Source organism: Excalfactoria chinensis, chromosome 1 (assembly GCF_039878825.1).
Source record: "Excalfactoria chinensis isolate bCotChi1 chromosome 1, bCotChi1.hap2, whole genome shotgun sequence".
Classification (NCBI taxonomy): domain Eukaryota; kingdom Metazoa; phylum Chordata; class Aves; order Galliformes; family Phasianidae; genus Excalfactoria; species Excalfactoria chinensis.
In genome coordinates, this window is record NC_092825.1 from 47532278 (window position 1) to 47593225 (window position 60948).

The 60948-nt window shown below is 44.2% G+C and overlaps 2 protein-coding genes across 2 annotated transcripts in view; both read right to left on the reverse strand.

Annotated features, from left to right (window-relative positions):
- The window catches only part of FAM83F (family with sequence similarity 83 member F), a 16739-nt gene extending 12339 nt beyond the window's left edge, over positions 1 to 4400 (reverse strand). Inside the window, exons 1-2 of the mRNA XM_072359079.1 lie at positions 3927 to 4400; positions 128 to 295 (exon numbers count right to left, since the gene is read on the reverse strand). Coding sequence (XP_072215180.1) covers positions 128 to 295; positions 3927 to 4382 — 624 coding nt within the window. The 5' untranslated portion in view covers positions 4383 to 4400. The remainder of the gene's footprint in view (positions 1 to 127; positions 296 to 3926) is intronic.
- Positions 4401 to 25589: 21189 nt separating this feature from the next.
- Positions 25590 to 56580, reverse strand: GRAP2 (GRB2 related adaptor protein 2). The gene is made up of 8 exons (XM_072352093.1): positions 56461 to 56580; positions 38011 to 38113; positions 34719 to 34810; positions 32108 to 32227; positions 30314 to 30482; positions 28571 to 28702; positions 26311 to 26430; positions 25590 to 25905 (listed from the first exon to the last, which is right to left on the reverse strand). Exons 1-8 carry the CDS (start codon positions 56472 to 56474, stop codon positions 25726 to 25728), a joined length of 930 nt encoding a protein of 309 aa, XP_072208194.1. The 5' UTR covers positions 56475 to 56580; the 3' UTR covers positions 25590 to 25725.
- Positions 56581 to 60948: the final 4368 nt, after the last annotated feature.

Genomic DNA, 60948 nt, shown 5'->3' on the forward strand with positions numbered 1-60948 from the left:
ACCTCTACAGATTTCTGCTTCAGGTGAAAGGCAGATCATCTCTCCAAGTGAGTTACAAAGTTCATTACAATTCAGGAAGGCCACTTAACTGCAAAAAAATATAATGATTCAGACTTGAATATCTTACCCGAATTTGCAAGTCACTGAGGTCAAGGCATCTGCACATTTCCAGGAAGAGCTTCACACCATCCTCATCTAGGATTATGTAGACTGGGATCCAGCGCTTATATGCTGCATTAACAATATCTCGGAAGATGTCCTGGTCTGTAAATACATCCATGACCACTGCAATAATCTAGAAACAAGAAGACAGCAGAAAAGCAACTAAATAAAATACTAGGAACTGAAAGGGAAGCCCATTTCAATGATACAAAATAAAGGAGAGGACTGACACCAGGATGTGAAAGAGCACTCAGACAGAAGTACGGGGATGTATGTGCCCAAGTGCTTCCAATAACCTTGTAACTTCCTGGCATGGCTCCTGCTGCACTTAGAAAGAACGCAATAACTGTCTTGAAGGTGGCTGCTTCAGCAGCCTGGAGAATGCCGAAGCCAAATACCATTTTTAATCCAGCATTGTGAAACTCTCTTTGCCTCCATTAGGATCCACTTAAACAAAGAGAGACACTGATAAAAGTCTAAAAAAGAAGAGTGAAAAAATCAGCCATAACACTTCTCAGAAGGTGAGTAATGGAAGAATGAATGTGCAGAGGAATCAGAGCATGACCCCTCAGCTATAGTGCACAAAGCAGACAAAAAGAACTCAGCTCTTGGGGCTGGCTTCACAAAGAATGTTGCATAGAGCTCAAACATAAACATAATTGTAAGGAAGAGATGGGGGCACACATTCAAGATTTGGAGGCAAAATGATCATTTGCTCTCTTCACATGTACATTTTTTCTAGTATGAAATGAATCCCTCTTTCCAGACACAGATCTTATATAAAAGCAAGAAAGCAAAAGGTTGCACTAACATGACAGACAAGCCTGAACATTCATAGGATGAGTAACAACAAAAACAAGATGACTGTGGGCAACTTTTATGCTGACCCTTACATGTTTTGTCTTCCTCTCCCTTTCTGTGTCTTTAATACCATTAGAAGAATCAATTCACTTTTCCTCCTGAAGGAGTAATTCCCTGCAGCATTCTGAAGGCTATGAATGAAGGAAACTGCTGCTCTCCCCACCCCTACGAACCATCAGCTTGGTAGGTCAGATCTCTCATGCTGATGGTAGGCTGGGAGTAGGGCTGCCTAAATTCTAGCGTCCCAGGTGCTGGGGTCACAGCAACGAGCTGAGCTGTGCTGCAAACAGCATGTAATGTGTGAATGGAGCTGAAGACTGCATCGAACAGTATTATTTTCTTCAGTTGACATTTGGAAAAGGTGCAGCTCCAGTTGCAGCAGCTCTTTGTGGAAGGGGGGTTAATTCTCACCAGGCACTTCTCTCCTTTGAAAATGCCCGTGAGCAAAATGGATGTGGGAAAGTGATACCACAGTAAATGTCCTCTGTTATTGTTGAGTCTCTGTCTGTACGGCCAACAATAACCAACAGCTCTGCTCTGTCATGCTCCTTCTGTCAGCAGTGCTTACACAAGCTGTTCTTTATTAGAATAAGAGCTGACGTGTTCATGTCCATCATTAACACGTATCAGGATACAGGTGAACTATGGAGGAGGTATATTATAAGCTAATTTTAAGTCCTTCAACAACTTCTGTTAGGTTAGAAGAACTGGATTTCAGCTCTCACCTTGGTTCTTACTTTCTAGCTGAATGCAGCAAGAGGCAAGGAATGTTACCTCTGAAAAATACACTGAAATTCTGCCACTTCACTCCTCAACAAATTCACACTCAGACACATTATGACTTAAGTTTTCAGGTATTAACTGAGGCATGCTGTGCTTTCTTAACCCTTCACACACTCTGGTCTGGATGTCGTTACTCAGCAGCAGGAAAGTCAAATTAAATTCATTTGAAATAAAAACATTAGCATAGGAAATTGATGAAAAATAGACAGAAGAAGTAAGAATGTGTTTTCTTTCCACCCCCTCCATCCACAAGGAGACCAATGACTGCAAAAATTGCAGCACACCCTGGACAGACCATTGATTATTAGTGCTGGCATTGCAATATGAAGGAACAGTTGCCTGCTGGTTTGGCAGCTCTAGGTCAGTTCAGGCTTCTTTGCAAGACTATGGACTTAACCCACAAATATGGAAACTAAGCCCATAGGAAAAGCTGATGAACTGCCTTCCAGATGGCTCTTTCAAGACTCCAACTGCGAGAGGGGCAACTGCGCTGTTGATGTTAGTCTTTCCGAAACCCTGACACTGCAGATGATCTGTCAAGATAACTTAGGAGCGTTCTCAAACACAGCAAGTCAGAGCATGAGCGCCTGCCCCCTGTAGGAGTTTTTCTTTTCCCCATTCCTCTCTCTGCCCTATGGATAATAACACTACTTATCCATAGCACCTATAGGTAATGCCTTGCTCTTCATGGGTATTTACAGATCGACAAGCATTAACTTGCCAAAATCACTGTGGCAAGGTAGCTCAATTAATGTATGTAAAACATTAATGATAAGCCACCCCTAGACATGTGCCAAATATTACTAGCATCTCTTTAGGGCCACTCCCTCCCGAAAACCAAAACAAAGCAAAACTCCAAAGCAAACAAACAAAACCCCCACTCTAATCTGTTGAATGAAAAGCTCCTACCTGGAGATTTTATTCTCCAAGGCCAGCTTGATGGAACACAACAGGCACTTATCTAAGAAAAAGACCATTAAACACCAAAATGGCTGTTAAACACGAAACCACCTTTGGGCTGGGAGGGGCACAGTTCACCCAGCTGGTGAAAAATATCTACAAAGAAATTAATGACCTGTAAGTGCCAGGCACAGCTATTGAAAAGAGCAAAAGTTTCCCAGTTATACAATTTGTAGAGGCATTTGCAAGTGCATCAGCAAGTCAGAGCATAAGCATTTTACAGCTTCTAGTTCTCCTGTGTGACGGATTGCACCGGTGGTGAAACAGGATGACAGAGTGTGCATGTAGTGCTGCAAGGAGGGAGTGGAGAACACCCTCTGGATAAACGTCTCTCTGGAAAATTTTCTGTGCTTCCCAGCAGATTTGCTTTAAACAAGCCTCTGCAAAGGCTCTGCATGCAGAGGGTGCGCTTGGAGAGTGGTGGCGGGGGAGAGTGCTGAATCAGAAAGCAGAAAAAACAGGAAGCAGCAAAACTAAGAGGAGTGAGGTGGCTTATGCTGCTGTCCCCTCTCCAGAGGGGAGTTATCAGCTACGAAAGGAGTAATTTCACAGACAATCTTCCCTGGAGATTTCACCCAGACCTAGAAAAACCTTGTCACTATCCCCTACCTCTTCCATGCATGCTTTCGGAGCGTCACGGCTGGCTTGTTTTCTTGCCAGAGGTGCACTGTCACCACTAACAGTCCTTTCCAGTCCAAGACAAACAGAAGGAACAGCTGCATATTGTCTGGACTCTGGCTGCCTTGCAGTCAGAGCTATATTGGATTGCAAACACAGAAAAGAAAACAATCCAACCCACTGTCCTATGTTTAACTGGGGTTACCTGCACGTACAGGAGGTTGGCTGGAGCAGCACCACTACTTGCCTGCCCTCTGGATAATACACTGTGATGTGGAAGGAGAAAAACAAACCATGGCTACAAAACCGTGATGCAGGGCTGGGGGGTGAACCCATTCCAGACACCAGCTTTGGCAAACTGCAGTGTGACAGGTGATGAACTGCATGGAAAACCCAGCCTGGTGGCCACCAGGAGAGTGAAGAATGCTTGGTGTGGCGGTGGGCTCCTGCCACCCGGCCACCTTGCATGTCCCCAGCTCGGCTTCTCTGCCTGGGTGACCAACACGTGGACATGGCACAAAAGCACAGAGGTCGCTCCCTACCTTCTGCGCCTGCTGGATCATCTCCCGCACCACCTCCTTCAGGTGGGGCACGTTCTCCTCCTTGCGAGGGTGCGTGAAGAGGGCCACTCTGCTGATACCCCGGTAGAAGGTCTTGTCAGTCCAGCCCAGGTCCAGTGGTGGTACCTCCGTGTCTGAGAGCTCAGGCCAGTAAGCCAACGAGACAGCCTTGCCGCCGGGGCCTCGCACCACCTTGCTGCTCTCCCGGGGGTCATCATAGGCCCGCCAGCTGCCCCGCAGGGCCTGCAGCTCCTGGCTGGAGAGGAAGTCCTGGAGACGCTCCTTTCGCAGGGTCTCCCTGTAGGCGGCCTCGCCTCGGGTCACCAGCGTCTCCAGGGCCCGACGCTGCTCCTCGCTATAGTAGAAGCAGGCCTGGGCATCTGTCACCTTCTCATTGATGTGCGATTCGTCCAGCAGGAACACCTGGGAGTCTGCCATGCTGCCGGCACCCACAGTGCCGGGAGGCTGTGGAAGGAGAGAAGGGCAGGGCCGGCACCGCCTCGCCTGGCCTGCCCGAGCCCGCCCCGACAGGTGGAGCAGCCGCACCGCCCTGTGCCGGCCCCTCACACTTCTCTGGTTCACTGGGGACGTGGCTGTCCCCTTCATTCTGGCCCCCTCCCAGGCCTGCCTGCCTGCAGCTCTGACCACTGGGGGACAGAGGTGGTGGTCCCGCAGCATAGTGACCAGCTGTCCCTGACCACTGTGCCTGGGGAGAGCCAGGCTGGAGCTGCTGCTGTGGCTTGCAGGAGAATCACAAAACAGCTTAGGTTATGTTTAGGGAACCTCATAGTCCCACCCTGTGCCTGGGCAGGGCTGCCATCCCCCAGCTACAGCTGCCTAGGGCACCATCTAACCTGGCCTTGAACCTCCAGGCATGAGGCACCCACAGCTCTCTGGGCAGCTGTGCCAGCGCCTCACCATCCTCTGAGTAGACAATTTCTTCCTAACATCTGACCTAAGTCTCCCCTCTTTTAGTTTAAAGCCATTCCCCCTTGTCCCATAGTGTGGAGGTATGAGAAGGCAAAAATCTACTTAAAAGTGTTTTTTTTTCTCTTTTTTCTTCTTTTCTTTTTGAAGGTGACTGCATTCATCAGGAATGAAGCAACGCAGGCAGACTGTAACAGTGGCCATTTGGCTCAGCTGGCTGCTAGCCGGCCCCCTGCCAACCCACCAAAAGAGCAGCTCAGTGACTCCCAGAAAGCCCAAAAAGCAGGAGGTGGGTGCCCTGTTTACAAGCAGTAGGATGACAGAGCGATTTGCCCAAGGCCGCCCAGCAGGACGGTGTCAGAGCTGGGAATAAAACTGTGCTGCTCCAAGACTCTGGCTGGGAGTGTGAATAAATAGCCTCACACGTGTCCCAGCTGAGAGACTGGGGGCTGTTATGTTAAATGATTAATTTTGCGTGGTGTATGTGATAGTTGCTAGGGGCCCTAATCAAGATGCAGGCCCCATTGAGGTTTGCAGTGCATACACAAAGGATAAAAAGCACTCCTTCCCCGCTGTAGCCCAAGGACAGCGCAGACAAGAGATGAGCAAGGAAATGGGGATAAAGGCAAGGCAGTGGTGATATATAAACATTCAGAGGCATTTGCAGGGCTTTTCATATGTGATTAGCCCTAATTGCTCACATACACAAAATGTACCAACTGCAGGAGCGGAGCTGGAGGAGCTGCTCTTTGTCTCCTCCCTGTGAGGGATCACCTGTGCTCAGAGTCTGTTATTGAAGAAAAATAATCCATGGAGGAGGTGAAGCACTGTAGCTCTTCCCTGATTTTCTCTCTTAAAATGGAAGGGAAAGTTTTAGCATTCCAGAATGTCTTTGATAGCTCTTCCTGTCATGAAATCCACCTAAAATTTGAAATTGCACTTTGCAGAATCTACTCCTCTGCCTTTCAAATCTCTTTTAAAAATATAATTTCACTATATGCCCCTTTAGGTTCATTACTGTGGAAACGGGGCTTATGGGGCAGTGGCGTCTCCATCTGTCTGCTTGTCTGTCCATCTCTATTAGCTTCTGAACCCTCTGGATGATTTCAAATAAAGGTGGCAGAGGCATAATTACACCCCTACAGGTTTTGTGAAAATAAAGAGCCTGATAGCAAAAATAGACCCTATCACAGTCCCCTGACAGGGAAAGTTGCATTAAGGGTTCACGCCTAATTAGACTTCAAAGATTCCATAAAAGTTGAAACACTACTAAGTTCCTGAACTGTATGAAAAGCTTCAATTGAAGTTTATGCCATGTTAGACACCCCAGTCAGTCAACCACAACATACAAATACACAGGAGATGCTGCTTTGTTAGTGTCAGTACTCACTGAACTACTTTTTTTCCTCCTGTACCAGAGGCTGCCATCAGCTCTGCTATTTCACGTGGAGCTAAGTCAAATCTCTTTAATCCGGGATGTTCTATTCAATTGTAGCTGCACAATGTAAGATTTTCTGTTCAGCTAAGACTCCCACATGAAAGCAATGGTGGGTTCACAAATGTATGTTTAGTTTTATGTTTAAAAGCAAGTGGATGTTTCCCACATCCAAGTGAAAGCAACAGAGATTTTCATCTTGCTGTGTTGAAATGTTTAGCCCCCATCTCTCACTCTACAAGACAAAGTGTTGTCTGTGTGTTGATATGAAAAATGAGGGCATGGAGCTGTGCAAAAGCTGAGAGAGACACTTTTCCTATGCACGCATGGTGTCGTTGTCCCCCCCTGCCACCTGCTCTCCCAGCTAAACATTCCAAACACAAGTATTTTCCATATGAGGTTTTAAAAGAAAATCTGATGATTCAATCCCTTTTGATATACCCCGACCCTCTGGCTGACAGCTTCACCTACAAGGCAAAAAGAACTGTGGAAACAAGCTGCTTTCGTTGTCCCAGAGACAAACCAGCCCTCCAGGACTGGAGACTAAACATAGCATGGAGGGAGGGGGAATTGCACCTGGCTGGGGCTGACAAGTGAATTCCAGTTTCCACTCTAGATGAGGTTCATTACTGTTTCAGCTCAGGTTTTCCGTTCTGACCTTAGCATTGGCTCGAGAGAAAGGAAGAAAGGGAAGCCTGCTTTAGGATTTGGCTGAGGCTACTGCAAATCCAAGCAGACCTTTGATTAGATATCAGAACTTTGATGTATTCTTTGTTGTTGTTTTGTTTTTCCTGGGGATTACTTACTGAAGGGGCTGCCTATGATTGGGCAGGGTTGGGTCTTCCTTTTGACCTTTGCCCAGCCAAGTCTCGGTTAAGGTCTACCTGACTTTTCTGGTCTAGTTCCAAAACATTTTCCAAAGGAAGTAAACTAACCTATCAGGAAATATTGCCTCTCACTGCAACCCTCCCCAACCCCATTACAGTGCTTTAAATCTACTGCCTTCAAACACCTCCCACACATATTCTGCTTACTTGGGGCCTAATTGCTTCACTTTCCTTTGCAAGGCAATGCAGGTTGTGCTTTAGATAAAGATATGACACCTTATATTTAGCATTAATTGTAACTGTGCTCGTCCATACATCTCTCTTACCCATCCTTCCTATGTAATTTCAGTCCTTAAATAGCCCATCTCATGAGATAGTCTTCGATAAACCTCCCAGCGGTGTTTTGCTTGTGACAAACTGCTACAGGCTCTTGTTATACAACTTTGGGTATACTCAGTTCTTAGGGAATAAAATCTCAATGCCTTTCCTCTCAGCCCATCTTTACTTCTTGTTTCTCCCAAGGGCAGTCAACACTGCTGTGCAAAATAGGAGGAAAAACACGGGCCAATATTAAAAAGAAAGGGTCATTCCATGATAGTTTTCTGAAGGGGAGTATAGAATCGTAGGATGGCTTGGGTTAGAAGGAATCCTCCTAAACAAACCAACATGATTTACCAAAACATCTCTACTTAACCTTACTGCTTTTCAGCTTTTCCATTAAAAACGAGTCTTGCAAATAAAAAGAGGCTAGCTCAGTGGATGTGGGATACACGACTTTGCAGCCTCAAAAAGGAAGAGTAAGTAAATAGGTTGTGCTAAAACACCACTCCTTCCCAGTGTTGGCTGGCACCAAAGCAGAAGTTGCAAAGGCTTGGTGCAGATTGCATCTTCCTGATCTGTTATCTTGCAGGCCACATCCAGGAGTTTGTGGGAAGGATGTTAAACACACAGCCAGTCACACTAAGCCTGTCCCGGGCCTGAAATTCCATTTGCAAGGGCTGCCAACCTGGGGTAGGAATGGGTGTGTTAATCACGTCCTTGTGCTGGCACAGCTAAAAACTCAGAAACAAGGTGATTTCAGGGTGAAGAGGAAAAAGCGTTTGCCTTCTCTGTTCTCCCTCCAGCGAGCTGGAGAGCTGCAGGCAGTGGAGGGTAGGTGTGTCACCTCTGCAGCAGTGACAGTGCTGCAATCTTGATGATGAAGAAATGCTTTCAGATGCTTCCTTTCTGTCACATTACACTGCCTCAGGGAGAAAAGCCTAGCTGCTGAATTGGAGAACTGCCGCAACTGTGCCGAGTGCTTCTGGCCTCCCACTCAGTCTTTCAGCTTTTGTTTCCATATGAGAGTAAATAGGTATGGAGTCCTCTGAAGAGAGCAGAAAGGAGCAACTGTGTTTGCGGGTTCATTTCTTGAAGCGAGGTATTTGCTGACTGTGCACACACGGAAAGGCCTGTAGCTGTTTTCCCTGGCTGCTCCCATTTACAGGGCAACGCTTTGAGGCAGTTTCCTGTAAGAAATCACGCTGACCCAGGCCTCTTGCTTCATCTTTCAACTGCCATAGAAGCAAAAGCTCGTAACTGGTTTCAGTTCAGAACACAGCTGAGCTACAGAGGGGCCTTGGCCAGGTCATCGGTTGTGCCTCAGATCCCTATCTGCAAAATGAAGACAATATTGCTGTGTTTCACAGAAATGCTACAGGGAAGAGCTTAAAAAACCCCACAACCAACCAAACAGAAAAAGCAAACAACCAATGAACAAGAAAAAAAAAAACAACAGCAGTGTCTCCTACTTTGCTTTAGCTTCTGCAAAGAGGAGGAGGAGCCAGATAGCTGTGAAGTCCCTTCACAAATGAGCTAAGCTCTGAATGGAAGATTTCAAGAAGGAAAATAGTGGAGAATAAATGGCATAGTGTCTGAACAGGATGCTTAATGCAGCTGTAACAATGCAACTCTCACAGCACAGTGTACTTTATAGGCAATGGAACACAAGTAACAGGACCTGAGGGAATGGCATAGAGCTGTCGGGGGGAAGCCACATTCTGTATTAGGAAAATGTTCTGTACCAGAGAGTGGTTGGGCATGGAACGGGCACTTCACAGCCATTGCCATGGCCCCAGGCTGCTGCAGTCTGAGAAGCATTTGGACAGTACTCTCAGATGTACTGTATGGATTTGGGCTGGTCCTCTGTAGAGCCGGGAGTTGGACTTGGTGGTCCTTACAGGTCAGCTTGGGATATTCTCTGATTCTATGGGGTAGAAGATACAGGCTAGAGAGACTTACATGCTGATAGCAAGGAGATATACAGGTATAGTGTGGTGGATAAGAGAGAGTCAGTGGAGGGAATGCAAGAGAGAAATCATTTGTCTTGGAATGAAGAAATTCAATAAAAATCTGCACAGTCAGTGAAGGATAGGAGTAATGGGAAGCTGAGATGAGGCTCTGGGGCCCACAGAGCTTCAGTCATCCTGGGAACTTAAGGAGCAAGATAAAGCAAACCAAACAAAAAAAATCCTGTTTTGTATAAGGAGGAGGAAAGAATAAAACTGTGAGGCTTGCTAATTAGACTATTTATTAGACTGCTAATCATTACCAGAATACTTTGAGATTAATGTGAGCCTTAAAATACAATAATAAACAAGAAGGAAGCAAACTGATCCTCACAATAAAAGCAAAACTGTACAAAGGGAGCAGCATAGAAAAGAAAAAATGGACCACTCCAAAAGGAGATGCAGAAGGCTGAAGTGTGGGCTCAGAGATGGAGACGGAATGAAGAGATTTGTTATTCATGGCCTTTAAGATCTAGTTATCAAGATGTGGTAGAATTGAGCGTATCGGGTTGGAAGATGTCCTTTCTTAGCCAGAATATGTCAGCCTCTGATGCTTATTTAGCTTAAAAGTGTGGAGAAGTGATGTACAGGATGTCACCCACTCAGAAGTGCCAGCAGATCCACAGGACGCTTCCCTCCTGTTTGCTCCCCAGTGTTTCCACCCAGCAAAGTCACAGCGAGGCTATGACTTGGGTGAGTGCAAGCGAAGTCACACTAATTTCAGTCCTTTCAGATCAGCAGCAACAGAGGGATCTGGTTTTGAATTCTTCCCAGAGCAAAACCCAAATACATAATGCACTTATGTTCCTCCAGTGACTGTTTTTACATCCATTTCTTTTGCGACTCAGTTGATCAAAACTTCACTGCTCATTTTAAAACAAGTGGCATCTTTCTTAGGAAAGTTTATTGCTTTCAGTCTTAGAGGTTTAAAAATAATCAAATGGATTCCGATTGAATCCAGATTCATGAACTGTTCTCATTGTTCATATCTCAACACTTCGGTCATCACATTTAAGATTCCTTTCTTCAAAGGGGTAGTTTTCAGACAGATTGCCCCAAGTCACACTCTGCTTTGAGGCTGCAGAATGTTACCACGTTGGCACTCATGCGAAACTCACAGGACGAAGGGAGGTAGAGAAGAATCTGTAGCAGAAACAAACCACAGCTCTGAGCTTGCCCATGGTGGGCTTTTTTATCACTCTTTTCCTTCCGAGGATGGAGAATCTACAGACCTTTATTCATTTGTTTAACCTATCTTCCTCAACTGCTCTATTGTATTTGCTCTGTCATCCTTTCCTGGCATCTTTCAAAAATCTCACCTCAAAAACGACTACAGATGTTCTTCTTTTTACTCTTCCAGCAAGGCTGGTTCAGTAATATGTTTCTGCTTGTCAGACCCCCACACCTTATCCTTCCCCACCTTTCTGTCTTTATTTCCTTCAGCTGGAGAGGCAGCTGTATCCCTGGGGAAGCGCACAGCCTGTGGCAGATCCCAGCCCCTCCTGGAATGTTTCTGCTCTGACAGGCAGGATGACAGAGCCCATCCTTCATGGCTGTACATCCACTGTGTTGAGGATGCCAATTAGTAGAGGAAGCACTGATTGGATTTTTACCCCCCACCATGCTGACAATTGACCTAAGCCACAGTGAGGCAGGAAATGCAATTAGACAGCAGATGATCTTGGGAAGGGCTGCAACTAATGGCTTAGCATTTTGCATTTTTCCCAAACATTTAATTTATTCTCTTCCCGCAAGTTGCATATGGGATGTAGTGGAGTCATTTCATCCTTTCATGTAAGGCAATTGCCCTGTGATCCTATTTCAACACTGCAGAGCAATGCGAATAGCAAATTACAGCTCAAGTATCACTCTTGCCAATGCTTGGAGTAACACTGAGGCAGGCAACAGGGGGGATGTGCTGGTGGCCTTGGTAGCCAGGTGGCACAGGGCCTTTCCGTCCAAGAGGATTAGCTACAGAAAGGCTCTTGGAAGCTTCTGGCCTTATCTATCATGACAGAGCAGTGTCACAGCCTGTGTCCATCACCCCCAGGAAGCTTCAGCTGATACTCAGTATGCCACACCAGAGGCAGCTCTGACACCTGCAGAGGAATGAGAAGGACTGTATGCAAGTACCAGTATGGAAGACTGGGCCAGCCTGACACTGAGAATTGTAAATAGATCCTGCTCTGGGCGTTCAGCACAAAAATGCCCTCTAGGCTTCAGTACATATGCAGCCATATACCGTCATGGGAATCCATAGTAGTGCAGAGGAATTAATTAAGTTGTCTGGAACAGGGTGAGTTTGCATTGGGTTGTTTGTTTGCAGCACTAGGTAAGTTACTTTTATGAACGCTGACCTAGTAAATTAGTTAGATCAGGATGATTCCCTGCCTTCATCTTCTCAATGACTTGCTGGTCCCTTTTGTTCTGAGCTCATCTGTATTGGGAAGGTAAATACAAGGTATGCCAATGGCGACCTTTAGAACTAGAAGCCTTTACTAGAAGTGTTTGTGTAACACTGCAAATGTCTATGCCATGGTAATAAATAAGCTAGTGCAATTATGGAATAAATCCTTGCCCCAGAGAGATACCCAGATGAGAATGGTGGAGCACACTGCCAAACAAAACGTGGATCAGCCAGAGAGAAATGGGATGGAAGCAGCAAGGGTTTTTGTAAGATGAAGGGAGAAAGCCTCCCCTTGCAAGAGGAAACTGGAAGAAATCAGAGGGTATGAGAAAGACAATGAGGGAGAAGGTTAAAACATGCATGAGATTAAGGGCCCAGAGAGAAAGCCTGTAAGAGTGGATAAGAAATGCTATATTGGCAGAAATGTAATCATAGAAGAGGATGGAAAGCTTGAAGTTTAACATCCACAGCTCTGCCACCATCCTGCTACGTTGCCTTTCCAAGTGTCAGCTCATTGACTTGCAGTTTTTCTGGAGTAAGATTGTCAGTACGATAGGAACGTGAGGCGCCCACTGCCACCAGGCTAATCTGTAACATGACAGACAGCAAAATCTAATGGAAGCTGGAAAACAGTTGGCCTTGGAAGACTTGAACACAGGCAGGGCACCTCTTCTAACAGAGACTGACAGCCTCTGCGGTGGAGGTGAAAGAAAACCAGCTGTTGAAGAGGACCACCAAGAGCACAGCCTGTTCTTGGCAGAGAAATGAGAACAGAGAAGAGAAAGAAAGAAATACTGACACCATAGTATGTGGGTGGAGGTGGAGAATAAACAAGCAATGGTTCGGTAGACAAGGCAGGTGCTATTTTAGTCACACTAGGCTAATTTCAGCTCTGATGTAACTTCATTTACGTCAATTTTAGTCAGTTGAATTACAGAAAAGATTAATTTGGGTCAGAATGTTGAGGTGAGGTTGAGTCAGCCTAAAATAAGTGTTGGGGTGCAAGGAAGAGATGTGAAACAGTGACCGGGCGAAGAACGGGAACTATCCTGGATTTGGAGACCAGGGATGAGAGAGGGGGGGAAAAAAAAAGAAAGGCAGCAAAGGGAAACTGGCCACAGTACCCCATAGAGATGTTGGCCAATGATTCTCATTCCAACTCTGGTCAGTTTGCAAATGACATCAGCCTGTTCCTTGAGTTTTGTAGCATGGTGGTTTTTTTACCCCTTTCTCATGTTCCACCTGCCCTCACCAGTCCTCCAGGCAGCTCATACACCCACATACTATGCCCAGTGAAAGATCATAAAAATCTCTGGTTTTATTTCTTTGTATTTAATCACAAAGTTTTCCTGGTTTAACCTGAAATAGATTTTGGATCAGAGCCTCACAAGGCAGCAAAGACAGATGCATTTAGCAGAGAGAATGGATCTGATTCACTCCTGGTACAGCTTCACTGGAGTCAATGGAAATGAATTTGTTCCATTTATTTCCAGAGAAATCATGGAAGCCAAATGAAACCAGACAGGGCCATTTTCAGGCTGACAAAAGCATCCATACCTTAACCCTCACCAACCTGCTTCTGGAACACATGGAAAAAGTGCCAGAAATACTTGACATCAACTTTAACGTTTCCAAAGAAGTTCCTTTCAACAAAGCATAAGAAATAGAAGAACAATGTGTTACATTTAATGAAATGAAAACAAGAAATAATTAAGCACATCTCCTTTCTTCCCTTCCACTCCGCTCTTTTTCTTTTCCTGCATATGCTTTCCATCAAGTGTTTGTGATGTCTCTTAAATTGGTGTTTACTTTTCATAACTTTATGTACTGAGATAATCCCACATCACGAGTCCCTGAGGTTTCTTTTCTATCCCTCGTCCTCATTTACCCTAGCTTTTTATTTTCCTATTCAGTTCATGCATTGTTGTTCTTTGAGATCATGATCTTTAATTGTATTTTATTTTAATTCCCTTCTTCTATAGCTTGGCCCTGTTTTTGTTTTTCTGTTGTCTTCTCCCTTGTTTGGCATCAGCCTCACTGAAGAGGTCAATAACTTAAAAGAATTATATTTAACCATCTCTTTGACACTTGCCCCAGACTCAGCTTCCTGTTTCCCACCTTCCACAAATACTTGGTACTTCACTACAAATAAACATGCATAAAGCACTCAGGTCTCATATTCAATCAGCATAACAAACACAAACTCTCTTCTACAACGTTCAATCATTATATTTAGTCGTAATATCATGCTTTTCATCTGCAAACACCCACACATGCATTGGTTAATTTGTCCTTACAACATCCCTGCAAGGTAGGTAATTACGTGTTATTATCCCCATTTTACACATAAGGAAACTCCAGGAGAAATTATGAAACTCCTAACAAGATCGCATACCCGCAAATCTAAACAGGTACTAACTAAAACTCCACAAACACACGCATACACACAGTAGCCTACCTATACATTAGTCCACAATGAAAATAAGGAACCAGCAAGTTAGCTGTAGGAAGGGAGAAAGGCACTGAACACATTGCATCCACACTAAGGGAACGTTTCAGACCATGAGATCAGCCTTGTGTGGCAGGAGAGAGGCGCGGGAAGCAAACGCTGAGCTCTCTGCAGCACACTCTGTAGTTTCTAGGCAGCATCTGATGACTTCCCTTTCCAGCAAATGAGCAAATGTGCAAGGTGAGCTCCTCCTTGCCCTCACATAATTCTGAAGCATGACTGTGGTTTGAGTTCGTATTTCCAGTTTCACCCCCCTTGCTCTATCAACACTTGTTTCTGAGACGAAGTTGGGAAAACCCAGCCCTGCACAACCCCCTCCTGACCTATCTTAATGCTAACTACTTCTTAGTGCTGAACCCTACTTGGTCTACTGCCTATCAAGATGTCATGATGGGAAGATAAGAGACCTGGACCAGAGGAAGCCACACACACAAAACCAAGGGAATACAGAGGAAACATTAGTGGGAAGGCCAGAGAACTAACATGATGACATGAGCAATTAACTTTGCTCCAGAACATCAGCACTTGGTGCCAGCACATCCTGCATGACCTGGAGTCACCATCTCTGGAAGTGTTTAAGAACAGAAACACAGTCTAGAACGGTCACAAGCATGGGCTGATGGTTGGACTCAATGATCTTAGTGGTCTTTCCAATCTTAATGATTCTATGATCTCCCCTCTGCCATGGGATGCTCTGCTGCAGCCCCACACAGGACTCCCCAAGCACTCCTCACACGGAAGAGGCTCCAATGCTTTCTATGTTCAGAGGGCTCTGCTTCAGTAGTTCAGATCCTCCAGCATATTTAGGCATTGGATTTCCCACTCAGGCAAGGGAGACCCACCATAACTAACACTGTAACTATGACTCCTTACTATTTCATTATCCTCCATTCAGTGTGACACTGAGGTTCTTGTGGACTTGGAAGTCATGATTCAGTGAACACCATCCTCTTTCCTCTTCAGCTGTCTCATTTTCTGAACCTATCACATCCTCTCTCAGCATAGTTACATCCAGGCAAATTATTTCAATGTCCTCTTCCTTGTCTTTTGGGTTGGACTGGGGACAAAGCTATTGGATAGGATTCACCAAGTTCAATATGCATGCTTGTTCCATAAGAACTAAAAGAAGTCCCCAAGTCATCTTTATATCAGAAAAACATTTAGCATTTTTTTTTCCTCTACCAGATTTTCTTAACATCCCTTTCTAGCTTCTTCAAGTTTGTGTCTCTGATGTACTCAGTTTTCTGCTCTTCATAATCTGTGCTTTAGAACAACTGCAACCTTTTTTGTTGTTGTTGTTTTTCTTTCCCCTAGCTGGCATACATTACTTATTTTTTAATTTCTCATTAAATCTATTCTTATTAAATTCCTTAATGCTGCCTGAGCTCTACCACTGATCCAGAACAGGCTGCTGCTTCCTCAGATACAGACACTGGTGCAAAGGTTGAAACTTCACAGCATTCTGCCTACTAGCACTGCATACCCTCATTACAGGGGTATTCTCAGCTCCATCCTTCTTAACTGCAATCAATCTTCCATAACACAGGAGTGACCCAAACTTCTGGACCAGTTTCTGACCTGAGCATCCATGCACTGTGCCAAGAGGGAGGAAAGACTAGCCCTGTCTTACAAACAAGAACTTGAAAGGACAAGATGATCTTAGTGGTCTTTTCCAACCACAATGATTCTATGCAAATGTTTATTCCTATCTCATTGCTTTCTTGCACTACTCCTGTCTACTTGGCTGTGTCCACCTCATATCTCAAGACAGAAGCTGCAAAAGATCTTGGGCCCGGCTGTAGTCCAGCTTCATGGGGTCTTAGTCTGGATTTAGCATTCTCAGGTGCTTATGGCAATAGTACTAACAAACAGTAAAACAATACAAGCAAAACTTAAAAAGCTAATGGCCATGATAAGTATAATACATGTCATGGAAAACAAAGGTACCCACTGATGTGGAATAAGGTGAAAGGGATGAAGAAGTTTAGGACGAATACAGAATTAATTTTAAGGATTATAGTGCAGCATTTGAGCTGGGAATGCAAGATGAAGGAATTAGAAGCGGACACAATGAAGACACAAGCTTCCAGCTAATGTGGGAGTACAAAGGGAGATGGTGGCAGGATGCAAATAGAAGGCTGTTGTGATTGCAGTGCTGAGCCAGCCAAGCTCTGTCTATACTAGCAGCATATTAGTCATATTAGAAAGTTTTGCACCCATGCTCTAAGTAACAAGATGCTCAACATAAATTTGAAGTTCACATGAACAAAAGGCAGCTGCATTAAAAATGAGCTAGTCAGTCTTGGTTAATGCTTTTTGAACATGTGTCTTGTCATCATTTATGTGAGTGTGCAACACAGTTGCTCTTTACTGACTCTGTTGGGAGGCTTCTTATCCTACACAAGACCTCCAGGTAGTATCCTCAGTTCCCACTGCACGGGCTCTGTGTATCTGCGCAGGATGCTTGGCTTGTCTGCATACTGAAAAACACTCACGCCACAGTCACCAGCTTGGCTGAACCAGCTCTAAGTTAGCTGGCTGTTTTTCCAAAATGACACATTTTCCCTATGCAGACAAAGTGGGGGAAAAGAAACCACCAGCAACTTTTTCAGCAAGCTGGAGGCTGCAAAAATAGGGAAGGTAGAAACAATAAAATGTAATAAGATGAGTATGTTGAGAAGGGCTTTAGAGCTGTGGTCAGCTTTGTCTGAGTCATGAGAAATGAAAACCACAAGGCTTTGACCATATTAGACTACCTTACATAGGTAAATATAAAGAGTCTTTAAATAGATGAAAGATGATAATTATAATTTCAAAGAGGAGTAAATCACTACCCACACCCTTTGCCTCCCTACCTGAAGATCTTATCAAGTTAAATTATGATTTCTTTCTGGAATAATGAGGTAGAACCTCAGCCAGTAAAAATCAGAACAGCATCATGGACTTACATAGCAAAGACTGACTCAGAGCTCAGTCCCACTGCCTGCCTCAATGTCCTCCTCCTCCTCCCAACATGACACTCAGAGCTGTGTGCTCTGTGTGCTCACGCAAAAGCAAACTGGTGTTCAGAGATGGCTTCCCCTAGACCTGGGGAAGCCAGCACTTGAGAAAACCAGGTTTCATAACCAACCCCAGCCTTTTGTTAGCAATGGTACCTTTTGTCCTAGTGGCTGGTCTTCAATTCTCTGATGGAGCTGAAGGCTTCAGAAGATTGGACACCCATGACCATGTTCTCTAAGTTTCCATAACCAAGACCAGCATTTTTCACCCAGCACACCTTGCTGCAAGCCCTCTCACTGCTGCTTTGAAAGACTTCATTTCAAGAGATGGAGACAGCATAGTGGAGAGCCCTGGGAAGCTTGCTACACAGGTGGTTACCTGCCTTCTCTTTTAAACAGGCACGCTTTATTTTCATCAGAATTTCTCTAAAGTCAGTGCAAAACACCCATGCATGTGTCTTCAAGCCTTACCTGTTCTTTTCTTTATTCAGAGTCCTAAATGCAAGATGTTTACCACAGCTGCTCCAGCACATATTCTACTGTGTAAGTGCTTGTGAAATGCCTGCGCTCTCCAAGGCACACACAGCTGAAATGAGAACACACAGCTATCATTTTGGTCAGCTGATAGTAGGGAGTTAATCTCACAGCACTGCTGTGCTACTCTCCAACCTGATAAACACGACCGATAGCTGCACCCTGCCTGGAGAGAGAAGCATCAGCAACAAGTGGCACTAATTTAGCTATTTCACAGGGTAACGAGATGCCTCTTGCTATTATTCTGTTCCCTAACAGAGCTAACAGTGATAATAGCATGAATGATTGAGACTTGTGCTAGCGTGAACATGTTAGGATTTTTTTTTCTTTCTGCTTTAATTTACAGTCTAAGAAATAGAAAACTGTCCTGGCTTTGCTGTTTGATTGAAAAGCTTGTAGGATAGCTTCCATGAAGGAGGTGTAGGATGCACCATTTGCTGCAGATCTGAGGTCTTTCTTCCCTTCCCACCCATATCTCCTGAAGAAGCTTTGGAGGGAGGATTCCCTATTCATGCAAAGGTGTACTGCCAATCTCAAAGCCAAGTGAGTTGTTCTGCTGAGTCTGCAGCCTCGGATGAGGTGATTTAATCACACTGGCTGCTAGCAGCAGAGGCCCTGGCTTCCTCTTTCTCCTTCTGGCTGTGCATTCCCACCACTCACCCTGCACTGGCTCTGGGCCTCCACAGATTGTCCATGCTGAGCTGACTCAGTGCATCCACCCAGCAGAAAGCAAGGGCACGGCTAACTGCAGGGCAGCAGCAAGCTGACAGAATGACTCACCTGCTCTGATGAAATCACAGCCACTGTTTTCTGCAGTTTTCTCCATCCAATAAGAGGCAGATAGCTGCCATCATACTGGTGAGATGTAGAGCTACGCAACGCCAGATAGCTGACTCTGCTGATACACATTCCTTGGATTTGCATATCTGCCAAGCAATGGCAAAAGGCTTCAAGTTCCTGTGCAACCTACTGTACAGAATGTGCTTTGGCAAGGGGTTGGACTCGATGAGCCCCAGTAGTCTCTTCCAACCCCTATGATTCTGTGATTCATGGTGACTTGTGGTGTTGCGCACACTCTACTCTGATGAATGTGCAGAACATAAGGCAGTCCCACTAGCCCATGATGCTGGTAGCAAACCTGCACTTGGTATTATTTTTTCCTCAAATTTTGAAGAGACCCCCCCAAAAAAGAGAGACCAGTTCAGTCTTCTTCTAATTTAAGAATCACAGAGTCATTAAGTTGGAAAAGGCCTCTAAGATCACCGTGTCCAACTGCCAGCCCATCCCCACCATGCCCACTGACCATGTCCTCAGTGCCACATCCACACCCCCGGTGCAACTTGAGGCCATTCCCTCCCATCCTGTCAAGCAAACTGTTGGCATGCCACACCTGGAAGCAAGGAAGATCAGCCCAGATGGGTCCCTGCAGTGTGATGTGATCTGTAAATGACCTCTAGAGCAGCAGAGGAGTTGCCTCTTTTTCCCCTTGTATTTTCTCTGGGTGGATATTACAGGTTTCCCGGAACAGCCTCTTATGTGGGGAACTGAACTTTAGCTGCACTGTCAGGGTGCTGTCACCGTTTTATAGCTTTAACTGCACAACAGTGGACTCATGTCCTAAACTGCATTTTATCTGCACTGAGACTTCTCCTTTTTATTTGTGATGAACAAACTAGCTGTGGCAGTATCTTCCATAAATCCCAGTGGAAACAAACCTGCTTAGGCTAGTGAGGAAAAGCCTCAAGATATCTAAGAGACCTGTTAATTTGTTTGTTTTTCCTTCCTCCCTTTGTTACCTGAGGTAATTTTCCTCCTGTGTGTCTACCAGGATCTGTGCATGCCTGACATTTGGCAGACTTTGCATTCTGAAGTTAGCAGGCAGGATACCCTCCAAGTAGCATTCAGTGACACAATGACAGCAGATAATGTGCTTTTGAATTTTCTTTCTGCACCGTGGTCAGTGAACTTGCCCGTTTCACTTGCCCATTTCCCCGCTATCCTGCACCTCGCAGATAAGTCCTTGGCTGTTTTCTACTGACAGTTCTGCTGATATAAGGAACTTCTTCCACGTTTGATGCAAATTAAGGCTCCTGAATTGTCACACAAAAGCTGCCTCTAAACGTTGGAGGAATTTAATGGCCCTCTCCCTCAGAGCCATTAAAGGCAGTATCACATGCTCACTTCATGCTTCCTCCCTGAAAAGCAAAACTCTCAGCAGTGAGGAGTGCCTGGGTGTCAGGAGCTCTTTAGTCAACATGTGTGTTGGAAGGAGTGAATGCTACTCTCTGGATCATCCAGAGAACACTAATGGCTTCAGCTGATCTCTATAGGATTGCATTTAAAAGCAGCTAAGCCAATAGCTTTGAATAGGTGTTTGAAACGAGGTTTCTACAGAGGGATTTCTTACATCAGCAAAGAGGCACAAGCTGTGTGATGGGCTTTCGGGTGTATCAAGGGGCAGTGGGGTGATGGGGCTGCAGCTGCAGTGAGGTACAGGGAGTCTTCACTGAGAGGAGTGTGAGGCACTGGCATAGTGTGTTCGGAGAGACTGCAGGTGCTCTATCCCTGGAGGCTCAAGGCCAGAATGGATGGAGCCTGGACAGCCTGAGCTGGTGGGTGGGCAACCTGAGCTGGGGCTGAGTGGGCTTTGAGGTCCCTTTGAACCCAACCAGTCTGTGATTCTCTGATTTTATGATTCTATGATTCTTGGCCACGTGAGACACAGACAAGCATAGAAGCCCTGGTAAACCTCAGAGGGAACAGCATTGCCAAAATCTTCTCACACCTTCTCTGGTGCAACTCAGGCTCCTTGGCAGAGAGCAGCATAGCAAGACTATGAACACAGCCCAAACCCAGACAGCTGTATCTCTGTTTGGACCAACATCCTTGTTGTCCATGAGATGTGATATTGATATAATTACAGACCTGCCACTTCCTGCTCTCTGCAGAGTTCACCCCTCATCTTACTTCTGGACTACAGCTGCTGGGGCATTTTGCATTACAGGTATCTGTTATGAAAAGCTCCATATTTCCTGTACAGCCTATTGAAATTTCAGTATCTAAAGGGGGGCTCTATGAAAGGAGACTCCTTAGCTTGGCATGTTGTGATAGGACAAGGTGGAAATCATCAAAAGGATCATGGCCAGCAGGTTGAGGGAGGTGGTCCTGCCCCTCTACTCTGCTGGTGAGGCCTCACCTGGAGTACTGCATCCAGATGTGTAGTCCTCACTACAGGAGAGACATGGACTTGTTGGAGTGTGTCCAGAGAAGGGCCACAAAACTAATCCATGGAGTGGAACACCTCTCCTACAAGGACACGCTGAGAGAGCTGGGACTGTTCAGCCTGGAGAAGGGGAGGCTCTAAGGTGACCTGATAATGGCCTTTCTGTATTTAAATGAGAGCTACAGGAAAGAAGGGTAGAGATTCTTCAGCAGGGCCTGTGGTGATGGAACAAGGGGAAATGGTTTCACACTCTAAGAGGGTAGATTTAGGTTAGATGCGAGGAAAAAATCTTCTATGGTGAGCCATAGTGCTGGGGCATGTTGCCCAGTGGTGTGGTAGATGCCCCATCCCTGGAGACGTTCAAGTCCAGGCTGGATAAGACCCTGGGCAACCTGATCTAGCTGTGGATGTCCTTGCTTATTATAGGAGAGTTGGACTAGATGGTCTTCAGAGGTCCCTTCCAACTCTAAGGATTCTGTGATTCTAAGAAATGGTTTCAAACTGAAAGAGCGGAGGGTTTGATTGGAAATAAGGAAGAAGTCATTTACAACAAGGGTGGTGAGGTGCTGGCACAGGTTACCCAGAGAGGTGGTAGGTGACTCATCCCTAGAGATATCCAAGATATATAGAGGGGCTCTGAGCACCCTGAACAAACTGTGGGTGTCCCTATTCATTGCAGGGGAGTTGGACCAGATGGCCTTTAAGGGTCCCTTCCAACTCAAACAATTCTCTGTTAAGCTGAGAATTACTTTCAGTAAACAGAGAAAACAATCAAATCCAGCAATCAAAGAACTTCTTCTTGGGCCTTTGTATCTGCAGTACAGGGGATCCTCAGTGCCAACACTGAGGATCATCTCCACAGCGCTCTTCTGTTCCCGTTATTTCCGCAGCATGCTCCAATGAGCACAGCCGTCATAATAAGCATGTAGACCAAAACAGAGGCATCTCTGTTCTCTGGTACAGAAAACTGTCTGGACAGCTTTCTCATGTGGAGATTTCCATTTACTGTTTTTCTCTCAGCCTTATTAATCACAGAGACACTTATAAACAAAATATGGATCTGCAGCAGAATGTAGGCGAAAAGTTCATTCTGACAGGAGAAAGCACAGCTCAGCTGTGCTCATCAAACTGTTATTTTTCCATGTGCAGTCCAGCTTTCTCTGTTGCATTTGTTATAATAATGTTTGCCTTCCCACATTCTTTTCCCAGTTTTATCTTTGTTTACAATCTCTTCTCTCATGAAACGTCTTTCTTGCCTAAGAGAAATACCAAACAAAACACTTGCCTGGGTTCCTCTTCATTCCTTCTATTTTTGGTTTTACATTGGCTCTCAGGATGTGTTCTGAAGGGTGAATCCTTTATCAAACACTGACAAATACCCAGGAAACTCAGTGCACTACATTGTCATTTTAAAGCGCCTGTCCTAAGGTGCTAACATGCTCGTTGCATAGAATCTGAAGCTTTCACAGCATGATTATATTAAGATGGGTTCTGTTACAGGAGGGGAAGATGAAGCAGGAAGGCTGGTGAGATACATGGGTGGAAGAGAGGACTGTACCTTCTCTCCTTTTCATTATCATTCAACTTGGGATTTCATGGGTAGACTACAGCAGAAGACAGGGCACAGAGAACTCATCCATCCTGTGGGCACAGCATAGAATCATAGAATCCTTTCAGTTGGAAGGGATCCTTAAAGGTCACATGGTCACATTGCTCCCTGGCAATGAAAAGGGACACCTTCAGCCAGATTGGGGTGCTCAGAGCTCTTCCAGCCTGACCTTGAGTGTCTCCAAGGATCTTCTGCCCCAGCAAAACTACTCTCCTTGTATCCAAGGGTTCCACTGGCATAGGAGGGGCCACAGTTTTCTGTGCTGTTGTTTTGCTGGGAAGAAAACAACTTCTGCTGTGGGAGAGTCCAAAAATGCGGTCTGACTCCTGTGCCTTCCAGCTGCTGGTAGGAAGAGGTACCTGCAAGGTGCACTGCCTCTGCTCTCCAGGACAAAATGACACTGAGTCTTGCAGACCAAATCTTGGCCAGCTCACAAGGCACTGCAGAGCATGGCACCAGTCTAGTTATCATGGATGCTATGAAACCTTTGCTGCCTAGTAATTTTGGTGTCATTAGGTGCTGCCTATAATGGGAAACCATGATTTTAGTGTGGTCCTGATGTGCTGTCCGTAATTAGTCCTTTAATGCTAGTTACTTGAACTATTAATTCCTTAAACATCAATTAAAAAAATCACGTGCAAATTTACCTCTTCCTCAGAAGAGTTATGACTTAACATGGGGGTACTTACAACATACCACTCAGACTTGCTTAATTAGTCAATCTCTGTTAAGGGCTTTCAAACGTGTGAAAGAGCTATCGAATTGCTAGGTGCGTTATCTTCAATTAATTTTGTGCAGCTACATCTTCACTACCACGAGGGCCTTTAGAGTGCCGAGGAAAGGAAAAGGAGGCACTACTTCCACTTTTAAAAGTAACTAGAGAAAAGAGCTGACTGAAAGATGATTGGATGCAGTGGGAATAGGGGTGAACATACCACTTTTCTGTTTCAGCCAGACCTGAATATGAAAGAATAATCGTTCTTAACCCTCTTCTGCTTTGACAGGTGTTTTTTTTTGGTTCCATCTTTGCTTTGGGTTTTCACCCTCTCTCATCAAATGTTAACCCCCTGTCTTCCATATTTGACATTAGTTAAAAAGAAGGAGGAAAAAATAAGAAGAGTGAATCAAAGTGAAACACTTTAACCTGTCGAGTCACTGATGTTGCACACCTGTTAGTGAGGTAGCTTGTTCCAAACCAAGCCACATGGATGTCACTTTAAAGGCAAGATGCTAACGGCCAGCAACAGAGCCCCTGCATCAGAACAGGGCCACGTCCAGCCCAGAGAGACGTGTGCTCTGTCTCCATTTCCCAAACCACCCTGGTAGCCAATGGAGATTAGCTCTTAATGTGCCTTTCAAAGATTTCTATTCTATTGAGAGCTTATATGCCATGTTAATTATTCTCATTTTACTTCAGCCATTAATAATCTGCTTTTGGTGGAGCTCTCTCAAACCCTTGACAATAGGTCCTTTCTGCTAATACCCCATCTAGCTGGCAGCTTAATTTAGGCCGGTAACATTGAATTGGGCTGCACCAGAAACCTGTTTCCTGGATCTTTTTTTTTCTTCTCCCACTGGGACTAACAAAAGATAAGAACATTTTTCTTGCCGAGTCTAATTTGTTTTTAGACTTTTTCACTTGCCTTTTCTTTCTTTCCCAAGAATGATAAATCACCACTTCCTTGCTGACTGCTGAGGTCCCACATGTTGTGAAGAAATCAGGCAGCTTGTTTAATATCAACTTGTGTGAGCAGTGGTTATGCGGCAGTGCCTCTTTTGGGTCATTTGTAATATTCATTTGCCGTATATTTGTATCACATCTTGGCATTCACTCAGCCACGATTTGAAACCCTATTCATTTACCTTATTTCATGTGAAAGAAACTGGAAGAGAGAACAGACTATTCAGTGGCCGCAACTTTATTCCCTGCATACTGTAAAGTAACAGCTCAGTGATTTGCATGAGGCGTTCCGCTGGCAAGTCAGAGCTGTGTATGCCGTGATCCAAAACACCCCACCTTCTCAGGGACAAAACTTCTGGCACCAAACCAGAAAAATCTCTTCTTCCCAGCCTCTCCCCAGTTCAGTTTTAGAAAGGAACCAGTAAGGCTTGCCCACTGTTATCCAATCCAGAGGATATTCATTTAGCTGAAGGGCTTGATCTGCTCTAACCGGGACATCTACAAGGATGTACAGGTGCCTTGGAAAGCAGCTTGAAAATGAGACAAATTGTTGCTATGTGGTGCAGACGGAAGTGCAGGAGAGCAGAGCTGTCTGTAGAAGCACTGAAATTAGCTTCTTACCCTCCCATATCTTCACCACTGGGTTGTTTGGACATAAACTTACAGCATTTCAACCCTTCACCTGGTATCCACACAGCTGAAGTCCACAGAAAGTGCTAGAGGTGCAAGCCAAAAACTATTTATAAAAGTCATGGTTGCCTTGCACCTCAGCTTATGGACTTTTCATCCCTACCTAAAGGAAATGTCATTATCAGTCATCATTTTATTCACCTGGGCACTTGTTCTGCCTCGGAAAGAGGTGAAACAGAGCCTGAAGGGACTATGAATGCAACCAGATAAAAAAAGGAAAAAAAAAAAAAAAAAAAAGAAAAAAAAGGGGGTTGGTTCTACCCAGATACTGAAGCCCGACTTCTCTGAGGTGAATTTCCACAGAACAAACCTAACTGCAGGAAGTTATCAATACTTAGCCAAAGGAATGATGGGGCAGGGAGGATCCGGCAAGATTTCAATAAACAGTCCAGGATTCTTGCTCCCCTCCCAGTCATGAACATGCAAAACAGGGGAAAAAATCCTTCAGAGGGTTCTCTTTCTCACCAGCATCTCAGAAGATCAATTGCCAATAAATTAAGACAAAACCAAAACCATTAAATGTTCTGGGAACAAGGGAAGATGCACTGCTTCTCTGTCCCTGTCATGTCAGACGAGCAGCTCTGATATGGACCTCTGGGGCACAAATGCAGCCTCACAGTAGCACCGGTGTGACATAGTTGGCAGGGAAGAGACCCAGTTCCCCACGCAGACGTCCTTTCCACCACGACGGGTTGGAGCTGTCTAGGACTTCCACGATGTCTCCACTGCGGAAGCCCAGCTCATCGTGCTCCATAGCATCGAAGTCATACAAGGCACGGACCCATAGTATTCGCTGGGAAGAAGAAAGAGATGAGCAGGAAACAATGAATTACATGCTTGATCCAGACCCTTCGATGAGCTCAGGCCTTCTCACAATGCCCCAGATATCTGCTATGGTGAGCTGATGCTAAGTTCCTTCTTCTAATAATTCCATTAACTAAGAATGATTTTGAGTATAGTCTTAGAGCTATGCTAATGTTACTCTCTAGTCCTACCTTCAGAGTGCCACAGAATGAGATTCAAGAGGCCACAATAGAGCCTTGAGACTCAGAAATGTCTTCTCCAATACGCCCCAACACGTTCAATACACTGTTTCTCATGCAAGATCTGTACTGGTGTGGCATTGCCCAAACTGCTTGGCCTTCACTAAGAGACCTGTTACGTTGGGTAGGTGCGGCCCTGCAAGTACGTTACCCACCGGTGTCTGCTGGTGCAGTGGGTCCGTGTGTCTCCGTTGCATAGCTGCTGCACTTCCTTGGCTATGATACCTTAGTCCATGCAGTGCATCTTTTCTGTCCAGGCTCCCTCCGTACCTATCCTAGAAGGAAAACAGCAAGACAAATGTCACAAACATACGAAGGATTATGAGTGAGGGGCTTTCAGAGTGACAGGTGATCAAGGAGCGAGGGTCCAGCCCTCATGTAAACAATCTTAGACGTCTACTTCCAGTACAGTCCCTGTGCTGCAGTCCTGGAAGCAATTCCTGTCATGGAAGAGGTCACCTTAGGTTCTTCTATTTTGTATTTTTCTCCATAGGAATTGAAATTTGGCTGCCTTCAACTATGTTCCCCATCTGCTGGGAAAAAGCTTCAGTGTCTTTTTATGGCCTCTGGAAGTTTTGGAGAAAAGCTTAGCCTGTTCTCAGCCACAGGTGAAAAGCCAGCTTGCCAACAGGACGCTTGTCTGTCTGGAGTTACTCAGTCTCACTACTCCCCTTTCCCTTTGGGCTGCCCCATGCTGTACAGAGCAGGAAACAGGCCTAAGAACCCAGCAGACCGATTAATGAGAGAGGAAAGAAACAAAGTCACATTCAAAGAAAAGATGCCAAGTGGCTCCACATTTAAAGTCCTACCAATGGAAATCTACGAGGGAGCAAGTTCTCTTTTGTCTGCACAACCAAGATGTGCTGAGTGTCTTCATCTCTACAGGCCTGTATGTGCACTGAGGGTTTTTTATGATAACAGTGTGACAGAATCTGTTATCACGTTAGCTCAGGTTGCAGCAGTGCTTCAGTGTCACAGGATCTGATCACTTGTATCAACAGAGGGGAGGAAGAACAACAGCTTGTGCTTGCTGTAAACAGCTATCTTGCTCTTGCTTCTTTTATTGGACTTACTCTTCTAAATGCTCCCTTGGTCTTACTTTGTCAGCACCTTTGTCAGCATAAAATGTCTCTGAGACTGGAACACAATTTGCACCTCAGCTGTCCTTGCCTGGAGGTGAGTGACCTCAATCTGGCTTTGCAAGATTTACGGTATGGGTGCTTCACTCCCAAGTGTTTCTGCTCTGTAACAAATGTGACTCAGATGCAGAATGGGCTCCAACAAGTGCAGGCCCTCAGCTTTATCAGAGGCCATACTGTTCCATCAGCAGTCCTCTGACAGGCTATCTAGTGAGAGATCAGCTCTTTCATGATTGTCCCTGGCCACATCATACAGGAGCTCTCAAGCCTTAGGGGACACAGGTTTGGATTTCTTCTCTTTAGCAGGACAAGTCCTCTTCTTGGCTGATGCTACACGGTCTCTGCCTAGAGACACAAGCCAACCTTAGTGCTATGGTTGTAGCTGGGACAGAGTTATTTTTTCACAGAGGCTCATGTTATGCTATGCACAGGATTTCTGCGAAAATGATTTCCCCCTAAATTAATCAAGAACCTTGAAGACATCACCAGATACTGCTGTTTATCCTCTCCATTCCTGTAGCTAGCAAGGGGGCAATGAGGCATCACACCTCAGGGGTGCAAGACAATAAAAGAGTGCAGAGAGGGCCCAGAATGGAGAGATGGAGAGGAAAATGAGGAAGAATGTTCTGGAGGAAGTCAAACTCTCCCAGTGTTACCACAATCATTTCTTATTCCTGATGCGTTTTGTGTCACTGTCAGCAGCATCACATAGAAACAAAGAATCAGGCAGTGAGATTTCATTTGTCCTTCAGACTTGAGAGGAGTTCCGGAGACTGTGTACAAGACTGGGAAGTGTTTCTGTACCTTCACATGGCACAACCCCTTGTCTTCCATTTCTTGGGATGGAACCCAGTACTCCCAGGTTCCACAGGTGGGGAGGACTGTGGTGAACTGTTCTATATCTTTTGTTTGTTTGTCAATCAATGTCAAGGATCACAGAACTAAATAAAGCTGACATATTTATTGCAATCCAAAAGAGCTCCCCAGGCTGATACCATCCATCATTGCTGCTATTCCCATAGGAAGAACTGACTGACTGCATCCTAATGCAGATTCAGGGTGGCAGATTTTGATAAAGTGACTGTTTGCGTGCAATGAAGCAATCAGGGCCAATAGTTTGTGTGCTCAGGCTTCATGAGCCATTTTTCTTAGTAGAACCACAGAATGTACTGTGTTGGAAAGGACCCACAAGGATCATCAAGTCCAACTTCTGGCTCCATAAAGGACCACCCAGAAATCAAACCACATGTCTGTGAGCACTGTCCAAATACTTTACCTGTTGCTGGTGCAACACAGGAACAGGATGGTCCACATATCTCTTGGACATAGAAGAATGAGCTTCTCCAGCTGCTCCACCCACATGGAGTCCATCCCGGCTCATTCGTTCCAGGCTCCCACCACGCCTTTCCTGAGGGAAGAAAGATTCCAAAAGTGAGGTCAAGCTTTGCTTCCCACCATGATCCTGACTGAAGCTTAGCAATCATTACCCATGGATAACTATCACTACCCTTTATGTTGGAGGATGTTCCAAAGATAGGCTCCCCTGAATGGAAGGACAAATCAAGACTCCTGGATTGTCATAGCTGTTCCCCATTTGAAAAGTGTGGGCTGAAAATTGGTCACTTACATGAGGTCTGGCACAGGAAGCAAACTCTATTCAGAAATAATGCCCTCAGACATCATTTGTCTCTGCAGTGAAATCCGTACATTACTATCATTTTATCATATGGCTGTAGCAGCTAGAAATTCTATGAAGTGAAACCCCACTGTGCTGAGTGCTAAACATACCCTGCTGAGAACATCACCATAATAAATGCACAGAGCGTTTGCCAAAGCAAACTTGACTCCTGTTTTTTATTTGCCTGTCTGCATCTTGGAGCAAATGCTGTTCCCTTTCCCTTCCTGCTCAGAGGCAGCCCAAACAGGTTGTTTTACTGGTAATCTTGCATACAAGTCTTCCTTTCTCCTTCTCTAGACTATTCTTTGCTGTAATCTCTCTCTCACAGGTCCCAGAGCCTCTATTTTACATCCTACTAATGCATTTTTTAAGTGCTGAATAACTGAACTAAAAGGAGACAACAACACAAGTCCCCCCTTCAGCCTGAGATATAAATCCTCTCTTTTTAGGAGCCAGCAAGAAAGACCCATGTGCAGCCTATTAAACTTTACTGTTGTGGTGAGCAGGTCCTGTACTTCCTGCTCACCTCTGCCTGAACATCCTGGTAATTTAACACCAGAATCCGTTTCCCAGTAGGGCTGGACCTTGGTTATTGCAGTGACTGAGCGTGATTACTCCCAGTATTGTGTATGCAGTGCATAGCAACCTCTGCTATGGCATTTGCTTGTTTTCCTGGCACACAACCAGGCATTCATAGGGCTGGGATTTCCCTGCTTTCTCAAACACGTACTACATCTTCCCTGAGTACATACCTTGTTCCCACATCTGCTGTGCTCTCCTCAGCAGTGCTTTTCAGCCCCTACTAGCCACTGTTCCGGGGTTCCTCCACACCCTTAATGTGTTCACTAAGTAACAGAAGATAGTGATTCTTCTGAACAAACTTTGCACTGTAGTAACAGCTGCAATCTGAGTATATTCAAGGTCAAGAGGACACCAGATTCAAATTCTCCTCAGATAACTTAACAGCAACCTTTGTACAAGCCCTTATGAAAAAAGCTAGGAATTTCATATGGTAGAGCCTTCCTCCCTTGGTTGTGCAAGGCATCTTAGAACTTCATCTCCACAGCCTCAGAACAACTTTAGAAGAACCCCTCTATGTAGATTTGCAGCCCTTTCTGTTAACATCCAAATCAAAATCTGACATTTCTGCTCAGTAACATAACCACATGCACTACTAAATCAACTAAACATCTGTGTTGCAGCACCCACCAGCACAGTGTTGCAGTCAGTTTTCCAAGGATAGACCCTCCCTCGTGCTCTCTGCGAGACATTACTATGGGCAGCATTCCTTCAATAGAAGGGTTCCCTACTCAAGAACTCCTGAAGATAGCTTTTGTTTACCTTCTCTTCTCGGCTGTCATCCCTCAGGAGGATCTGCTTCTGCCTGGAGATGGTACTTGTCTTGTAGTAGTCTACCAGCTTGTTCAGTGAGTAGAATTTCTCTGTCCACAAGTAATAGTTACCCTTTGAGTCCCTCATCACTTTGAAGTGTTGCACATCCTCTTCGTGCCTGAATCCAATTTAGAAAGCAAGAGATTAACTGGACTACACCATCATCTTCCTTGAAAAAGAAGGGAATCAGAACAGTTCCTTTTGCCACTTGGCCAAACTGAGACTTCTGGTAACTAAAGCAATGTCAGCTCTTGCGTGCACTGGACCTAGAGGTGGTTTTGTATTTCAAAAGGTGCATTAACTGACAAACATAGAATGCTGAAGGGCTGCTCAGTCACAGAGTACTGATCCTCTCAAGGAAACAGCTCTCTATTATGTACTTTGTATGATACTCAAATGTGTAGTTGTAGTCTACCTCTTGTCCTCTCCAGGTTCCTGTTAACACCAGACTGAACTGACTGTGAGATGTATTATACACTTCTGCAGCATGGATGTCACCACGTCATGAAGACATAGTCACAAGACACAGTCATGCACTATATTTTATAATTGCACAATATCTAGTGTAATATCATGATTACTGGCCTGTCTCCCTACCAGAAGGAAAGAAAACAAAAAATTATTAGTTGCTGTTACAAGAAAGAATGACCAGTTTCACCTCCTGCCCTGCTCTGCTGTGCAGCTCTCCTTCCTTTACCTCTTAACTGGTTTGGACAATTTCTCTTTGCACCACATTGAATCTGGTGATCTAGCTTTGGTTCTTACTTCCTTTGTGCAACTCCAAGAACTCAAGGCACTGGTTCTCAGAGGCTGCATCTACACAAATAATCAAAACAGGGACCAGACAGAGACTGGAGTGATGCCTTGTAGTGCTACAGTCACACAACTGCTAATGTTATCACATGGTTTTGGCCTAAACCAAAAAACCCTCTCCCAAATAGTGCTGGGTGGTGATAATAGGTACAGCATGGGCCAGGTTGACCTCCAGGCCAGAGTAAGTGCCTGACAGCGCTCAGATCATTGATGTACACATAGCCATAGTCTCTTGAACTGGGACTCAGTAAGTGATCCTGGCAACATGTTTTCTTGTGTTCCTCCCGGATACTTTTTGAGCTCCCTGAAACAGAAAGTTCACCATGCTTGGAAAAGGCAGTGCTAATCAGTACTTGAGTTTATAACTGATTATTGACTGAACACTGATTAACTGAAAATCTGGAAACCGACCAGCATTTAACAGCTGTACTTTGAAGCGCTGAGAAGGGTCAAGGTACCATAAATGGATATAAAGCAGCTGGGCTGCTGGCAACTAAAAGCCAGTCCTATCCATTTGACTGGTGGGAAATAAGTTAATAATGTAATAGTCTTGTCTTAATGGGTAGTACGGAATTCTTGGATATAGTAATTGAAGCTGTCAGGCAAATAATACAAATGGAAGGCACATGTTTTGCGCTGTGAGAGATGTCCCATGTACCACTCCATTCTGCTGCAGCTCTTTCAGAGAAGCAGATCTCCAGGGAATGCAGCTTTGGAATGGGACATTCACTGTATCACTTGAAAGGAGACTGAAACATCAGGGAATCAGGTGCCTATTCCATTCTCATTCATGTGACACAGAGGCACTGCCTGGCTGGCAGCATGCAAACTTCTTGAGAGGCAAGGTCCCATTAGGATTCCTGTCAAGAAGGAGCTAGGGAGATCATTAACCAGAAAAAGATGTAGAAAACTGTTGTGAGAAGCAGATACCTGACAGAGATGGAGAAGTCACCGTGAGAGTTCTGACTGGCTCGGACAATGAAAGAACCAACTCCTTTGCTCATGAGGATGCTCTCAGCTTCGTGTCGGGATATCTTCTCATCAAACCAGCTGTCAAGTGGGAAAAGTCATGGAAACGTGAATGAAGGTATGAATGAAGATAAGGAGCAGAAAAGTTGAGGGTAAGAAGAACATGAATAAAGAGGATGGTGCTAAGACAAAACAAAGGAATCCGAGGATCCCACATCCCACAGACAGGCTAAGCTACGAGGTCTTGATGGATGCGGACCATTTGCTTTGGGCAGCAAAAGCACTTACGTGCAAAGAGGCCAACGTAAGCTTTGGCCTGCTAAGCAACACTCAGCCAAAAGTTTAATTACAGGCACAGTAGGTGTTACTCAAAGAGGTTTTAAATTACAAAGGTACATATATACATACATACATACACACCTACACGCACAATTCTCAGACATACATCAAATTGCTCTTGGTGAACTGATTGAAAATTACTGGACTGTGATGGATATATTGTGAGGGACAAACAGATTTTTAACAGAAGCAAGGCATGAAAGTTTCAGTGCTAATAAGTTGGCTTCTGCAAGAGTTATAACACCACAAAATCTCAGAACCACAGAACTCATAACTACACTCATGTCAGTCTAGCCAGTAGTATAAGGTACTGGACAAGTAATGAGAAAAGTCACCATAAAATAGTAAAATATTACTGTGTCAATACGAATTTTTAAGTAGACTGAAAAATCACTGTGTATACTTCTATATGTCTGCAGGTAATAAGATCCATCATCTGCACTCTTCTGATTTTGTGTAACGCTTCATTAGCTGTTTTGCGTTAAAATCAAGGCCTGATAGTTTTGCAAGCTCTATAACTTCATCTTTCGAGTTTTGTTGTTCTTCTCGTCACCACCATCGCGGTTTACCTATTTATCATCAACAGTCAGTGGGAAAACAGAATTTAATCAGCACTGATATGAAGTCTCAATGTTAACTGACCACACAGACTTGGAAAAAATGTCCCATCAAAAAGAGGAGATGACTTTCTTCCCTACATCTGGTTCCAGCACTTGTCCTGAGCTGCTTCGAAGTGCAGGAGTGCCACTCTTAGGGAGGTGTCAAAGTGGAAATGTTTCTTCACGGCTCCCCTCGCACAGAGAAAACATCATGAGGAAAACGTGTGTGAAAATAAGGTGCTGCTCATTCCTTGTGGGATGCCACAGCCCTGCGAAAGAGCAAACAAGCACAATGCACTGGGAGATCCTGGCCCCTTGAGGCCTCAATGCAACAGCCTGTCTTTGCAGAGCAAACTAAGTTCTTTGGCTCAGCTGAGCAGGCGGGCTTGCATCCAAAGAAGCCAGAAATGCCACCTCCAAAGTGAATGGCAGGGCTTATGTGTAGGGCACAAAACACAGCAAAGTGGTGTTTGCCTGTACAGGGCACCAGTGTGTCAGAGCCAGCAGAACTGGGCTTGGGATGTGCTCTGTCCATTTCTTCTGAAATGCTGCAGTGCATATTTTGAAATAGGACTATTTTAGGATCGTAGAATAGAATCATGGAGTCACAAAGGTTGGAAAAGATCTCTAGGATCACCCAGTCCAACCGTCAGCCCATCCACAGCATGCCCACTAACCACGTCCCTCAGTGCCACATCCACACGCTTCTTAGAGGGGCTTCAGGGAGGATTTCTGCCAGTTGAAAGGAAAAAGGCAATAAAGCTGCATTCTGTTGGCATTTTTATGGCACAGGGCCGGACAGCACGCTTAGCAAGCATTTCAACACCTCTCAGTCCTTTCTGAAAGTGCCATCTTCCCAGTAGGGAGAGAGACGTGAGGTACGCCTGCCCTCTGACAGATCTGTGTTTGGGTGCGCAGACACAAAGCATGGAGCGGAATGTGTGTTTGCGTCTGCATGTGTGTGGGAGCGGAGTGGCACGTCTGGTCTATCATCTCTGTCAATCCACGAGCAACACCAGCTGTCACACTTGGTGCGGCGTTGCACTGACCTCTAGTGTACCGAGAGGAGCTCGCACGCTTCGCAGGGGGAAAGAATGCGGATGGCAGGGTGGGGAAACGAGAAAGAATGCGTTGAAAGAGTTGGGAGGAGGGAATTATGATTTTATAGTTCATTTACAGAGAGTTCTTGCTCCTCCTTTTGTGCTCAGACTCTGTCTCTGTTGCCAAGACTTCACATAGTGACTATTCTCTCTCTGCCCAAGGAGAGCTCCATGCTGCTCCTGCCACATCCCAGTGGCATACCTACGAGCAGCAGTAACAAAGGAGTCACTCGAGAGCGATAAAGAGAACTATTCGGTTCTGAAAGAATGGAGGATGCTCCAGGGTAGGGAGAAGGTGTGCTGGCAGAACTGATCATGGCTTCATGCCAGTCTCAAACTGTGATGGGCTGTCGGCTGGATGAGATGATCTTAATGGTCTTTTCCAACCTTAATGCTTCTATGACTGCGAGTTATAACCAGTGCTTCCTCTGTCATGCCTGCCTATCTGCCACTTGTACACACACACACACACACACACTTGACTGTCCTTTGGAAACGTGCAATGCTGATGCATGCGTTTTCCATGACACTTACGGAGGAACATGAAAATCAATGAAATTCTTAGGAACATAGCCTTCTTGGCTCCGCAGTTCAGCTTTGTACCACTCTTCCTGGGAGCTCAAAACCTGCAATGGAAAGACAGATTGAATGAACACGTCTCCTGAGAAAGGCAAAGCTCACTAAGAGACTGACCGAAAACCAGAATTTGGTGTAAAAAATGAAAGAGAATTCCTCACATGCTTTACTTCTTACCCACCTTAAGGCAGAATTAGTGGCTCATGGCCACTTCAGTGCAAACAAAACAGTGAAGAAGGCCAAGTGGAATTAGACTGATTGCTTGTTAACTTTATCCCTTCATCTGAATGTCTCTCCAGGTGGCAGGGGATGCAGTCTGCATATCATCTCTGATGTTAGCGAGATGAGGGAAAGCAGCTCGGAAGGACTTAATGGGGGTTTAAGGAATTATCTGTGCTGCTTTTAATAGTACTGGATCATCTCAGATTCACAGGGGGAAAAAATATATCTGTGAAAACTCTGACATGTATGTATATGGAGGTATATATAGCTATACCTGTGTGTGTGTGCTATGGCTGCACAGAAGTCATTCTATGCTCTCAACATGCCATTTTGCAAGAGAGTATTTAGTAGTCATTTGAATTGAAAGGAACCCTTAAAGACCATCTGGTCCAACTCCCCTGCAATGAACAGGGACACTTACAGCGCCTGGTTCAGCTTGACCTTGAATATCACCAGGGGCGGCGCATCCACCAACTCTCTGTACTATTTAGTGGGCTATTTAGTAGGCTATTTATTGGGCTAAATGTTCAGTGGCTGTGAGCTTTGCCGGGGTAGATAAAAGTAGGCAAAAAGTATTGCAAAGCAACTCTTACAATTCCAATTCTTAGGGCAGCAGGAATCTAGCATGCATGGAGTAGCTTCAAGAGCGTTCACATTAATGCTGACCAAAACGGTCCATAGCGAGTGCACTGCTGACCACAGACTGCCCAAATTCACTGCTCCCTTGTGGATGGTCTCTGGTGCAGACCTCAGCTAGCAGGAAGAGGATAGGGATATAGTAAGTTTGTGGTTTTCCTGCAAACACTGCAGTTTTTGGTGTTCTGTTTGACATTCCAATTCATGGGACAGAATTCCTTTTTATAAAGTAGAATGTGTTTCTGCTCATTCTGGTTTTGGAGGAGAGCCTGAGAGTTATAAAGGAGAAAGAAAGTGGAAAAGACCTCATTTGAAATCTATTGTTAAACAATAATAATACTTGTTCTATAAACCAGTCCCATGTTTCTGGGAGCCTAACATACTCGAACTGCTTGGTGCTGGCAACTGGATGCTACTGTCTCTGGGGCTGATTCTCCATTGCCTTGTCTGCCACATACGTTTCTTCCGTGCATTTGGATAAAGAAAGGTTGAGAATAGAAAGCCATGGAGATCCCTTCTTGTCCAGTTACTGCTTCCCCCACCCCTGGGTGCAGGATTAAGGGTCTTTTTTTGCTGCTGTGGGCAACCAAAGGGAATGACAACCACACACCATGCCCTGCTCAAGTCCTGTTGGCAGCAGTGTCTCTAGAATGACTACCTCCTTAGTGCATGACTGCCAGGCTTCTGTGTGTCATCCTCTCAGAGAAGGATGTGGGATGTGCGTGTGTGAGAGAGAGGGTGGATTTCCTCCTGTCACTGGTGGTTGAGGGCCTCGTGTTTCCTGTTTTCTAGTCTCTGCATCAATACAGTTCATTTTATCTCCCTTGTAAATCAGAGCAGACAGCCAGCAAGTTGAGCAGGCAGCAGAAGGGGGCATAGGATGGGGTGTGAGTGTATGTGTGCGTTTGCCAGATGGACAGACACTGCTCTGGTTATTTTACTGCTATGTCTTGGGCAGTGTGAGTTTGTGCACCTCAAGGACCTTAATAGCAAGTGGCTGTCTGACTTTTGATAGTGAAGTCTCAGTGACTACTAATGTTAATACCAATGTGTTGGACCCTTTTTCATCAGCAGCTTCTGATGTAATTTGAAAGGAAGCTCTAGTTTCTAATGATTGTACAGGAAGGGAAACTGAGTAACAGAAGAAGGAGTGACCTGGCCGACACCATCACCATTGCCAGGGCTTTAATGAAACCACAGTCTCCTGAGGGAGCAGATGTCAGGTAAAGATCAGGGGATGGTAGGGGTGTAGGGACTACTCTGAAATTAAGGAAGAGTTAGGAATGGGAGCGTTCATCAATCCTTCACATAGCACTGGGGGGAAAAAAGTCTTTGATCTTAATGAATTCTGGATGCCATTAGCTTTGTTTAAGTTTCAAGGATTAGAAGGGCAATAAAATAAGAAATGGTGCTGATGGAAGAGGCAGGGCTGAGACATAATATCTGGTCATTAAGTGGAACAGCTGGGACTGTACAGGGAGGTAGTGAAGGTTTCTTGGTAGAACAAGATTTTATATCTCATTGTTTTGCAATATCCCTTTGGCTAGTGGAGGAGTTAGGGCCGTAGAGAAGAGTTTTTTGCTCAGCCATTTTCAATCAAAGCAGAAACAGCTACGTTGTGGGTTGAAAAGAGGATACATAATTAGGGTGGAGCAGAGTGCAGCTTCACCTATGGCACTCCAGTGGGGCTAACGAACTGTTTGACTGTAACGCACACACATCAACATTCAAGAGACTCTCATACACCCTGTATTTCTTAGGATAACTTCTGCCAGTTTGCCATTCTTCCACTGCTCAGTTCCCGCAGGAGTGTGTATAATGTTACTAGCTGAGGACCTCTTAAACTTTCCCATTAGGTGTGTAACAGACTGTTTCATGGACATTTCCTCTTCCATTTGCAATTGCCTAAAACCCCTGCGGCAACTAACAGTAATTACTTAGGGTGAAAAGTTAGATGTAAGTTCTACAGTGCATGTTAACCATCATTTTAACAGTTTGAGTTGGAAACGAGGACTACAGCAAACTCTCTAGCTCATATTCATCCTGCTTACTTTTATACACAGTCATCCTAAACACAGACATTCTAGACTGCCTGCATAGTTGACAACAATGGACAGGATCTTCAAAAACTGTTCTACCAGAGAAATGGATTTCTTTCACTGCAAAGATGATTATACTTCCCCACTAATTACTAGAGGACTATAGGACAAATACATGCATAGTTTAGGGATCTAAAGTCAAGTAGAGTGGACTCAGTGGAGCCTACTTGTTGACCTATGGGAATCTATTGTTCTGCATTTCTATCCCAGTTTATAGACATTAGCATTCATCTGCAGAAAGCCTTGGCAGAATATCAGCATTGATCTTTAGTGATTCTTAGAGCTGCGCTTACCTTCAGGATATCCCCAGCCTGGAAACTCAGCTCATCCTCTCCAGAAGCAGTGAAATCAAACTTGGCGATGGCTTCCATGCTGCGTGTCAGTGGCAAAGCACAGCTGAAAGGAATGTATGCAGGTCAGTATCTATAATCTGCTGAGGCTGCTGAGTCTAGCTTGCAGAAAGCTTACAAGCAGTGCTGTGATTTGCACATAGATGAGCGTGCACCTACCATTAGTAGACATTAATTACTAGATACTGAAGGACACTAGCAGGCAGAAGAGATGGCATGGTAGCAGGAAAGAAACCTTCTGTGTAGACCAAGGACCACTCTGACAGAGTTCCCAGTTAAGCAAATGATTTCATCATGCAATAGAATAACGTATTTGCCCTCTGCAATCACTTACTCTTTATCTCAAGAGGGAGGCAAATCGTGGACAAGAAAAAAAGAGCTTGCAATAAATTTATATTTTTTTCTTGGACAGGGGCCACAATTCTGAAGGTTGAAAGAGACTTTCCTCTGTGATGGCTCCGCATGGGTAACCACAACTTATAGCTAGGAAAAACTGTTTGCAGAAAGACTATAGTCCCTGCTTTGAAGCTGATGGAGTGTGAAACTGTAGCACTGACAAATTTAAGGCACGCACTTACCCTTCCTCTGCATTCATAACCCAGGAGCCTGAAACATACCAGACAGCCTGCAAACCAAAGCCTGCTTTTCATCAGCAGAGCACATGTGGCACGGGAAGTCACAACATGAGCTTCGCTTCTTCACCACTTCCTGCACATGCAACTCAGATGTACCCCAGCAGGACCACTTCTATGATCAAGGGAGTTACTCGTTTCCCATGGCTGGCTTGTGCTCCCTACAGCCCAGCAGCGAGGCTGCCGATGACAAGACAAAGAGCGAGGCAGTGCCACGTTAAGGAAAGGCACTGCTGTGAGATGTTCCATCAGCCCCAGCTTGTGAAGACCATCAGGCAGTTCGAGTACAGAAGTAACTTCGGTGGTTACTAAACCAGGTTCATCTGGAAACTATGATCCTGAAGCCAAGGGCTTCACCTAGCTTCACTTCCCACAGAGTCACACAGACTGTAAGGCTGGAGATGTGCCAACTTGCCTGATCCAAAATACTCTTAACCAGAAAGCCCCAAAAAAGAAATAGTACCAACAACTCAAGTTAGGGAACTATTCCTTGTGTGTCCTGTTACAACTGAGATGAGATCCCCCAAAAACAATGTGCTGAGCGAGCTCCAAAATTCTGACACTTTTAAATTAATGGGCTACTGTAACCCCTGCTGTAAGCTTCCCTTTGACACACAATCCAGGGATTTAACTGCCTGTGTACCAGTAATCCAGGCACCACTGTGTGGCTGACTCAAACTTCTTAATAAGATCTATGGGAAAATACATAGAGAGATCGGAAGGGTAAAAATTGCAGATAGAGCCATTTTGAGATGGCACCAACAGTAAGTAGTTCAAGCATCCAAAAGGAAAAACAACAATCTGGAAAGACATAAAATTTCAGAGGAAAAATGACAACAGGAGATTTGGTCAGGATAGTCAGTCCAATTGGGAACCAGCCACAAGGCTCTGAGGTCACTGAATTGTCAGTGCCACCACTGCTGACTGAGCTGTTGGCAGGCGGCAATGGAACAACACCAAGGTTTGGTCCTACGGAGCCACAGGGACCAGCTCTTCACCTGAGCAATGTCTGCCTTGCCAGCAAAAACCCTTTTCTACGTCTCATTTCTAACTACAAGGAAGTTCTTCTCTTGCTTTCTCTTGGATTCCGTGCACACTCTCATTTCATGCTGCTTATTGTAGGTGAATTGGTATTCATAGGACTGAGGTGCACTATGCAGCACCAGGGCAGGGTGATCAGCAGTCCACAGGCAGCTCTGCCTGTTGAGCATCGACCTGTCCTACAGCAGCAGGACTTGTTATGTGCTGGGACTTGCAGGTAGTGCGGCACATAGCTGTTGTGACCTGCCACATGCCTACTATTCCAACCGGAGCTCTGAGGTTTTGTCCAATACATCCATACCAACCTGTAACAATCTATGATTTACCAATGTATCTCATTCTCATTCTCAAGCAGCTTCCACACCTTTTCACCCTGTTTTCTCTCCATCCACTTACTGATGCTCTTTAATTCTTACTCATTTGCTCTGTGTGTATCAGAGCTGCAAGTATAGCTTAAGCTTGCTGTCTAATTGCTCCTCTTTTATTCCAGGTGCAACTCTGTGGATGCAAATCAGACCTGATTTGAAGACTGTCCTCTGTTCTTGCACTGACATTCTTTGCACTCCTGTTTGTAACTCCCCACAGCCGTGCTTGCTGATACAGTGTAAGAGTATCAAATAGGGGAGGAATTAGCCATTGGGACAACTAGATAAACAATAATACCCTTTCACGGTAGAGAACCGAAGAAAAAAAGACCAAGGATAATTACTTTAGTAAGGGATGTATTTCAGTATTTCTCCATATGGTGGTGGGGATCAGAGCCGACAGTGCAAACGAATCCTGGAACTCCTAATGCAGAGCATTAATCTCATCTCGAGGAAAAAACACCGCCAACAAAACACAAAACAAAGCACAACAAACAAACAAACAAACCAAAGAAATCAAAGAGAACAAACAACAAAACTCCAAGCCCCAAACCAGTTCAAAACAATAAATACAAATCCCGTCTTTGATTTTTGCTCCTCAGTCACAGGATAGGCAGCAGGGCTCCTCTCCGCAGGGAGCAGGAAGGGATGGGGAGCTTTTCATTTTGCAGTCTCCCAGGTGCTAAAGATGCCACTGGAGCCGTGACCCTCTTGAGAGGAGAAGTGTTTGTGAAACGGTTAAAGTCTCCTCTCTCACCTCATTTTCAATTTCAGCAATCGCAACCATGGGGAGAGACCAGGAGACAGATACCTCTTCAAACAATCTAACACATGGATTAAATGTGCTTTTCATTGCCAGCGGCTGGATTTAGAAGCGACTCAAATACCATGCACAGTGTTGGCTGTGTTGATAAATCAGCAATGCTGTGGCCTTAAGCTCTTCCCCCACCAACTACTAAAGCAGCACTAACCCATAATCCTGTCTTTGAACGGCAGCCTACCACTTTTCATCACCTGAACTTCAAACCAGCTCTGTTTTTCTGATCCCATTCCTCCCTCCATCTGTAACTCGAGGATGTGCAGGTCAGTGCTGGGCCCTCATGAAAACTCTCCTCCAGGGGCCCTTTCTTTTGCTCTCTGCATGTGTGTGACTTCGAGTACCACCCCATGACACACCAAGATGAGATTTTTTGGGGTAATAGTCAGAACTTCCATTTCTCGAGCACCTTTTATCCCAAAGGACAGCACTGCAGTTTGCAGGCAGTCAGATTCTGCTTTTAACTGCCTGGTGCAACTCCTTTAAGCTTTCAAGTAACCAAGGACAATTTTAGACTGTGCATAATGTTCTGAGGGAGAAAAAAAAGTCACCTTTGTGCAGGGTTTAGCATGAAGCCTCTGTGACGTTTAAAGGAGGATTTGTCAGTTCTGAGTATAGGCTGCTGAGTACCTCCATTTTGTGCCGGTTCTCTGCATGGGGGTGAATTTTCTCTGCAGTTCCCCACTGCAGCGAGGCAGATCCAAGGGGCACAGGGCTACTGCCATTCTGTGGGACTGATACTGCAGAAGGTTCATCAAGAGTGAAGAGAAAAGCAGCCCGACTCTGAGAGCATGAGGTAGGCATTTCAGTTTGGCAGAGTGCCATTCCCTGAGCAAGAACATCAGCCTCTCTCTGTTGATCAAAAGAGCTGAGACCTAAATCATGTCAGCAAGCAGTGTAATCTGACAGCAGCATCCCAAAGAGTTTTCCCTACACCAAGTTGGATTAAAATTCAGTAATAACAATGCCAAGGGAGGTCACCTCCTATGAAGTTTATCACTCTGGGATGGCTCAGGTTCACCCCTACTCAATCTCACACATTAACATCATGGAAGAAAGCACGGCAGCCTACAAAGTGTCTGCTTAAAGCAGCCCTACAAACAGAATCTTGATCTCCCTGCCTGCAGCGCAAATACCTCCAGCAGGCAGCTCCATCCAGCAAGGCTTCGTGCTGACAGACACAGCACGAGCTGCTGCGTCTTTGTTCTGCTCCGCAAGAACAACCTATCGGACTGATGAGCAACCAGGGACAGGATTCAACCCTGAACATCTGTACAGAAACTCCTGATGACATTTCAGCAGAAACAATGGCGGAGGGACCCGTTATCTAGAAGAGCTGTGATAGATAAAGGCTTTGTTGTCACCAGCTAAGCCACATACAAGTGGCATGGGAATATTTCGTTCCAAAAACACAAGCCTCTTGCTACTGAGTTAACGGCGCAGCTCCGCTGACTGTCAGTGATAAGAGAGGAAAATTTATAAGGGAGAACAAGCTACTAAAGTGCTCAGCACTGTATGTTTCAGTCTTGGCTGTGTTGCCATCCAAAGGAACGCAGGGCTCTGGGCTGAGCCCTTGCACAATGCTCTGACAAAATAAACCTACAAGGAATAGGATCCAGAGAAGGAAAACATTTATAGAGCTCTATGACCAACAGCAGTCAGTAAGAAGCAGCCAGGTGAGGACAGCTCTTGGTCACCCTGGGAAGTCTGGGGCCTCTTGTGCTACTCCAAGCACACAGAGCAGATCAGGGCAGCACCCCGAGACGCCATGCACAGGCAGCACTGAAGAGTGCCACAACTCTGAACAGTGTTGTGAGAGCACAACATCATGAATCTCTGCTGGTGCTGAGGACCAGAAGCTGCTTTCCCCAGCCCAGTCTACCCCACCTCCTCATGCAGCTCCCAGCTGGTTGGATGTGGCCAAGATGCAGGGATTTGTCCCTCACAAGTACTGCTCTGGTGTAGAAGCCACCCGACAAGATCACATAGGGCTCCCATGTTCCTCCCCTGCCCTGCAGTGCTTTCCTTCTCCCTCCAAGATCCCACCTCTCTCCCTAGAGCTTTTCCCATGCAGCTTGGCCCCCCATCTCTCAGAGACACACTTGCCCCATACCTTTTTTCAGTAGCTCTCCTCTCCTGTGGCACTTTTCTAGAAAGCAGGAGGTGTGTTGCTGTCTAGGGGAAAGGAAGGAAAGGAGAGCTCAGCCCATGCAGGCTCCTCCCTGCAGTGACAGTGCCACAGTGGTAATGGGTCCACGTGTGCGGATGAGGGTGGTCAGGAATTGGCATGGAGGACAGAGGTGGAGATACTGAAACAGTGTCCATCACAGGACAGAGTGGGACACAGACCATTTTCAATCTCTAAAGTTGGAGATACTTGGTATGACACGTGCTTTTAATGGTGCTGTCAGTTTGCTGCCACTGCCTCAGCCCATCCTTGTTTAACAGCCAAATAACGGAGGGTACGATCCCTCAAAAAGTGCGAGCTCTACCCAAGTATAGAAAACAGAAAAGAGCACAGATCTGGCGAGTTAAATGAGAAACCATCATAAGTCCGTTGAAAAGCATATCTTGAGGAACAAGGAGCTGAAGACATAAAAACATGTAATAAAATTATTTTCAAAGACAACAGAAGCAGGAAGCCTGCCAGAGCGTCTGTAAGGCTGACAGATGATTGAGATGTAAAAAGGGTGCTCAAAGAAGATAAGGATGAGGCATAAAAGCTAAGTGAATTCTCAGCATCCGTGCGTCTTCCAAAGGGATGTAAGCTGTTTCCCACATTGGGATTTTCTTTGTGGAAAAAAGCCAGGGAAACTAGAAGAAGTGGTTTTAGGACAAATCAGTAAAAGAATGGGAGTAAATCAAAGGATTCAGTATTTTAGAAATCTTGATTGAAAATTAAACGGAGCGTGAAATAGTAAAGGTTGAGCAATTGAGCTGCGACATACAATGTAGGACTTAACTCAGTCTCCATATTAGGGCAAAAAGCAGCAAACACGATGCCAACCATTTTAGAAGTGCTTTGAGGGGATGCAAAGAGCAGCAGGTCTAACTTCTGTATGCCTGAAATTAATACACAGAAACCATAATGAAGAAAAAGATTACCGTGAAGAGAGAAATGACATAGCGGTTGCACCTTGTAGTTTTTGCAGAAGGCAGTCCTACTGCACAAATCTGATGCAGTTCTGTGAAGGAGATGATGAGCACGTGGGTGCAGGTGATCATTTAAGGTAACATACATTCATTTCTAAACCCTTTTTGATGAAGTCTCTTACTGAAGTGTCTTTAAAAGGCTCCCTCCAAAGATCTCCAAGAAGAGGAAAGTTCCTACAGAGGATTAACAGCTGAATAAAAATTAGGGAATGAATTAACAGTTCAACATATTCATAAATGCTATGGAAGAAAAATGAAGTGACAAAGCTTACTGACGAGAAAAAAATAATAATCATGGTAATACAAATTAAACCCGATCATAAAGACTTGCAGATGGCTTTGAAAATACTGCTAAAGTGGAAGATGAATCTCAGCACTCCTGACTGCAAAGTAATGGACGTGGGAATAAACTGCCTTCACTGCACGAACACATTGATAAACTTAAGATTAACAACTACTACTCAGGGAAGATACCGTTGAGTTCCTGTAGATAAGTCTATCAAAGCGTCAGCTTGGTGGAAGTCAGAAAGGTGGGTTGGATACAGTCCTCTTGGATTTAAGCTGTACTTATTTCCATGCTCTATGAATGGCCTGACAGATTTCATTGCACTGCACATTATAACGACCTATTTCCTCTGTTTTTACCATGATGTGATCTAATGGGCCCCCCAGCAAGAGAGCTGCTGTGAGCTGTCACTCATGCCTGCCGCCTGGCACTGTCAGCGCTCACCGCCTGCCTTCCTGCAAGGTGTCCAGAATGGTTATGTGAAAATACTGAACATAACTAATGTCAGTCCCTACAAGACATGGCTTCCCCTACCACAAATGGAAGACTGGATGGCTGCAGTCCCTCAGCAATGAGAAAGGAATAGGACAGGGTAAGAGCTAACTCTCTTCTCTTTCTTTTTTACTTAGAAATACATTCCTCTCCTGTCACTGTTACAGCAGCATGTTAACCTCTTCACCACACAGCACAGATGTGTCAAAAACTGCTAAGAAGCACCCAGATATCCCAGACAAAATGAACAGTAACAAATGCCATAGAAAAGGTTGTAGACTCCATGTTTCCATGTTTTAGCCAAGCTCTCTTAGGCAACTGAATAAAGTCTAATCCAAGCACACAGATTATTTATTCTACAACCTCTTGCTGCAGTCTGCTTACATCATCCTCATGAACATCTACCGGCACAGAGATGGGACAGCTGAGCCATGGTCAAGATACAGTGTGGGAAGGTCTGGATAGACTGGAGAAGAAGACGCTCAGGGGAGACCTTATCACTCTCTACAGCAACCTGAAAGGAGGTTATGGTGAGGTGGGAATCAGCCTCTGCCCCCAGATAACAGTGATAGGGTGAGAGGGAACGGCCTCAAGTTGCACCCCGGGAGATTTCAGGTTAGATATGAGGAAGAATTTCTTCTCAGAAAGAGCGGTGCTGCAGTGACACAGGCTGCCCAGGGAGGTGGTGCAGTCACTGTCCATGGAGGTGTTCCAGAGCCGTGTGGATGTGGCACTGAGGGACATGGATGATGGAGATGGTGGGGGTGGACTGGCAGTTGGACAAGGTGATCTTAGAGGTCTTTTCCAGCCTTACTGATTCTGTGATTTGAAAAAGTTTCCAATACTTTGACACCCGGCTTTATGCTTAAGCAAATGACTCAAAATAATCATATCTGCAAACATGCCTGAAAGCTGCCCATGAATAAACTCTTACAAAAATTTTAGCCATTTCATTCTGAGCTGGAGATGTTGAGGAAAAAAACCTCTTTCCAAGGCATTTTATTCACTTTAATTTCTATCTGGAAAGCACAAGGTCTGCCAGGAAAAAAATAAAAAATGCAGTTGGAAAATAAAAGGGGGAGAAAGAACAAAAAGGGAAATTATTCCAATAAAAAAGCACGAGTCAAACATTTTTCCCACTCCAAATTGTTTGTGTTGATAATAGAAGAAAGATGAAGTGACTGTGTGCTGTTTGTCCTCAAAGTACAGTACTTCTCAGTGTTTCTAATTAGTTTTCCTCTAGAAAGCATCATTGCCAGGCAGGAAAACTGAAGTTGGACTGTGGAAACAAGTGAAATTTCGCTTGCTATATTTTGTTTTAAGTAATAACTCAGCATCTGTGGATTCGGGAGCATCAGGGCTGTAAATCCACATAAAGCTGAATGTTATGAATGGAAGCTGTCTGTTCTTACCCGATCTCCCATCTATTCTTGTCCCACACTCAGATGTGCTCTTCACACAGCAATCCATCCTCTCTCACCACTTTGCTTTCTGCAAACAGCTGCTCGGGCTGTCCGCAGTGACAGGTCATTAGCGGGCAGTTATTTTTTCCAGGACTGAGTGCACAGGAGTGGCAGTGCTATAAAAGCTTTTCTGCAGAGCTCCACAAACTGATCTGGGCAGCGCTCTGTCCCAGTTTGCTTCCTCTCCTGTTAATAAAGATTTTCTTGAAACCTTGTTGCTCAAACCACAGCGGTCTGATTCGTTTGCATCACAGGAATTTCAGGCAGCTCACTCTGTTCTACGAACTCTGGGAGAGTGTACAGCCCTAACTGCCTGCTACCATTAACGTAGCACCACGTACTGCAGAGAGATGTGGCTTTAATCCTGAACAGCAGTACTGTTTTGGTAGTTGATTCAAGCAACCCTTCCCATCATCCTGTTAATTCATTCCCAAAGATACCTCCTACTATTCTGGCTGATGAGTAGCTCTGCACTTCTGAGAGGCTTTTTTTTGTTGGGAATATATTGCTATGATCCTCTACTTTCATGTTCCGAACGAGCACTGTCAAACTTGATGAGATTAAATATTTTCTTCAAAATCCCTCCAAAAATGCTTTAATTTTATCTTCTGTTTTCCCTGAACCGTACCTCCTGATTACTGAATTCCTTGAGTCTCACCAGTAGCTTTTTGTACAGAACCAGATAGGTTCTCCACCTTCTGCATTTGTAGAGTGATTACACCGAACCATGCTCATGACATCTCAGATCATCATCCTGACAGCAATTACAACATCTCAAGAACTGAACCTTCACAGAAGTGACTGGATTAGCAGAGGAGAAGGCAGCAGATTACGAAAGAGAAACGGAAGTTCTGACCTCTTTTCTTTACTGCCAAACAATCCTCCTGGATTTCCATAGATTTCTTTTAACTGCTTGCTGTGCAAGGGTTGAGACAGAGACAGCTGCCTTACAGCTGCTGTGCTGATACCTGCTTTGAGGACACGACATGTCCACTGTGCTGGGTAGTGTCCTGCCTTAGACATTTTCAACCTGGAGACCATGATCGACCTTGTAACATAATGATAAAGGTTGGAAAAGACCATTGAGATCATTTAGTCCAGCCAGTGACTCATGGTCACCTTAGTAAATTTCTGTAAGTTTCTATACATCAGGCCAATGAAGATACCAAGGAAGCCTCTGCTCATCTCATGCCAGTTTGCACCTTTGTTGGGAAATATGGATGAATCTGCAAACCCAAAGAAGTTTGGAGACCACAGGAAAAGATGAGCAGAAATATATCCTTTGTAACAGCATGTTTCCTGAGCCTGCCCTACACTGATCCCAGCTAAGAGCTATAGAAGGCCAGCAATCCAGGGCCAGAACCCACGCATCAGACAGCCTGAGCTCTGCTCTGGAGCTCTTCCCTAGCAGGACTTGTTCTCTGATCATCCTCAGCAACAGGAGATCTAAGAAAGCTTTCTCTTTCTTACTGCTCTCTTGGGAGCCGACACCACTTCTTTCAGCTTCATCTTGATTCAAGCAGTTGGTTTCCATCATCATCTACAAACTGTACCAAATTACACCGGCAGCAAATTTGGCACATCCCAATTTATAATACATGGAACTGGTTCTTTTTATGTGTTCAAATCCAAAAAACTGTCAAGTGAAGACAGAGAGAAGCACTGCTATCGATAGAAGGAGCCTCTTCCCAGACTACAACTTATCATCCTGCTTTCTGAACAGTAACAATTAGCAAAGCCCTACAGGCTACTGCAGCCATTCCCTGTGCTTCCCTGAAATAGCAATCTGACAAAACTAGGGGAGCCAAACACCTAGGCCTTTATGGCGACGGTTAATTTTGTTATCGCATTAGAATTCCAGCTACAGGTAAGCTAAGCAGAGGCTGCATGTGTATCAAGCAAAATCAACACGAGCTGCGTGAGCTGCTGATTTGCTTCTTTGCTGCGTGCAAGCAGAATGAGGAAGAAAGAAAGGAGAGAAAAAGACAGAAAGATATAACTCTTCTTTGGCGATTTGAACCCAGCACTGGAGTGCTCCACAAAACATTCCTTCCCAGGATTTAAATTCTCCCTTTGACGAGCACCTAGCGACTCAGTGGGATTTGCTAAGCCTCCATTTGAAGCTAGAGAACAGTACATTCACTATTTATTTCTCCCCCCCTCCCTGTGCTTCACCCTTTAATCATGATAAATATACCTAAACACGCTTGATTAAGCCAGACAGACAATGTGCCCCTAATCTGAACTGATCAGGGCTCTGGAGCTGCCAAAGTGAACCTGCTGTCTCTCTATCAGACAGAGTGATAAGGGGTCGGTAATGCAGCTCCATTAACTGCTTCCCACAGAATGAATTCTCCCTGCCTGCTCCTAAAGAGCAGACACTTGAGGAATGCCACCTGATGGGAAACTGCTTCGAACGGTCTCTTTTGGTACAAGTGTTGAGCAGCTCCTTCTCAAGCCTTCCAGACAAACACCTAAAGTATGAAAAATGTAGTCACTTCCTCCTATGCTATTTTTTTTTCAACCCCCCTCATACCTTATCTAGCTAACTGCCTCTCAATTTTTCTCATCTTTTCTGGGTAAGCGTTGGTACTGGCTGATACGTATTTTACTGCAAAAGGGTGTTTATCAGAATGACAATCACGCTCCTGCTGTGTGCATATGCATGTGAGGGATCTGCTTTTGGGTATGGGTAGAGCTTGCATTTTGTGGAGAATTTAAGATTACTGTGTATCAATAAATCAGTAGCTTTATGTGGTGTGTTTAGTGTCATTACACTAATATTGGAGGTGCACTGCAGGATGATGTAGAATTGTTAAGGTTGGAAAAGACCTCTAAGATCAGCTAGTCCAGCCATCAGCCCATCCCCACCATGCTCACTGACCATATCCCTCAGTGCCACATCCACACGGCTCTGGAACACCTCCAGGGATGGTGACTGCACCACCTCCCTGGGCAGCCTGTGCCACTGCAGCACTGCTCCTTCTGAAAAGAAAATTTACTTAATATCCTGAACCTCCCCTGGTGCAACTTGAGGCCATTCCCTCTATTGCTGTTACCTGGGAGCAGAGGCTGACCCCCACCTCACCACTGCCTCCTTTCAGGTTGCTGTAGAGACTGATGAGGTCTTCCCTGAGCATCCTCTTCCCCAGAGTGAACAAGCCCATTTCCCTCAGCCGCTCCCCATCACACTTGTGCTCCAGACCCCTCACAGCTCCGCTGCCCTTCTCTGAACACACTCCAGGGCCTCCAGGTCTTTCTGGAAGTGAAGGGCCCAGAACTGAACACAGCACTGGAGGTGCGGCCTCAACTACACCCAGTCACCTCCCTGCTTCTGCTGGCTGCACTATTGCTGATACAAGCCAGGATGCCTTTGGCCTTCCTGGCCACCTGGGCACACTGCTGGCATGTGTTTAGCTGGCTGTCATCTAACACCCCCCAGAATGAATGCATACAGATCACAACATGTGCAAGCAAACACACTTCTGAATTTGTTCTGCAGGCCATATGTGTGTATGGACATCTGCTTTTGTGTATCCCGCTTCGATCTTTACCTTCCATGAAAATCTATTCTTATTAAAAGGATGCAATGGAGAGGGATCAAGAAGGCATCAGACCATGCTTGGGCTCTGTGAAGTTCTGGGACTACTCATCAGAAAACTGGCCTTTGGGGTAATTACAAGTACTGTCAAAGCTGCTATGATTTGCACCAGCTGTGAGCAGCTCCAGGGAACCATCCTGCGAGCAGCTACAATTTGGCTACAGACTGCCTCTTCTGAGAAGAAGCTCTCACTGTCCTACTGCTGATGGTGTCAGAGGTCTGCAAAGCACCACATGCCAACAGTCAGATTGCTCAAATAGATCATACAAGAGACCAGGATGAGGAGTGATGCTGCATTTCAGACACACGTCCCATCAGGAAGGACTTTCCAAAAGATGTTCCCAGAGCAAAAGAATAAGAACAAAATCAAGACTCTGCCACTATGAGTGCAGATTAAAACCAACCAGCCCCCACGGATAGTAAAACCACCTACGCTTCAACTCAAATATTCAGAGGTACTTTCCTTGCATTTGGGTATCTAACTATGGGTAAAGAATACTTCAGATTAATTAGCTCCTGCACTGACAGTCAGAGGGAGATTTCCAAAATACATGGCAGCACTCAATCACTGCTCTGTAAGTCTGAGCTCTTGTACTTCAGCTAAGAGCTGATCTCTCTGATACTCTTGCATACGAGTGCACACTGATGCATATCCTTTTGGATCAAACATTTCACAACGTAAAATGGAAATGCAGAAAACAAGTCTGTAAATGCCAAGATAGGATTAAGTTCACCCTGTGTCTTTGGATCATTTCCGCAACAAACAACAAACTCTGCTCTGCATGCAGAAGGACACAACAGAAGGCCATCCGGTCTTTCTTCTTGAGCACAGTGCAACATAGAGATTTCCTTGCATTGAGACATTAATCCAATCTGGTAAAAATACTCTTTACTTTTATATTGGGTTTGATATCCCATTTCAGTGGGATATGAGAACAAAACAGTATGAAAGTCTGCTAGCGATAATGTTGGGTAAATAGAATCACGTTTCCAATCAGCTGCTGCATGTTTCTCTGCTCATGCCAGCTGATGGAATTTTGTGTAAAATGGGATGGAAGAAGAATGAGAGAGGGAGGCTCTGTGTGTGTGTGTGTGTGTGTGTGCAAGAGTCCTCCTGGCAGCATGGACAATTGTGCAGAATTTGCAACACTACTACTAAGATTACATTGTGTGCCAATGGTGTTTGGCACAAAAGTAGAATGGAAGTTAAATCAGTACGAAAAAGTAGCATCCCTTTGTCCCTTTAGCCATAGGTCTATGTTTGTACAAAATGGAACATGTTTGTGCAAGTTGTTTTCTATAGAAAATTTCACCTTTTTTTCCCCTTTTTTTAAAATACATGCTTCTCTTCTCATGCTTAAACAAAACAAAACAAAAAAGGAATATGTTACTGGGTTGAACATACATTTGTCTATGATAATTTATAAAACAAACACTGGAAATCTGATCATTGGGTTCCAAGAGCCCTCTTATCTTTCAGTCCATAGCCTCATTGGTTCTGAGAAAAAGAGCTGATAAACTTTCTATTAAAAGTTTCACATTTAAGTAAGGATGGAGAAATTGAAATGCTGCGAGAGGTATCAGCCACGTGGTACAATTAATACTCCCATGGTATGTTCATTGCATAATGTCACTACTGCATATTTACATCCTGAGTCTCAGTGCTGCATTAGTTGAGTTTTTTTCTGCTTAATGGATCTTCACGGCTCAACTTCCTTTTAAAGACAGCACCTCTTTTACAAGGCCTAAGTGCTGCAAAACAGCCTGTCTATAAATTAAAGTCAGATCATGTGCATCTGCGCCTGGGAATGCTTTTGAAAGGGTTTTAAAAGCAATCAATTACAATAATTTGTACATTTAAAGATGCAACTCCAACAGTCAATCCAATTTTTCTTCTGATTATAAGGCAAACGCGAATGCCAGCTTGTTACTACTCCTGGGGTTTATCTCTGCACAGAAATCGTATCGTTTTAAGGAGAAGTGCAGAACATATTTCATGCTTGTCTATGCATTTTTTTTTTTGTTCAGTTGGATTATGATACCTTTGAAATTAAAGTGCAGCAGAGGTTTCTGAATGATTTAACGCAGCAGACACTTTTACTCTCAAGTAGAAGAAACTTGTTTGTTAATCCAAATATGAGTACTACCAAACTCAAATAGGTTCTTATCATCTGGAACAAAAATACCCAAGCCTTACCCTGATGTAGCAATATCTCTTACTGAACTCACGTGCAGACCACGGCTTCGTTAAACACCATGTTCCTATAGGTAGATCAGGACTGACATTCTACATTTCCCCCTCCTACAGCAATGAGGCCAGTGGGGATTCACTGCACAACCCCTGCACGCTCCGTGAAACATTTACTACCCTACTCCTCCAGTGAACAAGCGATCGCTGCTGCTCTGTGGTAGGGAACCATGCAGCTGCCAGACTGCTCAGTAGATCGCATGTGGTGAACGGGGAACACTGTGCAAAGGGTGTGAATGAGTCATCCGACATTTGAGGTTGACTGAAGTCATTCTGCTACATTTACTTCTAATCTTGATGTGCTATCCACATTTGCATTTCGAGCAGAATGGGAAGAAAGATTTAAGTTATTTGCTACAGCATGCAGCAGATTGCGTGTGTTCAAGAACGTATCGAGGTGCTCAAGAAAAGGGTGGAAGGTGTTCCAGAGCCACGTGGATATGGCACTGAGGGATGTGGTCAGTGGGCATGGCGGGGATAGGCTGTCAGTTGGACCAGGTGACGTTAGAGGTCTTCTCCAGCCTTAATGGATCTGTGTGTGTGAGCAAATGGGCTTGCATGCATGTTGGAGTGAAGACAGCAGGCTGTGAGCTGCCTTTCCTACACTTGGACGCGAGCAGGCACTCTGCACACAAGCCTGAACACATCCAAGCAGAAGTCTGAGCATTTGTGTCTCCAGGGATCTGATTATAAATGAAAGATGTTCATTTGCAGTACGCCTGAATGGAGGAGAAGAGGTCCCACAAGCATATTTCAGGTGATGCGTGTGTTGTGTTTTCCTGAGCAAATACAAATCTGAGCAACTGTGAATCCACTGGTCCACATACACTTGGAGGGCAGGCATGTGCTGCGTCTGCATGTCGGCGACAAGGAGCAGCCATGAGCAGGTAGCAGCTCAAGCTGGAATTTAGGCATTTCTCAAACATTAGCAGTAGCGTTCAAATCATGTAAAGATTTTCATGGAAGGAAAGGCTATATGGCAATTTTGTAAAGAGCAATCAGGCCTCACATGAAGCTCCTTCACTCCTGGTTATAATTCCAGATAGAAGTTGCAGCATCTGTCTGCTTACAGCTCCCACTGTGTATTTAGCAATGTTAAATGCGAAGACATTTTTAAAGCATGCACACCTGTGAGGCTTTGGCACCTCAGTTCAATCCCTTGGGTGTGAAATTCTGGACAAATATTTTCTCAGCTCTAATTTAAGAAGAAGTAGAAAGCAGTCATTATGGAGATGAAGATCCTGACAAAATACTGCACAGAAGATATTTTCTGAAGGCGATGAAGGTGAGTATAAAAGATACTTCGTGAGGCTACTCAAAGGGCAACTCTCAAGGAGACTGAAGATGGAGAACCTGGCTGTGGATTTAGAAGCAGACCTACACAGTAGCTAATGATGGAGAAGGTAAAAGGTGGGGCAAGGAGAGCACTCTCACCTCAAGCCAATAATCAGTGAGGTTTGGTTTTGCACAGAGCTGACAATGTGTTTGCATCTAAAGCAAGACTTGCAGCACATCATATGCGTAAAGGGCATTTTACCAAAACCTGCATCATTATTACTATTTTTAAAGTCCAAGTTATCTTAACCTTTAAATTATTAAGACTTTATAACTACTAAATACACTGCAGGCCACCCCTCCCCTGCACGTCTATTCTGTACGTTATTGATACTGCACTCAATTAACCTTGGTAAGTGACTGTAGGCCGGACGCTGGCTCTCAGATTCAGTCGTTCTTGCTCAAAGCCACAGTTTGCATACAAACCATTGAATGGCAGCACTTAAATCTCCAAGTGAAATTGCTTTAATGGAAGCAAACTGTACATACATGACATTTGTATTCACATTTGTATTCATATTAAGTCTCACATTTCTGAAAACCTAAATGCTGGGCAAAGCCTATGCAGTTTCTGTCCTATTAAATAAAGTGCATGCAATTCTGATTCAAAAAGTTTACAAAAATGTATTTTCCTATTTCTTTAGGTAACGACTGAAGACGTATGACTGCAATTCCAGCCTACATACTATGCTCGTATTGGCTTTTGTAAAGAAGAGAAAACCCAATTCTATTAGCAAGTCCAGCCCAAAGAACACTTACTGAGGTACATAAAGGTCCAAAAGCCATTGGGAGGGGCGATGAATTGAAGGGAGGCTCCACACAAAGGTAATCAGGACAGAAGCACAGCATGATCCACAGCAGCTACAAACTGGTTCTCACAACTCTGACACCTACCTCTGGTTGCACCAGCACACTTCAATGAGAGAGCACAACTGTTTCACCTTGTCCTTGCTCTCCAGCTGAGAAATGGTTGTGTGCACATTTTAAGAAGCCAGCTTTTCAACATTTCTCTATGGTTTATGAGGAGAGGACAACATCTTAATTCTTCAATAATACAATAAAACACCATGCACAGTTGTTCCTACAATTATCCTCCTGAATACACTGTGCTGATGGCAGCTTTGTCATGAGAATTACCTCACTGAAAGGAAATTATGGAATTGATGTGATATTGCCAGTCTTTTGCGTTGTTTCTTGTGTTTCTATGTTACATCTCTTTTCCTAATCTATTGGATTGTCTTCCCTGTCCATAATGCAAACTGCTTGGAGCAAAGAGCTTTCACAAATGGTATTCTTCTATATGGGGCAAGTCAACAAAAACCAGTGGGTTAGAAACATTCAACAGTATTTGTCTTGACCAATCTTTAGCATGCGCACATTGTACACCACCCGAATGCAACTTTCCCATTTGAGCGCAGTTTGGTTGGCAGCCCTGCGTACGGTAAGGGGGTCTGAGCTTGATGATCCTTGATGATCCCTTCCAACCCAGGCCATTCTGTATGAACAGTTGGGTTAAAATGGATCTGTGGAGATCATCCACACCAAGCCCTCACTCATGGCAGCGCTAACTCTGAAATTACATGTGGTGAGGATAACTCAGCATTCCTACAATGACTGCTCTAGTGGATTACCAGTCTTATGCAGGCAGTAATAGAAATTATGTACCTGTGCACCTGGTCAAAGGTGTACTGAAAATTATTTAGATACAAGATCTTCATTAAACGATTTGAGTTCTCATTTCACCACCAATCACCTTAAAAGATTGTGAGAAAATAATAATTAGAAAGGTGATATTAATTTCAGTGCTGGGCTCCAGCTATACAGTTGCACATTGTCAAAACACGTCATAAAGTGAAGCTAGCTTTACAATTATTATTTCCTGAATTTTTAATGGTTTATATCCTCATTGTATAACTTAAAATATATATATATATATGTATATAAATAAATAAAATCATTGTTTGCAGATGGAATCCTGATAAAGAGGTAATAAATAAATAAAATAAGGAAATTCCAAAATGGAAAATAAAACTTGATTAAAATTGCCAGGCAAGACACTGAAAGAGAGTCTATGTGATGAACCTTACAGCTTAAGAAACGTGCTCCTCCTCACCATACCTTTGCAAGTCTGCAGAATACAGCTTCAAGAGCTGCAAAGTATAGGAACTGTATGAGTGTAGTAAGGGCTCTGCACTGGGAAACTCATTCATCATGAGACGTAAACATGGTCCATGAACTTCTACAGGATTTAATGCCTCAGAAAAGCAATTAGCATGATTTCTTACTTGATGAACAGGTTGAATTTTATCCAAACTGAATACCATTGAAAACACTTGCAACACAGCACTTCTGCTACCATATGAAAAAACAAGCTCTCTCTTCACTGCATTTCCACTTACTGCTCTGTACCAGTTTCTTCTCATATCTGTTTCACTTGTTATCAGATCTAAAAAACTATAACCATCAGTTTCATTACTGCTTCATATCACACTATATTTAATTTCAATATGCTGTCACTTTAGTTCTGAAAATGAGCTTTGCTTTCTAGCTTTCAGCTTGTCAAAAACTAAAATAGTGATTATTTCTTCTTCATAACAGAAACAAATCTCCAAATATTCCAAAAGCAGTAGCTAAGTATTGGCCCATTGTCTCCTGGTCTGAAACGGATTGGACTTTGCTTATTTCTGCAGTTGTTCAAGGAAAGAAGCAGATGCTCAGCCCTTCCCCTTAGGAAATACCGTACCAGGCCCGTTGAGATTGAACAGAACAACAACATTTCAAAAGCACATCTTTCTCAACAGCTAAACACATCGCAAAAAAGCAGAGCTAACCATTATGATCAGAAATTGATCCAAACAGTAGTAATTCATTAAGAAAATAACTGCTGTTCACCCCCAAGAGAATCCCACTGCATTTCACAACCCAGGAATTAATTCAGACTCATCTTGTATTTCTGTTACCTGATTGGTTCCATTGGAGAGAGCTGAGGTGGTGCTGGGCAGGGTGTAGGGGCCACACATTGCTGCTGTTTCTCCTTGGTTGGTTTTAAAAGATTACAGCTGCTCCTTTGGCTTCTCTTACTAGAACTACCCAGTAGCTTAATTAAGCAACACTATTAAGATCTCTTTTCTTGCTGCAGCCTGATTGAGAATCACACTTCCCTAGACGCTTCTGGAATGGGGTAGTTGAGTTAGTAAGCCTGAATATTAAACCATGTCAACTGTGTCCTTTGACCCCAGCTTTACCCTGGAGGATACCTCTGGCTTAACAGCCACATTCTCTGCTTCTGTATCTATCTCTTCAGCTAACAATGAAATCCATCCTCCAGTGCTTTTCAGCAGCACACAGCAGGAGCAACAACTGCCCAATTAAAATCAAGATGTCTGATATGCAGAAGGCAAACTGAAATCTGCCTGGGCTATCAGGGCAAACACCTTCAGGCTTATGCAATTAACCTCAGGATAATTGATGACCATGAGTAATCAAGCTGAGGTTTGGGGTCTCATACAAATAACATTCTGGGGAATATCATTCAGTATTGACTCAAAGAAAAGGGCTCCACTGAATCAATAACACCATCTCCCAAAGCGCAGTGGATTTCCTTCAAAATCTTCCTTAATTACCAGATGAAATCACCAGGTGCTTGAAAGACTCAAAAGAGTAGATACAGGTGTGCTAGCATTTCCACTGCCTCTCTAAGCTATTGCATACAAAGAATGGTAAAACCCTTTAGCTGGCTGTGGGGAAGAAAGGCATCCCACTCTCAAAATCATCCCCTGATTATTTACTAGAATTGTTTAGTAATAATACAGGCAAAAACGTGCATGGAAAACTTTATGGTATTACCAAAGGGATAGAAATCAAACCAGAAAAAAAAAAAAGAACTCTTATTCTGGAGCTCCAGGGGCCACGCAAGGAGCTGTACCCAAACCACTACTCTGATAATACACCGAGGGAATACTGCTTTCAAACAAGTCCTTCACCTTTCCTCCCCTCTACTCTTGATTTACCTTTCACTTTAGACTGCGAGCTTGCTGAAACCTTTCTTCTGCTATGACTTTTTTGACTTCACCTTCATTTAAAGAATTGATTGTAATCTATTTATTAATTTTTAATGAGGACAGCTATTGCATATAATTCCCTGCAATTATTACCTTGATGTAACTGTTACAGGTTGATTCCCGGCAGGTTTATTGCACTGACCACAACCAGACACCCTGCCATAAGATCCCCTTTGCCTTCTCATCCCTGAAATTCCACCCTGAGGATCGGATCTGGAGAAAACCACTTGATTAGCAAGGAACTTCTGTATTTTTTGCATTGGAGACATAAGCTCTGTCAGTGCATGGGATCTGGTGTCAAAAGTGTCTGAAAGTCAGCAAGAAGCTTGTTGTAAAATAATACAATAATAATACTAATTAATAAGAGAGCTCAGGGTGCTTAAGGAGCTGACCCCCAGAAGGTCTAGAAAGTTAAGAAAGTGTTTCTAAACCCATTCTGGAGCTGCAGTTATTAACAAATAGATGATCTCCACAGACATCATCCTGTGGTTGCTTCCACTGTTTCCCACAGTGACCTCAACAGCAAAGGGACGCAAATCAGAAGAGCATTGAAAAATCAAAACAAAACTAAAAGAAAATCAATTAGTACAACTTATGTCATGTCTGTGTCCTTACAGCTGAGCTGAGTCTTACATCTGAAATAATGATTCAGTGGCATTTGTTATTGGTGCTTTTTTTACGTATTAGAGGTATGATTTTCATGAAGACTCACAGCACTAACTATAAGAGCACATAATGAATTTTCTGACAATTTACAAGCATATTTATTAACTAAATTACTAAGTCAGATTAGTTTAAAATGTGGATCCATTAAGAAAATTGATGCTTTGGGTTTGACCTTTTGTTTGTTTGCTTCTGCAGTCCTGGTAGTAGTGGATTAATCCAGATCCTCATCACACTCAAAGATCACAAGGATCTTGCACTGACAACATCTGAAGGTTTTTCCAAGATTGGTGGCTTTTTTGTTGTTGTTCTCTTTCCTTTTTTTTAACCTCATAAAAAATTCCCTCTTAAAAAAAAAAACAAAACAACCCACGTTTCATTTTTGCCTTCAGAGGATGCTATGAAGAACATGTGAAGATACCTGAAAAGCCCACAGCTAGAACGGCCCTTTCACTTCCCTCCAGGAGGGACACTTTGCTGCAGTTCTTCTGTAAACAGAGGGAAGCAGGCGCTGCTCTGAGTGATGAATCTCTTAACTGTGTGCAGATGGATCAGCCCCACTGAGAAGTGCCTTGTCGTGTCGTCGTGGGAAAGAAAAAATGTTATCCTTAACATCATTTAACGCTAGCCTGACATCACAAATGTTCAGATGCTTTGATTATTGCATGAGATCATTACAGTAAAAGGGGAAGACAGCATTAAACCATTAGGCATGTTGTACAGATGTAATTACTTGGGATACAGGAGATAGCAATATATGCTTTGTCAAATCAGTAGGCAAGGGATGCAGCTGCCTTACACGGCCCCTGCTGGAGGTAATGCAATGATTATGACAATGTCTATATAATCCCCAGCACTGTAATATTGCAATTCTATTCATCCTCTTTCTACTAAGAATCTCAAAGAATTTAATGACTTCAATGAATTACGATTTCCCTTCTGTTAAGAACAGGAAAATACTTTAAGACTAGATCCAGTTCTTCTTTACAACAGAGAAAATCAGAAGAATTTTTGTTTCGTTTGATGGATTTAATCTCAGAGACTTTCTACACCATTAGGATTCTGAAAAAAGGAAGATCCAAACACATTCAGGTTCCACAAAGGCATTGTTTGTATGCTAGCATAGCGAACATACAACTTGAAACTTCAAAGTGTGAACTAACAACCTTGTCAGAAAGTATTTGTTCCATCCACGTGTAGAGACCCAACAGAGGGTTGGGTTACCTTTTGTTGAATCATTAGGTTTTGACCATTGTTTGGGCAGCGTATGGCATGCGATACATGTCTGGTCCAATACAGCCAATCCCATGTACAAACAGTCAGATAGAATGTCTCCAGTATCTTATCCTTAGATGCTATGCACTTGTGCATGAAAAACAATTATTGGGGCACATTCATGCACTGAGACAGTTGTAGAAGTTTGTCTACATCCTAAGATAATCCCTGCTTTGACTGCAAGGTTAAGGAGTGTGCTTTTTATGCCAGAACTCAGCTGGAGCTTGGAAGGGCTGTGACCTGGAAACATGATGTTGCTACTTGCGTAGCTGGATTTTTTAAAAATAAAATAAAATAAAAGAGATGTCAGAGCTCTGAAGGTTGAAGATTTTACTCTCAGGGTTACTGGTGAATTTGTCATGATGAGACAATAAAATAAAATATTGCGGAACTAAAAAGAGAAGTCTAGAGAACATGAGGCATACAATGCCTCAGGGAAAAGAATGGCATGTAATTATAACCGTACGCTGCTCTGAAAAGATAAAGCTGCATGTAAAAAGGTTATAGGCTCAGGGAAAGGGAGGAAAGATGGATCTTGAAACTCCAAAAGAGGGGGAAAAAAGGATTTAATCATGTATGAGTGCATACTGTTCATTTAGGCATTCCAGTCATTTTCTTTCATCTCATAATATTTTGCAGTACTGACCTGTGAACTCAATGCCAGCATAATGTGCCCATTTCTAGCAAGCTTATTCCTCAAAGGTTACTCTCCCCTGCTTAGATGTTATTTAAATGGTACCTTAGTATGGTTCTCTAATCAGCAGTACAATTTAAAAAATGTAAGTCTACAGGAAGAGCTCAGGCCTTTTCAAGATCACATTTTTCATTCTCATCTATTTGGAATTCTTCTAGCAACAGTATTAACAACAACTCAGTTTCAGAGACAGCATTCTGGGCTAAAGCCCAAAGAAGAAAAGATACTCTTCCTCTCATCCAGATGACCCAGCTGGGGAAGAACGATATATGCGGCACAACAGTGGCCAGACTTCAAAGACATCTGAGTAAAGTAAAAAGAAATACAAGGTTCTACCACAAGAATTGGTCTGCGCCTCAAAACATGAAGGTGACAGTACCTGCTAATGGATGAGGAGCTACGAGATACGGTTTAGTGGCTTGTGGTAGCAATGATAATGAGAGGATGGTTGGACTAGATGATCTTGTAGGTCCTTTCCAACCTTGTGATTCTATGATTCTATGATCACTACCAAATCTTCTCATGTTTGGGCAAGTTTCTCTTTTTCCACTCTCCTTTCAAAAAAGCGCTTATTTGAAAACACATTTAAAATGCAGTCAACACTACAACCTGCAGCAGTAAAGCAGCTTTGTCTAAAGAGTAAGAAACAAGATGAAGAATGTATTTTCCAAACCCATCTCAGCTAAACATTTGATGAGCGTCTCCATGCAAGCCCTGTCATCTCTCCATACTACTGGGGAGACCTATGAAATGCA

Excerpts from the sequence above, each read along its gene's own strand:
- GRAP2 (XM_072352093.1), bottom strand. Across the intron at positions 26,431-28,570 it reads CTGTGTTGCACCAGCAACAG|GATAGGTACGGAGGGAGCCT; the intron begins GTAAAGTATTTG and ends TTTTCCTTCTAG. Across the intron at positions 25,906-26,310 it reads CACTGCACCAGCAGACACCG|CGAATACTATGGGTCCGTGC; the intron begins GTGGGTAACGTA and ends TCTTCTTCCCAG.